The sequence below is a fragment of the Phascolarctos cinereus genome, unplaced genomic scaffold (genome assembly GCF_003287225.1).
Source record: "Phascolarctos cinereus isolate Bilbo 61053 unplaced genomic scaffold, phaCin_HiC Scaffold_9;HRSCAF=440, whole genome shotgun sequence".
Taxonomy (NCBI): Eukaryota; Metazoa; Chordata; class Mammalia; order Diprotodontia; family Phascolarctidae; genus Phascolarctos; species Phascolarctos cinereus.
In genome coordinates, this window is record NW_027556402.1 from 134992 (window position 1) to 205373 (window position 70382).

Genomic DNA, 70382 nt, shown 5'->3' on the forward strand with positions numbered 1-70382 from the left:
GGGTGCAAATCCTGCCCCTCATACTGTCTGTATGACAGCAGGTCAGATTTCTCTGGTCTTTGGTTTCCCTCTCTGCAAAGTGAGGAGGTTGGACTTAGCAGGATCGTACCTCCCAGCTCTAGACCTAGTATCCTGTGTGTGACCTTGGACAAGCCACCTTTGCTTTCTGAGCCTCAGTTGCCCCACCTGTAAAGGGAGGGGCTTAGCCTCCAGGGCCGTCCAGGACCCTCAGGCCCTAGCTCGGTGAGGCTGCGAGCCTAGGCTTGTTTGGGTATCACCTTTGACCCTCCCGCTTTACCTACCATCAGTTTTGTCCTGTGCTTAGAGCATTTACTCCCCACTCCACCCCCCCTTCGGTGAGGGATCCAAGGATCCCAGAACCAGAGATGGATGGGTCCTTCTTGAAGGCCATGGAGCCCCATGCCCTCAGTTTCCAGGAGAGGAAACTGAGGCACAGGGACAGTACGGGGGGGGCGCAGCCTGTTAATCCCGGAGCCCTGCACGGGAGGGGGGAGAGAGAGGGGGTGTCGGGTTGCTGCAGCCTGTGCGTCGTGGGGGGTGCTTCCTTAGGTCTCTGCGGATGCTGCAGCCTGCGGATGAGTGAGGGGTCCCAGCCTTCCAGGACCGTGGAGCGGAGGGAGGCCTCAGACACCCCTGCTCTGCCTCATGGTTCAAGAAGCCGCCCCTTACCCCCCATCTCATCCCCATTGGACCTCCCCAGTGCAACACTGACTTTCTGCGGAGGCCAGAAAGAGGTCTTGTCGGCTCTGGCACAAAGTTACCGGGAATTCAGGGAGCCACGACCTCGGCCCCCGCGGGCTCAGCCTGGACTGAGGCGGGGGGGGGGGGGGGCGGAGGGCGGGAGTCTGCCGTGGGACAGAGTCTGGGCTGCCAGGTGCGGTTCTAGATCCCTGCCCGGCTGCTGGCGCGAAGGAGACTAGGGCGGGAAATAGTCCGAGGGGCTGGGGAGGTCTGGGGAGGGTCCGAGGGGGCGGGGACGATTCGGGGGTGGGAGGGGTGGGGGGGGAGAGTGAGACTCTGTCCGGGGGCTGTCTAGAGGGACTGGGAGGGTCCAAGGGGGAGGGGCGGGGCCGATGGGGGCGGACCGAGGGCGGGGACAGTGGGGGGGTCCGGGGGCGGGGACGGGGAGAGTCCGAGGGGGCGGGGAGGGACGCGGGCTGGCCCAAAAGGCTGCGTCTCCGTCCCGGCGCGAGTGCACGCGGCGCCTGCGGCGGCGGAGGGGCTGCCCCCCACCCCCACCCCCACCCCCATCCCCTGGACGCTCACACTCACACGCGGGCACACACACGCGCTCACACTCACTCGCGCGCACGCGCGCTTGCGCGCCCCGGGAACAATGCCCCCGGTGTCCGGGCCGGGGGCTTCTGCTGGGCGGGGGTCCTGGTTCCGTTCGGCCGTCGCGGGGGTCTGGCGGCGGCGGCAGGTGAGTCTCCGGGCACAGGCGGGGAAACTGAGGCAGCTAGGGAGTGGGAGGGGGCCGTCCCCAGAACCTGGGGGAGGACGCCGGGGTGAGGGGGGCACAGGCGCTGGGGCTGTGGCAACTGCACAGATCGGGACTCTCCTGGCTCCAACACCCGCCCTCCGAGCCCTGGAAGGGGCTGGGACCTCAGAGGACAGCCCCCTTATTTTACAGAGGAGGAAACTGAGGCCCAGGGAGAATGGAAGAGAATTCAGGGGAGGGACCAGGTCGCACAGCTAGGAAATGTCTGCCGTAGGATTTGAACCCGGGGCTCCCTGGATCCAAGCCCAGCACTCTAGCCAGGTCATACTGCTTTTCCACCACGCCCCTCCCTGGGCCTCAGTTTTCCCATCTGAGTCGTGAATCTTGTTTGAGTGCGCTCCCATCTGTTCTGCAAACACTGAGCCCAGGCTGGGGTGGCCAGAGCCCCTCACCCTGGGGAACTGCCAGCTGGCTGAGCTCCGACTCCCAGAGGAACACTCAAGTCCGAGATAATGAAAATAACACAGAAGGGTCACAGCACGGTATGGAGTCAGGAGGGCCAGGCTGGGTTTCAGGGGAATTGGGTAGTCTGACTGGGTAGGAAGGCTTCACTGAAGAAGCAGACACCTCCACTGGAGAAGGGTTTTACTGGAGGGCTGGGGGTCTAGGAGAGCATGGCAGACCATGGGAGCAAAGGGGTGGAGGTGGGAAACTGCCAGTGAGCTCTGGCAACTGCATTTTGGCAGGAGTAGGAGGGAGTGGACCCAGGGGAAGTAGCCTGAGATAAGGTCTTCAGGGAGGGGGAAGCCCACGCCCTGTATGGAACCTTTGGCTCCCTCCAGCTGGGGGGAGGGGCGGCCTCAGCAAGAGTGTCTGGGCCCCCTGGCTTCCTCTGCCTGGTGAGCGGGTCCTGGGAAGGGTGAGGAGGGATGGAGTGTGGGACCTGTCAGTCAGTCAGTAGCTCCTTCCCTCCCATGCCTGAGCTTGCCCTGCTCTGTACTTTGAGTCCACCCCATTGCACAAAAGAGGAAACTGAGGCCCAGAGAGGTTCAGTGACTGTTCCCTGCTCAGGTTGCCAGCACAGTCCCGGGGCTGCTAGAGGCCTTGCCTGCAGGCTTCACTGGCTCATGCCTTTAGCTGCCCATAAACCCTGGGAGGGGAGGGTTCCTGAACCCCAGGGATTTGCCACCAGAGACCTTGAAGACACTTGTTTATTTTTGGTGTGTGAATGGGGGGCGGGGATCCTGCTGGGTGAGATTGCAGGGGGTGTTCCTCAGCATTCCTGCCTGGAGATTAGATTACCCAGGACAGAAAAAAGCCTCTGCAGCCCCATGGGACCATCATGACCTGACTTGTCCCTCCCCCACCCCGGTGGCAGGCTGTCACTTCCTCCATAACTCACCCAGGCCAGCTGGGGGTGTGGAAACCCAGACGCATACACACTTCCCCCAACTGAGAGTCCTTTCCTGGTCAGACATGCCTAGCCTGGGGGTGTGGGCAGTTCACTTTGGGTTGGGTTGGGGGTTTGGGGTGCTACTCCGGAGTAGGGCCTGGGGCACTTGGTTGGGCGCTCCCTGCCCCAGCCCTCTCCTGACAGTACCTGCGTCCCTCTCACACCGGCTGGTCTGAGTGATTCCCACTGACTTCACTAGTGCCAGAAACACCCTTCATCCCAAGATCCCTCTTGCAGAATTTGGCCCAGACCCTGATAACCTCTTGTCAGAGCTGCAGACCTGAAGGGCTGATCTTACTCTGCAGCCTCCCCGCTCCCACTGCCAAGGGGGCCTTGCGTAATCCTGAGGCCTCCTCTCTCCTCAGAGGTATGGAATGTGGGCTGGCAAGGTGCCGGCCTTCACAGGTTAGCTGGAGCAGGGCGAGGGTGAGCCGGTAACCCAGGCTTTCCCAGGGAAGGCCATCAGGACTAGCATCTGAGGAGCGGGATTTCTGAGGCTCCCATTTTACATGTCAGGAAATGAGGCACCCAGCCTTCCAGGGTTGCCCAACTAGCAGATGTCTGAGGTGTGATTGCCCAGAACATCATCACCATCCTAGGACACTGGGTGCCAGGAGAGTCTCAGAAGAAGAGATTCCAGGGACGCAGGCCCCTTCCTCCAGAGGCCCTCCTTGGAGAGGACCCCAGGCTAGGTTAGGAGGGCAGCTTGTTCTGCTGTCTGCTGTGTGTGCCGCCTAGGCTGGGGTGGGGGGGGCAGTATCAGGGCCCTGAGAAAGGCCTCTTTCTCTGCCAAGCCCTGTGCAGCTGTGAAAATCATGATAGCTAACATTTATATGGCGCCTACTGTGTGTCAGGCACTGTGCTAAACACCTTTTGCATAGGATCTCCTTTGATCCATACAGTAACACCAAGAGGAAGGTGCTGTTATTATCCCAGTTTTACAAATGAGGAAACAGGCAAACAGGTTAAGTGACTTGCCCAGGGTCATATAGCTAGTATGGGCAGCATCTGAACTCAGGACTTCCTAACTCCAGATCCAGCACTGTATGAAGTGCCACCTAGCTGTAGCACAGAGGACAGGTGACAAAGGCAATTACGGAAGACTGATCTTGTGACTCCCCCCTACCCTCAGGGGCTCCCTCTCACAACTAGGATCAAGAATGAAATCCTCTGCTCTGCATTCAAAGCCCATTGGGACTTCTCCCCCTTCCCCCCCCCCCCCCCCCCCCGCTTCTTCCCCTCTGATCCTCCCCTGAGCCCTGGAATCCAGTGACACTGCCAGCACACTCCATCTCCTGACCCCACACCTTTACCCTGGCTATGCCTGATGCCAGGAATGCCGCCCTCCTCTCCTTAGAGTCCCTGCCAGAAGCCTTCCCAGTCCACCCTCCCCGTAAGACTGCAGTTCATCCTGTGCCGAGCTCATGGGGACGTGGCTCTTTGCAGCTGTCTCCCACACTGGACTGTGTGTTCCTTCAGGGCAGGGACTGACTCCTGTCTTCCTTTGTAACCTACTCCCTCCCCCCGCACACTTCATGCCCCCTGCCCACAGGCCTACAGTAGACTGACTTTGATCAGCAGTCCCTTAATGCCTCCCACTTCACACTCAGCCTGGCTGCCCAGAGGAGAGGGCTCTGGGCCCCCAGGCCACCCTTGTGTCACAAAGAGTGGGCAGCCCCTGGCAGAGCAGGCAGGGCTGAGAGCTGGCTGGGCCCCTCCTCCCGCCCTGGGGGACCTAGGCTAGCCCCCAGATGACTCCTGGAGGCGGTTTACCCACCTATAAAAGGGGTGTTTTGGCAGCTGCCCTCGGGAGGCACTCTAGACCTTGGGCACCTGGGTGTATTGGGAGCACCAGGCATCTGGCCCAGCTGGGTTCAGTGTCTGCTGTGGGCTGGCAGGGATGGGCTCAGAGCTCAGAGGGCTCTTCTAGGCCATCAGGCCCAACCCTCCCATTCTATAGAGGAGGAGACTGAGGCCTAGAGAAAGGAAGGGAGCTGCCTATGGTCACACCCAGAATCCTAGAGGCCCAGGGAGGGAGCAGAATTTGAACCCCAGCCCTTTGATTAAGGACAGCTGCAGGCTTCCCTTAGCTCTCGGTGAGGCCCGAACCACATCTGTGTTGGGGGGTAAGGGTCACTGACCAGGTCTGTGTTTGGCCTCTCTTTGCAGGGAGTGCGTCAAGGACAGGCCTAGACACCAGTGGGGAGTGCAGCACGGGATGAACCCGGAAGCCTCCTGCCCAAGATGCACCGGGGCGCCCCTCTGACGTCCGGGCTCACGAAGATGTCCGCGTGCAATGAGTTTGTGGAACACATCTGGAAGCCGGGCTCTTGCAAGAATTGCTTCTGCTTGCAGAGTGACCACCGGTTGCAGCGGTCTTCCTCCGTGGTCCAGCCTGGGGCCCCCAGGAGGGGCCCCCCAGAAGAGGAGGGCTGCGGCCCCTCGCCCTGCACCAAGCCCACCATCGCGGTGAAACCCACCATGATGAGCACAGAGAGCGCAGACGTGTGGTCTGGGATGGAGGCGGGCCCTGAGACCCCACAGGTGAGGCCTGGCGTCATGGTGCTGGGGCCTGATGGGCCAAGCCCTGCATCCTACATCCAGGGAAACTGAGACCCAGAGAGGGGGAAGGGCAGATGGCCAGAGTCCCTGAGCATCTCAGAGCTGAGCTCTCCCTCCTCAGGATCAGGGCAAGCTGGGTTGGAATGGTGCTCCAGACTCCATGGCTGTGGCCTTCTCTTCCTTTCCCTCCATGGGCCTTGGTTTCCACATCTGTGAAGTGGGTAGGCTTGGCCTGCCCCACTCCAGAGGTCCCATCCGGCTCTCAGCTCCCCAGATCTCTCCTGAGGAGATCCTGTTTGTCTAGATTATTGACTCTGCAGCCCCCCACCTTGGGCCTGCCCTCTCTGGCCTCTCTACCTCTAAGGAGGTTGTCTGACTCATCCAGAGGTGAGGCTCCACCGGCCTTCACAGGACCAGCTCAAAGTGGGTGGGAATTGTGGAAGGCCCTGCGCACTGTGCCCCCACAACCAGAGATGTGGGTTTTCACAGGGGCTACCCCAACCTGTGTTTCCAGGACACAGGGTTAGAAATGGGCCCCCGTATAGGCCCAGGAAAGCCAAGTCCCTGTGGCCAGCTCAGCGCTAACCCTCCTTGGAAGTGAACGGGGTTTGTCGTGTCCCCTCAGTACCTCAGTAGAGTGAAAGCAGGTCAAAGGGTAAGGTGAGAGGGGCTGCCCAGGCCGTGTTAGGGGCTGCTGGGGGCACCACAGTGCACAGAGCCCTGGACCTGGAGTCAGGAAGACTTGAGTTCAAATCCAGCCCCAGACACTCACCAGCCGTGGGAGCCTGGGCAGGTCATGTCTACCTTGTCTGCCTCAGTTTCCTCATCTGTACAATGAGGATAACGATAACCTTCACTCCCAGGTCGTTGGTGAGGAACAAATGAGATAGTGTTTGTGAAGTGCTTAGCGCAGTGCCTGGCACACAGTAGGTGCCACATAAATGCCTAGTCTCTTCCCTTCTTCCTCCACCCATTCATTTTGCTCTCTGCACTAGAAAGGCAGGAGACAGCGTGGCGGAATGGTCAGAGCACAGCTTCTAGAGTCGCAAGCTCTGGGTTCTAGTCCTGCCTCTGACTGGGCTACCTTGGGTAGGTCACCTCGTCTCAGGCAGCCTCAGTCTCCTCCTCTGTCTAATGACTAGTTTGGCCAGTGAGGTCCCTGCCGGCTCCTGACAGCCAGCCTGGAGTGGAGGCGGGCCCCTGGTTTCTCCCTCATTTGACAGAAGGAAGGCGAGACTTGGGGCCCTGGGGAGACTGCTGCCCACTTCAGGAGGGTGAGAGACAAAGGGTGGGTGGAGGGGGGCCTCCTTCTCTCTCCTTCCTCTCCCATAAACAGTCCCTCCCTCCCTAATGGTATCTCTGACCCTTGGACTTGCCCAGGTGCTCTGGAGGCCCACGCCCAGCAAGCTTCCCTTCCTGGAACCCCAAGACACTGCGAGAACCTTCTCTACCAGCAACCTCAGCCCTCACAGCCTCGCTGCCGGCTCCCGGCTGGGTCTGCCCAGCCTGGCAAGGCCAGGGAGCAAGGATAAGGGAGGCCTCGAGGACGGTGCCGCCCCTCCCTGTCAGGAATCGCCACCTGTGGTCCACCAGAGCTTCCACCAGAAACTGGCCACCTTCTTAGAGAGGGCTGGGGGCAGCAGCACGCCCCACGCCGGAGGCCTGCCTGCTGCCTCCAGGGGCAAGGATCTGCAGCCCTCACCTGGCAGGGACCTCGATGGGGGAGAGTACTGCTCCATCGCTGATTGGTGTCCTGCCAGTGTGCAGGGCCCCCGAGGTGGGCAGAAGAAGGCCAGGCCTGTGCCCCGGGGTGCAGGTGAGACTGCCTTGGCCCATGAGGAGGGCTGGGGCCCCAGTCTAAACGGGGAACGCTGCTGTCAGGACCCTCCAGAGAGCAGCTGCGCCTTCACGTTGGCCCAGAGGAAGCTACCCCAGGCCTTGGAGGCAGCCAGCCTGTCTGATGGCCTGTCCCGCCCTCCTGCTGGGCACCCAGACAGTGACTACTGCTCCCTCTTGAGGCAGCCTGAACTGAGGAGACCACATGCCCTGGGCCTAAATGGGGGGAGCCCCAGCAAATCCCCAGGGTCCCTGAGCCAGCCCTCAGAATGCAGCCCACCAGAGCCCATCTATGCTGAGGTCACCAAGAGGAAGAAGCCATGCCCACCCTCTTCCACTCTGCCAGGCACAAGTGAGCAGGCTGGGCGCAGTCTGGGCCAGGACCCAGCAGGGGCAAGTTGGGGCCGGGGGAGACCCAAACCCGATGTGGCACCCCAGGTGGCGGCCAAGGTGACCATTGTGGCTGCCCACATGGAGGATGACCAGCGCACCATCTACCTCAGTAGTCCTGACTCAGCAGTGGGTGTGCAGTGGCCCTGTGGGCACATTGGGCCAAGCCTGGAGGATACCCCCACACGAACATTAGAGACCAGTCTGCAGGAGCAGCCACTTCACAACCGCCTGCCTGGCCCAAGTGGTGAGGACCTGGGAAGAAGATGCCCGGCCATCCCCCCCAAGGTCTGCAAGGGGAACCCTGGGGGACCTCATAGGTCCCCGGAGTGCTCTCCCCTAGCCCAGCTCAAAGATGGCTACTGGGGCCAGCCAGCTGTCCCAGGTCCCACAGACACCTTGTCCTCTTCCTCCTCCTCCTCCTCCTCTTCCTTCTCCAGTGCCAGGGAGCTCAGCCGGTGTCTGATGCCAGCTCAGTTTTCCTCCTGGGACCAGAGAAGGCCCTGCTTCCAGGTAGGGGCCAGGAGCTACCAGGGTAGGATAGAGGAGGAAGACGGGGACAGGGGGCTGGATCCAGGGCCAGCCAGCCCAGGAATGGCTTGGGAGATGGAGCCAGCCAGCTGCAGCCAGCGCTCCCGGGCAGAGAGCATCTCTGAGCAGCCCAGCTCAGTCGAGGGAGGAGCTGGGCCTGGCATGAGCAAGTCAGCCTCCTTTGCCTTCGAATTCCCCAAGGACAGGAGTGAAGCAGAGGAATTCTCCCCTCCTCCCCCTCCTCCAAAGTCAAGGTAGGTGACTTCATCCCCAGGGGGCACAGAGAGGCTGGGACCTTTGCTCTAGAGCTGGGTGGGACCTCTGAGAGCATCACTGAGGACGAACCTCTCACTTGACAGAGGCCCAGGAGAGAAGGAGTTTGTGCCCACCAAGCGCACAAGTAGAGCTGGTCTTTGAGCTTAGGTCTTCTTCCTTAGGAGCCTGTGCCCTTGCCCCTGGGCCACTTAGCTCTCCTGCTGTCTGGGCATTAGTTGATGGTTTCATGACTTCTTGTGGCCCCATACCTTCCCTGGTGGCTATTCTTGCTACCTGGGCACTCAGCAGACTGTATCCCATCTTGCCTTCCTCAGGTAAGACAGGGAGGAGTGTGTGCATGTGTGTGTGTGCGGGCGCACGCATGTGTGCATGTGCCAGTGGGAATGGGGGGGGGGTGTCTTCCTGCATGCCAAGTCCCTTTGCTTGTGGTCCTTTCTGAACCCTCTACAGGAGGGTCCCACCCCCTGCATGTTCTTAGAGAGGAAAGAGTTCTCTCTGGTAAAGTCCTGGAGCCAGGATACCTCAAGGGAAGGAGTTTTACTCCTGGATTTAGAGGCTCTGTGTCCAAATCCTGCCTCAGACATTTGCTATCAGTGAATATCTGGGCATGGCCCTACTCCTCCCCGGACCTCAGTTTCCTGCTTTGTAAAATGAAGGAGTTGGCTTTGGTGGCTTCTGAGTCCCTGCTCCGGTCGCCCTACTGTGGGCTTCCCATATGTGGTCTCAGGGTGGCATGGGGCTGGGAGATTGCGTCCTCAATCTGCTTCCATGTTCGGTATGCTTGCATGAGTGAGTGGATGAATGAATAAATGAATGAATGAATGAATGAATGAATGAATGAATGAATGAATGAATGAATGAATGAGTGGTGGCTGCTGCCTCCTCCAGCTTGGCTTGCCTGCCGTGTGGGTGCAACGTTTCCTCATAGGCCGAGGCCCCGACTCTTCCCAAGTCACTTAATGTTTTTTGTGCCTTGGAAAGAAAGGCCAAAGGAGGCCCGGGGTGCCAGGGGCCAGGCTGGAGGCCGCGTGGTGTAGACTGCTCAGCAGCAACAGCGTTATCAGCAGGCACCCCAGTGAGAGTCCAGGGATCCTCTTGCTTTTTGGGGGGCATTTACACCAACTGGGGAGGAGCCTGGAAGTAGAGGAGAGAGAGAGCATGGCCCACTGGCTGAGGGCCTGGTGTTAGGGTCAGGAGAGATCTGGATGAGAATCCTGCTCCCAGCACTTAACCACCCTGAGTGACCTTGGGTGAGTCCCCAGCCCTTCCTGGGCCACGGACTCCACGGCCTCTGAGGGCCCTTGCAGCCTGAGATCTCAGCACACACCTCTAGGCCTCATGGGCTGCAGGAGGGTGGGCAGGTCATGTACCCTCTGCCCTGCCCACCTGCCAGGGGATGATGGAGGGCCAGAGCTCTGCTGGCTTGCTCTGTGGCAATGCAGGGCTTCCGAAGTGAAAGAAAAGAAGGACCCTTGTAAGCCCACCCAGGAATTTAAATCCTGGGGAAAGTTTCTCTCCCTCAGATGGTTTAGGGTTTTTCCCAAAAACAAGAAAGCATGCTGTTGCTTGATGGGGTCTTCTGGGAGGCTGAACCGTGGGGCTTTGTCCAAGTGAGAAGAGGTCTGCTGAGGAGCCCGCTGCTCTGCTCAGGCTTGGGAGAGGACTGGGGCTCCTCAGAAGTGAGACATTTCCATAACTCTGTGTGCCACACACTATCCAATCAGATCCTCTTGCCAATAGCTATGTAAGGTAAGGGCTTTTATTCTCCCCATTTTACAGATAGGAAATGGCATATCAGAGAAGCTGTGACTTAGCCCAGGTTCCAAAAGGCAGCATGCATCTGAGAAGGGATTGGAAGCCTGGCCTTGCTAGCTTCAGGCCTCACCACCTTGTTGGTCACTGGATGGAAGTTGGGCAAACCGAACCAGGGCAGGAGGACGGGCATGGAACTTGAGTTTTTCTTCTTCACTTGGGTGAGGCCAGACAGGGGTGGTATTGGACAAATGAGCTCACTCACCCTCCTACCCTCCTCCCTCTGTAGGGTCCAGACTGGTCCAATCCCATGAGAATACTTGAGCCCTGGCAACAGCAACAATTAAAGCTGACCAGTCTGAGAATGCCAGCCTTGGGGACAGAATCCAGGTTGCCACAGAAACCCGACGAGGACAATGCTCAAAACCTGACTCAGAGATCAGGTTTTGTTGGGCTCCAGTGTGTATGACCAGGCTTTCTCACAGGATGCCGAGCCCTCAGACTCTGAGATGCCCCCATGGGATTTTAGGCCTAGTGCTATACAGGCCTGCCCAAAGCCCATCTCTGTCCATGGAGACAAGGCCATCAGGGCACTGCCAGCTTTCTTTGAAGAGTTTCTGACTGAAGTGGCATCGGCTTGAGGCAGGGTAGTACAGTCCATAGAGTACTGGGCTTGGAGTCAGGAAGACCTGTATTCCAATCCTACCTCAGATGCTTGTTAGCTGTGGAACCCTGGCCAGACTCCTTTCCCTCACCTTTGCTGTGAGAGGAGACTGTGGAGTGGCTGCAGGCCCGGGTTCCAGGTCTGATAGCACACTGATTCGGCCTCTTTGGACCTGAATGCCAGCCAGGCCATAGACTTGAGAGCGAATAGGTCGGGGCCCTGAGCACAGCACTCTCCTAGGGCCCAGGACAGCCCTGGGAACCAGTTGTGCAAAGAGCCAGGGACCTCGAGAGGTCCCAGACCCTCTGAGCTGCAGGGCTGACTTTGTCCCTTCCCAAGTCACCTTGTGCCCTCCAGTTTTGCTTGGCACAGTGAAGCCTGTTAACTCTTCAGAAAGGCTTATTGCCCAAGGATGGGGCTATATTCTTTGTACTCTTGTCTCCTCTTTTTTACATACTGTGCAGAAAGACAATCAGTGTTAGATGGGTGCCCTGGAAAGAGGCAGGAGCCCCTGCCGTGTTTGACAGGGCATCCTCTAGGCCTCACCCCAGCTTCCCCCGTTGCCCCCTTGGGATGTCCAGCAATCACTTCTGACTCTCAGTAGTCCTACTGGTGGGCTCCATCTTCCCGGTAATGCCTGGCATCCAAAGATTCTCATGACTTGATGATGCCCCAGAATGTGCCAAAAGAGTCTAGAAGTCTGGAAATGGCTATTTCTAAATGTCTAAATCTAATCTAAATGGTCTTGTTCGTGAGTATTGGATCCACCACTGACTTTCCTTTGTCAGCTTCTCCATGTTTGGAAGGAGGGAATCAGTGCCGGGTATGTAGCAGGCTGTAGACATGTTTCTTGCCTTCCCTTTCCTTATCATGGTGGTGAGCCCCATACACATGAGCTGCTCCGCTTTGCACAAAAAGAGCCCTGCCAGAGTTGTCTGGATAAATGAAGGCTCCCTTGAATACCATGCCATGCCTTCCTGCCAGGCTTCTGATCTGTTCTCTAAACTTCTCATCTATTTCTTCCTTCTGGGTAGGTGGTTTGTAGTCTACTCCAATGGCAATATCGCTTCTATATCTATCTCCGTTAGTGTCTATCTAAATGCTTCCCACAAGGCTTTCCCTCATGCCTTCCTACTCTAGAATTTCAGTCTGTCTTATCCTTTCTCCCAAGCTCTTTGACACATCCTGCATCTCTTTAATAAGGTATGCCCTTTCAGAACTATATTGTGGTCATGGGACTTATCTAACCAACCCTCAGGGAGAGCTGGGAGGGCAAATTTGCCTTCTGACATTCGGATCTCAAGTTCCCATTGCTGACTTCCCATGCTTTGATCCTTTGTTTCCAGATCCATTGGGCTCCTTATCTTTATTATTATTTTTCTGTGTATTTGTGTATTGTCTCCGCCTCCTATGAACTTCTGGGCATTTGTAATGCTATTCATCTTCCCATCTTCAATGGTAGAGGTTCTTAACCTGGAGTCTGTGAACATTTATTTTTCAAATATTTGGAGAACTGTATTTCAAACTAATTGGTTCCTTCATAATTCTGTGTATTTTGTCTTATGCATTACAGACTGACAAAGGGTCTGTGACACACGAGAGGCTAACACCTGTCTCTTTCTTTCTGTGTTATCTGTCTGTCTCTGTTCTCCTCTCACCTTTCTTTTCAATTTAAAGATTTTCAAGAATACAAGGTAGAGTATGCTTCCCAGCCCTTATCAGGCACACCTCCCTGGAAGAGCAGAGAACTCTCTGCCATCATTAATAGGGTGCCTCAGTCACCCTCAAGAAGTCGCCAAGCCCCACCCCGCCCTGGGGATCTTCTGGGACTGGAGCTCTCCCCTGGAGACACTGTCTCGATGTCTCTCTGCATCCTTCTTACCTGGTGCTGCTGCTTTGTGAGGGTAGCCAGCCCCCTCTGCCTTCAGGAAGAGACCTACAGCCTGGGCTTTCTGGTGCCAGCCTGCACCTGAACTCTGGAGCCACCTGGTTCATTTTCAGTGTGAGCATTTACATCTCAGTAATCAGCATACAGTACAAATGAGGGCTTAAGAAAGTGATGTCAGGAATTTTAATAAGGCAGTTTACTCTTTTTTTTTTTTTGCTAGGCAATGAAGTTAAGTGACCTGCCCAGGGTCACACAGCTAGTAAGTGTTATGTGTCTGCAGCCAGATTTGAACTCAGGTCCTCCTGAATCCAGGGCCGGTGCTCTATCTATTACGCCATGTAGCTGCCCCAAGGCAGTTTACTCTTTTTTTATTTTATTTTTTATTTATTCATTGATATCTTCATTTATTTATTCAGTTGTTTATTTGTTTGTTTATTTTTTTTGGTGAGGCAATTAAGGGTAAGTGACTTGCCCAGAGTCACACAACTAATGAGTGTTGTGTCCGAGGCACGATTTGAACTCGGGTCCTCCTGAATCCAGGGCCAGTGTTCTATCCACTGCACCACCTAGCTGCCCCAAGGCAGTTTACTCTTAAAAGCAGGTCATGCACACATTCTTTCCCCCAGAGAGCTAGTTGCTAAATGGTGGCCAGTGTGCCCCTGCCCATACCCGACTGCTCCGAGGCTCAGCTTTCAGTGCGCCTTCCTCCCTTTCTCTCAGCCACCCCCTTTCTCACTCTCTTGGTTCTCTGCGGGTTGGATGAGCTTTTATCTGAACCATCGATAAGAATGCTTAGGCTTGAATGGCAGATGCTCTTCAGTAGGGATGGTAGCTCCCCATGATCCAGCCATTTGGTTTCCCTGCCAGAAAAGAAAACAGTCAGCCTGGCACGAGCTGGTCAGGGTGAAGCCCAGTGGTTCTTGGTTATCACTGCTTCTGTTTCTAGCTGTTCTCTAACCATCCCTTCCCCAATCAGCTCCAGAGTTTTACCAGGAACTGAAGTCAAGCTCACTGGCCTGTCGTTGACACTCTGTTTCTCTTTCTCTTTCGGACAATTCAAGCGCCTCTTCCCCTTCTCCCATCCACGGGCGCTTGTCCCATTCCCTGTAGTGTTCCAAGCATAACGGGCAGTGCCTGGGCGGTTTTGTTGGCCATTTCTTTCAGAGTCCCAGGATGTTCAGCTGGACCAGGTGACTTGAATTCCTTGCACTCGGCCAGGTGTTCTCCTATCTCTGTCCTTCCTTCCCACACAACCTGTTCTTGACCTTTGCTGTTTCTCCTCTTCCAGTTCAAGCATCCCTCTCTTAGCCAAAGAAAACAGTAGCATGATAATAGACTGACTGGTGCATTTAAGCAAGCATCCACACTGCAGTGGTGATGGCTGAGTTGGGATATGGGACGAGAGAGACAGAGGCAGGAGCCACACTAGAAATGGAGCTGTTGGCTGGGAGGCAGGATGGGGGAGTGGGAAATGGGATGGTCACGGACAGAAGTGGGAGTGGGGACACTCAAAGGGTGGTGAGACATACGTTGCTTTCCTGATTTCCCCTTCATGCTCTGAACAACAGATGAGGTCTTTCTCTCTCCTGCCGCCACTGGGATTGGGAGGGTCTGTAACACCCCCTGGTCACTTTTCCAGATGGACAGAGACCATGTAGCCTGACTGGTGCCAGAGCAGGGATCCCCTCTGGGACATTCTTGACAAGGGACTATACGGCCCCAGCTTGGAGACCTCCAGGGATGGAGAGCCCCATCCTGGAGAGCAGGGGTGATGGCTGCCTTCTGGGTAGGCAGTTCCCCAGGGCCAGAAACACCCCTCAGCCCGCTTGGCTTGGGCCTGATCTGCTGTGGCTGGGGAACCCGGCCAGCCTCTTGGTTGGCTTTCCTGGTTTGGAGCTGAGCACTCAGTCTGTTTCTCCAGCTCATCGCAGTTCTACCCTCTGTGGTCAAACAAACAAAGTCTAGGCCTCCTTTGCTGCACTTTGCAAGGTGCCTGGCACCTGGTTAGGCCCTTAGTAAATGTTTGCTGCTTCCAGATGACTTTGCCAGCCTCAGTTTGGGCTCCTCCGGCTGGCCTTCATGCCTCAGCTGATGGGATCCTCGGAGGCTCCCCCAAGTGCTCCTGTATGTGCTGTCCCCAGCTCTGGGGCTCTCCTAGCACAGACAGACACAGCAGGCGTCACCTCCAGGGCAGCCACAGCAGAGAAGGGGGTTGTTTGTCTGAGCAGCCTTTGGAAGACGTCACTGTGAGAAAGAAAGCCCTCTGTGTCCAGTGTCCGGCTGAAGTCAGGGCGGTATGCCAGTTGGAAAGGAAGTCTGGAGCCAGGTTAAGAGGGACTTCAGCGTCAAGCTGGAAGGTTGGACTTGATCCCTGAGGCAATAGAGAGGCCGTGGAGCAGAGGCATGAGGTGCTCAGGCCTGTGAGCTAGGGAAGGTTGTCTTGGCAGCCATATGGAGGATGGCTTGGAGTGCTCAGGAACTAGAAGCAGACAGGCCTGTTGAGGGAGGTTACTGCAGTCCTCTGGACAAGAGGGGGTGACCTGTGGACCTGCAGGGAATAGAGGTAAAAAAAGAGTGTAGGAAAGCTACCATCAACAAAGTCTAGCAACTGATCGGCTGTGGGGGTGTGGTGCAGTGTGAAAGGGGGTGTGCAAGGAGGACCCAGGCTATGGAGAAACCTCACTGGTGAAGAAGAAAGTGTCAGGTTGGAAGGAAGGGGTGAACTGAGCATGAGAAGAGCATGAGGGTGAGGGAGGTGGCAGCTGGAGCTGGAGGGAAGGCAGAAGTGGACGTCGGGCTCCTGGTGGCTTTACACTGCTCAGTCATCATTCATGGTGTCAGCTTTGACTGAAAAAAACAATGGTAAGGAAATTGTCCAATCCACTTCCTTGGTACCCTACCTCCCTGTCTGCCACGTGAGTGTGGCCAGTACGCTTTAACATCCCTGCACTGGACAGATCCTGGGTTCATTGACTGTCAGAGCTGAAAGGGTCCTCAGGAGCCGCTGAGGTCAATCCCCTCATTTTACAGAAGGGAAACTGAGGCCTAGAGAAGTGAGGTGACTTTCCCTAGGTCACACAGGTAGTGAGGAGCATTTCTGTAGTACCTACTATGTGTCAGGCACTGTGCTAAGTACTTTGCAAAAAATTACCTCGTGATCATCGTAGCAAGGAATCTGATAATTTCTGAATTTTCTCTCTAAGTGCCTTCTTAAGGGCTGCCAGAGGACCTTGAGTCCCACCTGCTCATTTATAGTGGACACTGACTTAGAAAGGGAGGGGAGATTGCTCAAGTCCACCCAGCTATCTTGAGGCAGAGTTGGATCCAGGCTTGGAAAGGGGCCTCGGGTCATGTCTCTGCCTTGTCTTCTGTCCCCCGTAAGTGAAAGTATAAAGCATGACTCCGTGCAAGGTAAAACACTGCTAGCTTCACCAGAGCTCTAAGCTGGTTCAGGGACTCTGTGAGGAGTTAGTCTGTGGCCCCTACAGGTGCTGAGACTGGGGCAGGACCACTCGGACATGTCACCCCAACCAACAAGTGCCCGTGATGGATGGACTCCCACAAGCCTCTGTGTCACCACACAGCCATTGTGTCTTTGGGCATGGGGAGGCTGGAGGCTGGCTTCCACGTGGGAAGTTGGAAGATGGTGGTGGGCAGATGTAGGAGAGACTATTTGTAAACTAAGTGCTGCATAAATCCTTACTCCCTCCCCTTCATGCTGCCCCACCTCCCCTAGTGTGTCCTCTTGTCTCATCGCCATTTGGGCTCTCCTTATCTTAGGCTTCTCCATTATGAGTGTCAGCTGCTCAGAAGCACAGCTGGGTTCTGATCCACTTATCTCCCCCTTTCCTCCAGGTAACCCTGGGTTGCCTGTGGTGTTTTCATGAGGTCATTGATTTTAGAGTGGGGGAGGGCGTCTCTGCAACATCGGCTGGCAAGGGTCTGGCCAGTTTGTGTTTTCATGTAGGCAGCCCGGGGAACTCACCCTCGGGGAGGGCAGGCAGGCTGCTGCCCTGGCTGGGCAGACCACAGGATGGGGCAAAGGACCCAGTCAATAAGCAGTGAAGCTTGACACCGACTTCTGAGTAATTCGGGTGGAGGTTGGCAGAGTTTCTATTTGGGCAATTCATCACATAGTAAGCATTAATAAATGCTCATTGATTGATTAATGTTCAACAGGCAGCTGGTGATATTGGGCCAGAGGGTACAAGAGAGGTTAGGACACAGGGCTGGATGTAGAGATCTGGGCATCATTTACCTGGAGGTTATCATTGGACTCACGGACCTGGTAAGGTCAGACAGACAGAGGGAGAGAGACAGAGAGGGAGGGGGAGGTGATAGTATTATCCTCATTTTAAAGTTGAGGAAACTGAGACTAACAGATGTTAAGTGACTTCCCCAGGGTCACACCATGTGATAAAACATTTATTAGGCACCTACTATGTGCCAGGCATTGTGCTAAGTACTGGGAATATAAATTTAAAAAAAGGAAGACAGCCACTGCCCTCAAGGAGTTTTATAGTCTACTGGGGGAAGCCCACCAACTAGAAGAAGTTGGGAGGGGGGAGGAGGGCCTCCTGCCAAGGACACTGGCCCAGGGCCATGAGGACAAAGGCAGAGCAAACCAAACAGAGTAGCTGGTGGCCAGGGATAAGATGGCTAGGATTTTAAGCCCTCTGTGAAGGAAGGCTATGGGTTTTGCTCCACCTTTCAGGCAGAGGTGTGAGCAACAGAATGGAAGCAGTCTCCATGGTGATGAGTGTATCCAGTGGAAGGAGTGTGGTCAGTAAGCATCTAAGGCTAGATTTGAACGCAGGACTCCCTGACTCCATGCCCAGTCCACTGTGTCACCTAGCTGCCAAGAAGGCCAAGAAAGATAAGGATTGAGAGGAGGCCATTTGATTTGGTGAGTGAGAGATCCTTGGTGACTTTGGAGAAGGCAGCTTCAGTGGAGTGATGAGGTCAGAAGTCACATTGCAGAGGATCGAGCCATGAGGGTTAACAGGAGTGTAGACATGCATCAAGTGTAGATGGCCTTTTGTATGAGTTTGGCTATGAAGAAAAGAGCTCATCTTTTGTAAGAAGACCATCTTGGAGCCCGGGAAAATTAAGTGCCTTAGCCAGAATTCCAACCCAGGCCCTCTGATTCCAAATTCAGCCCTGTTTCTGGCTCTGCCAAGTGCCAGTGGCTTTCCTTGATTTAACAAACGTGTTTTAGGTGCTGGCATTAGGAATACAAAGACAGAAATAAAACACGAAGGGTTCCTAGAGAGGGGAGGAGAGACTGCCTGCTTGGTGTGGCTCCCCAGCACTTGGCACGAGAAAAGCTAGATTCATTCATTCCCTCCCTGGGGGCCCCATGCATGTACCAATAAATGAGTACAAAATACACACCAAGTTATTACAGAGGAGGTTCATGGGCAAGGTGGGGGTGGCCGGGAGGGAATCAGGGTGGGAGGCGGCCACCTGCGTGCTGTCTTGAGGGAAGGAAACTGGGAATTCTGAGGGGAGGTAGGGGCGTATCCTAGGCTAGGGCAGAGAGAGGAGATGGAATGCTGTGGGGGGGGGGGGGCCCAGTCAGCCCCTTCTTGCCCACTCCCTCAAGGAAGAGATGGGCAGAGACCTGTGCCCACCACCACTGCCACACAGACCGTTGGTGGAGCCCCTTGCTCTCAGTTTCCATTTTCCAGTCATCCGCCACCTGCTAACCACTGTGACCCAGAAATCTCCCACCACTTGCTACTCTTCCAATCCTTCTGATACCTAATTACTGGCTCCCTAGCAGTAAATACCACCCCTAACCCCAGCCTTCCATTCTTCCTCCCCTATCCCTCCCATGTCACACTACAACTCTGCACAGCCGGGACATTGTGCCCTCTGGAATTCCATAGCTAATATACTTCTCTTCATTTTATTTATTTTTTAAATGTAGTTCTGTCTTGTTTTTCATCATCAAGCATTTATTTTCCCCTTGGGAGGAAAAAAGAACAAAGAATGGAAGAAGCACAGGACCCATTTTGTGATATCAGCATAGACAAGCCAAACAAATAGCCAAGTTCAAAAATGCCTTTCTCCTCCTGCGTAGAACCTCCCTGTGGACAGTGGTGGACAGTGCTCTTTGTCAGTCCTCTCTAATCATGGTTGGTCATTGTGTTGATCAGAGTTCATACGGATGTAATGGTTCTCCTGGTTCTGCTCACTTCCCTCTGCATCAGTTCATACAGGTCTTCCCAGGTTGCTCTGAAACCTTCCCCTCAGCATTTCTTACAGCACAAGAGTATTCAGTTATATTTATACACCCAGTTTGTTCAGCCATTCTTCAAGTGATACGTGCCCCTTAGTTTCCAGTTTTTTTGCCACCACAAGATGAGCTTCTGTAAATAGTTCTGTACAGACAGGACCTCTTCTTCTTTTTTTGATCTCTTTGCAGCGTAAACCTTGTAGTGGCCTCCCTGCATCTAGAGGCTTGCACAATGTAGTAGCTTTGGGATTCTCAATTGCTTTCCAAAATAACTGGCCCTGTTCTCGGCTCCTCCAACACTGCATTCATGTTCTTGTTTTCCCACAGCCCATCTGACATTTCCCATTTTCCTTTTTGTCATCTTTACCAAACTGAAGAGTAAGAGGTAGAATCTGAGAGTTGCTTCATTTTCATCTCTGTGATTATTAGTGATTCCGAGCATTCTTTTTAAGCTTTAGATAGCCCCAGTTACATCCCTTGAGGACTGCCTGTTTATATCCTTAGACCATTTATCAACTGGGGAAAAGCTCTTATTCTTATACATTTGAGTCAGCTCTTTATATTGCTTGATAATGAGACATTGATTAGAAACTTGCTGCAAAGATTGTCCTTCCCCGCCCCCCCACCCCCATTAACTGTTTCCCTTCTAACCTTTGGAGTGGATTTCTTTTTATATCTAAGTCGTGTGTCAGTTTGGAGTTTATCTGGTCTGTGATGGGAGGGGCCGGTCTGAATGTCCTTTCTACCAGACTACTGCCCAGTTCTCCCCACAAGTTCTATCAAGTGCTGAGTCTTGACCTTGGGATCCAAGTCCTTCCAGTTTATCAAACATTGGGCGACTGGGTTGGTTTGTTTGTGTTGTGTGGTCAGTCTGCTCTGCTGAGCCATCTCTCTGCCTCTTGACTAGGACCACATCGTTTTGATGATGATTGCTTTGTGTTATCATTGGAGAGCTGGGACTGCCCACTCTTTTTCCATTATTTCCCTAGAGATTCCTGACCTTTGATTCCTACAGATGAATTTTGTAATTAACTTTTCTAGCCCTGTCTTTGGCAGTCTGATTACTGTGGCACTCTAAGTAAATTAATTTTGATAATGTAATTTTTATCATATTGACTTAACCCACCCATAAGCAATTAATATTTCTCCAATAATTTAGTTCTGACTTTGTGTACAGAGTGTTTCGTAATTGTGTTCATATAGTTTCTGTGTGTGTCTCTTCAGTGTTTTATCCTGCCTGTAGTTATTTTAAATGGAATTGCCTTTTCTATCTCCTGCTGCTGGGTTTTACTGGTAAGATGTGGAAATGCTGATGATTTCTGGGGTTCTTATTGAGTGCGTTAGTTATTCATCCGTCCATTCATTTCTTGACTCTTTTTTCAGACTTTCCCTTCATGTTCCTTGGATTTCTGGCCTGCGAAGAGCCTCCTAGCTTCCCCCACATGACGCTTTACCCCTGACGTGGATGCTGCCTGAAACCCCTGACCCCCCTTTTCACCCCACCCAGGGGTTGTAACCCCCTTGCCCCACCCTGGGTCTCGCTGTCATCCACAGAGTCTCCAAGTCCTTGGACAGATCTCTGACGTTCCTGCTCCTCATCCATCTCTGCCTAGGTCTCCACTCTTAACCCAGCTCTTTGCCCTCACTGTGACCTCCAGTTCTTCACCCCTCATTATTTCCTCAGGTTTTCTCCTCACTCTGGCTCTCACTCATCCCCTCTGGCCTGAAATCTTGCAGAGGCAAAGAGCCTCTGATGAGTGAGAGCCAGAGTGAGGAGAAAGGCAGTTTTCAACATTCACTTCCATGAGATTTTGAGTTTTAAATTTTCTTCCCTTCTTTCCCTACCCCATGCCCCAAGATGGCATCCAATGGGCTATACGCGTATAACCATATTAAATATATTTTGGCATTAGTCATGTTGTGAAAGATGAATCAGAACAAAAGGGAAAAACCATGAGAAAGAAAAAAACAAAAACAAAAAAAAAGAGCAAATCATATGCTTCGATCTGCATTCAGACTCCATAGTTCTTTCTCTGGATGTGGATAGCATTTTCCATTGCATTGCTGAGAAGAGCCAAGTCTGTCAAAGTTAGTCATCACACAATGTAGCTGTTACTGTGTACATCGTTCTCCTGGTTCTGCTCACTTCACTCAGCATCAGTCCATACGAGTCTTCCCAGGTTTTTCTGAAGTCTGCCTGCTCATTATTTCTTATAGCACAATAGTATTCCATTACATTCATATGCCACAACTTGTTCAGCCATACCGCAATTGGTGGGCACCCTCTCAATTTCCAATTCTTTGCCGCCACAAAAAAGCTGCTGTCAATATTTTTTGTTCATGTGAGTCCTTTTCCCATTTTTATGATCTCTTTGGGATACAGACCTAGAAGTGGTATTGCTGGGACAAAGGGTATGCACAGTTTTATAGCCCTTTGGTCATAGTTCCGAATTGCTCTCCAGAATGGTTGGATCCGTCCACAACTCCACCAACAATGTATTAGTGTTCCAATTTTCCCACATCTTCTCCAACATTTATCATTTTCCTGTTTTGTCATGTTGGCCAATCTGATAGGTGGGATGTGGTATCTCAGAGTTGCTTTGATTTGCATTTCTCCAATCCGTAGTGATTTAGAGCATCTTTTTCATATGACTATAGATGGCTTTAATTTCTTCATCTGAGAACTGCCTGTTCATGTCCTTTGACCATTTATCAATTGGGGAATGGCTTGTGTTCTTATACATGTGACTCAGTTCTCTATCTATTTTAGAAAAGAGGCCTTTATCAGAGACAGTGGTTGTAAACATTCTTTCCCAGTTTTCTGCTGCTCTCCTAATTTTGGATGCATTGGCTCCTTTTGTGCAAAAACGTTTCCATTTAATGGAATCAAAATGGTCCATTTTGTATTTTATAATGTTCTCTATCTCTTGTTTGGTCATACATTCTTCCCTTCTCTATAAATCTGAAAGGTAAACTATTCCTGGCTCTTCTAGTTTGCTTATAGTATCAGTCTTTATATCTAAATCCTGTATGTATTTTGGCTTTCTCTTGGTATAGAGTGTAAGATGTTGGTCTGTGCCCGGTTTCTGCCATACATTGTTCTGGTTAAGAAAAAAAAAAGTTTGGTGAACTTTTGTACCTCTTTTTCCATTTGGCCTATTCTGCTTTTTAAGGAATTTTTTTCTTCAGTATTTTTTGTGCTTTTTTTTTAAACTAAGCTATTGGTTCTTTTTTCATAATTTTCTAGCATCACTGTTGTATCTTTTTCCAGTTTTTCCTCCACCACTCTTGTTTCTTTCTTTAACTCTTCCAGGAATTCTTACTGAGTTTGGTCCAATTAGCATTTTTCTTTGTGGCATTAATTGTAAAAGTTTTCACATTGTCTTCTGAGTTTGTGTCTTCATCCTACCTACCACCTTAGTAGCTTTTTATCATCAAGTTCTCTGTTGTTGTTTGCTCATTTTCAGTCTATTTTTTACTTTAACTTTATGTTCTATTTGGACTCTGCTCACCTGGGGGTGGGGAGGCACTGCCCCAAGCTTCAGGCTTTATTATGCTGCCATTTTCAGGGCTGGTTCTGGGAATCTGCAGGTTTTTGGTGCTTCCAGGGTGATGTGGTCACTACTCTCTTGGTCTGTGCTCTGGTCTTTACCCAGGAAGGTCCTCTGCTCCCCTGTAGCCACATTCCTCTAGGCCCTGAAACTGTGACCAAGGCCCCCGCTCCCTTATAACTAACCTCAGGGCCTCTCTCCACTCTGGAACTGTGACCTGAAATCACTTGTGGACTGCAGAGCTGCCAATCAGTGCCCACTGTACCCAATGCCAGCAAAGGGTCCCTTATCTCTTTCTGACCAGTTATCCAGCCCCCTCACCATCTTTCGGCCGAGAGTTCCCAAAGCTGCCACCGTGGGTGCTTACAAGGGTGCAGTGGCGCTGCATGGCTGGGCAGCCCCATCCTCAGTATCACAGATCTCCTGTTGACTCCCTACACTGTCTTGGGCTGGGAAAATGTCTCACTCAGACCTTTTGTTGACTCTGCAGCTCCAGTATTTGATTTGAGGCATTGACGTTGTTTGGAGAGAAGTGATGGGTTCTGGGTTGCTGCCTGTCATTAGCCATCTTGAAACTTCTTGAAGGTTGACTCAGTCTAGAATGTGTTTTAAGAACAACAGTTTGGCAGTGCCAGGTTGTATCACTCACAGTAAATACAAAGTGGCTGAGGAGGAGATCACATGGATGGCAGCAATGACCCTGCAAAGTCGAGCACCCATGCATGTGCTGGGATGTCTCAGGGTGGTCACGCTGCCTGCCTGTGAGGCTTGGCTCATTTGTGATTTAAGGCACCGGCCTGCCAGTCAGTAGATAAGCATTGACTAAGCACCTGCTGTGTGCCAGGCATCGTGCCAGGTCCCGGACAAAGCCCCAGATGTGGGGCAGGCAGCACTCCATGATGAGAACGGTAGCTGCCCAAGGGGGAAGGCCAGCCAGATTTCCCCCTGAGGATGGGTGGGAATTGGGGCATCAGAGTGGGGAAAGAAAGGCATTCTCAGAAAGTGTGAACAGGCATGCACAAGACTGGGCAAACAAGCACTTTGGGGAAAGATTTCTGTAGTCTGTGTTAGGGAGAAAGCCAAAGTAAGAGCAGAGAGGTGGAGGGCGCCCATTGGTAGAGGCCCTCTCTCCTCCATAAGTCTTTGGGAGCCCCTGAAGGTTTGCAGAGGTCTGACAGGACCAGACCAAGGCATAAGAAAAATGAGGGGAGGAGGAGATGTTTGAGCTGGGCCTGAAAGGATGGTTGTGGCCCAAGGAGGGAAAGGAGCATGGACATTCCCAGGGGGTGAAACCAAGACCCCCTACCCCCAGGTATTCTCAGGCCTCAGAATCAGCACATTGCTTCCAATAGCCCCTGCAGCTTACAGGGGCCAAACCAGGAATCATTTGGGAAAGAATGCTGTCTCCATTTTATCCTAATCTGTCCTGGATGTGACTATAGTTAGATTAGGAAGGCCCCACTAAGAAGCTGCTAAAAGAAGCAGAAGACTGAGCCGAGTGCTCCACCGGGGCGAGGGGAGTGAGCATTTAAAGCAAAGGGAACTGAAGAGCTCTTGTAGGTTGGTAGGGCTGCATATTTGAATAAAAAGGTGGAACAAAATGATGGGGATGGAAGAGATTTTATGCAGCCTCCCAGAGTGCTCTCACAGGGAGCTATTGCAGATTCTAGAGCAAGGCAGGGACTTCAGGTTGTGGCATTTTATTGAACAGAGCCTGGTTTTTGCCTTTCCTTGTTTCCTTTATCCGCAGTGCCTGGCACAGGGCAGGCACTCAGTACGCTTCCTATTTGCCCTAGGCTAGAATTATGCTGGAGGCAGCCCCTCTAAACCGCGTGGAAGATCAGCTGGATAAATGAATTAAAGCCTTGGGAAGCGCTCCTTCCCTGTCAGATGGGGTGGCCTTTCTTGTTAACTGACTGAGGAGTGAGGATGTCTGGGGGAGTGTCAGGCGGGCTTAGCTGAGCACACCAGCCCCATAGGGAGCTGCGTGGGTCACTCAGGCAGAGGAAGTGCATTCTATAGAAAGAGCCGGGAGAGGAATTGCTTGTCACCTTCCATCCGCCGCAGAGAAGGGACCCACGCAGCAGGGCTGGCCGGCTGGACAGCTCCGTGCTCCCCGCTGCCCTGAGCCCAGCTGGTCTAGGATGGTAAGGGGGCTGCAGCTTCTGGGGCAGGGTGGGGGTGGGGGCGGGGGCTGGGCACAGGTCTGGAAGGTTCCTCTTTCACAAATACAAAGGAAAAAAGACTTCGTGTTGGGCACCAGACTTTCTTTGGCCTGTGCGTTCACGCGCACGCACCCTCGCCGAACTGGGGCTGTGCCCCTTAGGCATGGATGTGGTGTGAGTCTGTGTCATGTGTGAGCCTGATTTGGGGATCTTGGCTCTGCCCCCAGAGGCAGGAAGCATCAGTCCAACAGGCCGGAGAGGAGCAGGAGGTGGGCAGTGAGGGGATGAGTGTGCCCTGAGCCGCGCCCCAGCCCTGCTTTGGGGTGCATGCCCAGCAGTCTCAGATGGGGCTGGGGAGCCCCGCACACTGGAGCCTGGGTCCCTCCCCAGGCTCAGCAGTATTTTTAGCTGTGGTTTGCTCCTGAGAATGAATGAGGAAGTGGAGCAGATGGCCCTTCCTGCCAGCCTCGGCTTTTTCTGGCTTTCTCAGTCTGGGGGCAGGCAGCTCAGAGCCATCCCTCCCAAGCACAATGGGGGGAAAACCCCATTCAAGGCATCCATATAGCAGCTGCAGCAAGCAGACTAGAGGAGGAGGATGCCGGCTGCCTGGGCCAGGGGATTTCTGCCCCCTCACTTCTTCCAAGGTCTGTCCAGACGACTGAGAAGCAGGGAAGGAAGTGTGGGAGAGAGCCAGGGAGGGACAGGAGGAGGGGGAGAGGGTAGGAGGCTAGGGGAGGCCCCTTCCTCTGTTGTCAGAGCCCATCCCAAGAGGGGTAGCGTAACTGGCCAGAGACTGCTATTGGAACGACTCCTTCTGAGAGACACCGGCCGGCTTCCTGCCGCAAGCTTCCTGCTGCGTGCGCTGCTCGTTCCATGTTGAGTCAGTCACTTGGTTTGAGTTGAGTTGGGTTCAGTTGGGTTCATTTGCTTTTTGTTCTGGCCAATTTAAAGATAGACAAATGTGATCCATGATCAGCAAAATGGCAGCTCGGATTTCCTTATTGGTGGTAAGGTATAGAGGGGACATCCCTCCAAGTGACCTGATAAGTAAGTTTGAATAGTGTCCCCATTTTACAGATGAAGAAATTGAGGGTCAGAGATCACAGTTCTGCAGCTGGAACAGGTTACTTTGTCCAGTCCCTTCACTGTAAACATGAGTAAACTGACCATTATAAAGATGAGTAGACTGAGGCCATGGGAGATGTGACTCATCCAAGGCCATATTGCTAGTATGTGTCACAGGCAGGGATTGGACCCAGGTCCTTTAAAGCCAGAGCTAGTGTTCTTTCTACCTGATATGCCTAACGTCACAAAGCTAGTTAAGTCTGAGCCTGGAAGTAAGGAAGGAAGAATGAATGAATGAATGAATGAATGAATGAATGAATGAATGAACATTTCTTAAGTGTTTACTTCAGGCTAAGCACTAGAAGGAAGGGAAGCTTTCCTGACACAATGGCCTTTCCTTAATCGGGCCCCAATCCTACATTCTTTCCTGTTCGACATTCTGGCTCTACTATCCACCAATTCCTCCTTAAATAGTAGAATGTAAGCTCCATGGGGACAGGCATGCCTTGTTTTTGTCTTGGTGTGCTTGTCAGCACTTAACAAATGCTCATCAAGTTGGGTTGATCTGGCACTGCCTTCCTTGGGGGGCAGGTGTGAGTAATGGCTCCCCCTCCGGGGGCTTCATGCAAAGAACATGTGATTGTTCATTAGGCACTGGTTGGACCCCGAGTCCCCATTAGATAGGAAGTTTGGTGTTTCTGTGAGCATTTGTTTCCCCTTCCAATAGACAGACTCAAATGTCCCACCCTTTCACCCTCCTACCGCCCACCCCTGTGCCCAGACTCAGTCTGGGCCTGGAGGAGAGGCAGGTCCCCTCCACGCCTCCTCCCCCATTCCAGGTTGCAGAGCGAAGACAGTGAGGTCAGGGGAGGAGGGACACATGACCAGAGATGAGGTCTCTATCGGGACGGAGACAGTCTAGCACAGTGGGCAAGCAGGAATGCCTAGAGGACCTCTGCACCCACAGGCACTCCGCCATCCCGGTGGCTTCTTCACTGAAACCCCGCCCCAGGAGAGGGGGCTACACTGGAGGAGAAGGAGGTGCCTGGGAGGTCTCCAGATACAGGCCGGATGACGGTGCACTTGTTGGGGACAATGTGTGAATGGAGATGAGTCCCTTCTACCACTCTGATTCCATGGCTCCATCCCAGGCTCCTTCTTACTAAAGGCCTCATTCCGTTGACTTCTCCTTTCCAGGCATCTAAGAATGAACAAGAGCAGCTCTGATCTGGAACAGGCCAGCCTCGGCTTGCCAGAAAGCCTCAGCGCCCCCGGGTTCAATGGCACCCGTGTCCACTTCACTGCTGGCTCCACAGACAGCCTGACCTCTGACTCCCAGACCTGCAGCGATGGAGGTGAGCTTCCCATGTGCGCGTCCATACAGGAGGCCTGGTTCTCCCCTCCACAGAGGGCAGGGCTGCGTCTGACCGCACCATGACTTACAGAGGGAGGAAGGATGCTAGGAAAGCTGGCCTTTGCATGCTTCCAGAGGACAGGAAGCCCACAGGAGAGGCAGGAGCTGGGGCTCCACATCCCAGCCCTGCGGCATGATGGCTAGCCAGGCTTGCTTAACTCCCTTTCCCTCTCTGAGAGTCAGGATCTGTGGGGTAGGACTCAAGGGCCTCTGAGGACAAAGGAAAGCAGCATGGTCTGTCCAAGGACTCCAATTCTTATCCTCCCTCGATATTTACAACCTGGGCGACCCTGGGTAAGTCACTCCCCTTCTCTGGGCCTCAGTTTCCTTCTCTATAAAACGTATGCAATATTGCTTATCTCCTAGACAGGTTGTGGGGAAGGGGCTCAGAGAATGGTCAGGCTTAAAGAAAACAGGCCAATGGGCCAGGCTGGCCCTGAGGAGAGCAAAGCTATTCTACCAGTCCAGCCCAAACACCAATAAGGTTTTGGCGATCACTCATGAAGAGGCCACTTGAGTGGATCCTGACCAACTCCTCACTGCCTCCTAGGACAGGCAGCCCTCCAGAGTGTACAGACTGGCTGCTCCCAGAATAAGCCTTAACCCTCAGCAGCTTGTGAAGTGCAGAATGGAGGAGGGAAGGTGGTCTAACCTCACCGGCCCATCTTGTCACAGGTTCCAGGGAAGAAGGAAGAAAAGGGCTCCCCCTGACAGCAACCAGCTCTGTCTGGGAAAGGAACTCCCTTATAATGTCCAACTAGCAATGTGGGGATGGAGGAGGGGAGGATAGTGATGGACAGCGTCCAAGGCTCCAGGAGGTCAGAGGCCGCCGGCCCTGCTCCAGTGCATGCTGCCATGCCACAGCTGGAGGGCTGCCCTCGTTTTAGGAAAGGCCAAAGAGATACTGGAGAGTCCCAGAGGAGGGCAGCCAGGCTGGTCAGGTCCCTGGCCTAGGAGGATTGGTGGAAAGAGCTGGGCCCATTGGCCAGGAGAAGACAAGGCAAAGGGGGTTGTGGGAGCTGTCTCCAATGTTTGATGGGTAGTCGCTTGGAGGGACTGGCCCAGTCTTGCTTAGTACCAGAGGGCAGACCCAGCACCATTTACTGCAAACAGTCAGAGACTGGCTGAGTCATCCCCAAGAGGAATGCATGGCCTTGAGGGGCTGCAGCTTCCGCCTCAGGTAAACTGAAGAGGAATGTATTACTCACCCCCATGTGCCTGGCACTGTGCTCAGGATGGGGGTCCAGAGCCTCAGACAGAACAATGCCTGCCGTCCCCCGCTGGCTGTGGAGGCGGCCCAGCCGCTTACCAATGAAACCGGAAAGGGTTTGGTGCTGAGGGTGGAGCTTTCATGGGGCTCTTCCAGAGGAACAAGGCCCTCTCCCTCCCATCTCCCCCAGCAGATTGCCCTCTCAGTGATTAGATGGTGTTGGACATGGAGTCAGGAAGAGCTGAGTTCCAGCCTTGTCCCGAGACACTTACTGCATGATCCCAGACAAGTCATGTCCCCTGGGGTCAGACTTAGTTTCCTCGTCTACAGAATGGGGATAGAATAGCTGTCATGTCAAGGGTTGTTGTGTGGCTAAGATGAGATACTCAGTGTAAGGGGCTTTGCCAGTGTGAACGTGCTCTAGAGGTGGCAGAAGTGGCAGCACACCTAGCATTTCACTGATGGGATTCTTGTGCCAGCGCAGGACGGTGCTGCCAAGAGCACTAGGCGATTGGTAACTTGCTCAGGGCCACTGGGCCCTGGCATGTCAGCCAGGCTGGCACATTTCTCATCACTGGGCTCCTTCCTGCCTCTGCCCCCCAGTGCGCTTCGGGCTTGCTCATCCCCGAAATCCTCCTGCCGTCCCCTCACCGTGTCACCCCGTGGCTCTCCTTCCTTTCACAAGCAATGCCCCCTCTCCTCTCCTCTCCTCTCCTCTCCTCTCCTCTCCTCTCCTCTCCTCTCCTTCCTCTCCTCTCCTCTCCTCTCCTCTCCTCTCCTCTCCTCTCCTCTTCTCTCCTCTCCTCTCCTTCTCTTCTTCGCCCTTATACTCTGGCTTCCATCCTTGTCCTTGTGCAAATGTGCTCTCTCCAAAGTTAGCAGTGGGCTCTGAAGGGCCGGGTCGAAGACCTTGGGCCCCCTCCGCCTCCTCTCTGACCTCTCTGCAGCCGTCGCAGGTTCAGGGCCCTCTCGTCCCTCCAGGCCCTCAGGACCTGGCCTCTCCTGGTTCTCCTCCTCCCTCTCTGATCACTCCTTCTTCCTGTCCTTGGTTGGTTCATTATCTTTGTCCTTCTTGCATCCTGGGCACATGCTCCCACCCTCAGGGCCCTCTTCTCTGATCCCTCCCTGCCTCACAGACTCACAAAATCTCACTGGGAGATGGGACCTCAGTGGCCAGATAGTCCAAATGAGGCCCTAACAAGGACCCCCCCCCCCGTGAGAACATACCTGACTTGGCTGCCTACCCTCTGCTTAAAATTCCCCAAGGAAGGGGATCCTTCCTCCCCATCCTGGCAGCCCCCTCCACACTGGGCCAGCTCCAAGTTACAAAGGTTTTCCTGACATCCGGCCTATACCGGCTTCTCTGCCACCTGTCCCCGCTGCTCCTGGCTCTGTTCTCTGTGGCCAAGCAAACCAGGCTGATCCTTCCTGCCCATGACGTCTACCCCTCCGTCGTCTCGTCTCCAGCCTCATGTGCTCAGTTATTCACGTGAGGTGGACTCAACCCGCCTGGCTGCCTTGCCTGACAGGTGGCGCAGAGAACTGAGCCGCTCCTCAGTAAGATCTGAGGAGGGTGAAGGACAGTACCATGGTCGTGTCCGCAGTCCTGGGAGCTGTCCCTTAGCACAGTTATTTTGGGGTGCCAAACCACACGCACACAGCTGATTCACGCTGAGCTTGCAGTCCACTAAAAACTCCGATTTAAAAAAAAGGTCTCATTTACTATTTATTTTTAGCATTCATTTTTAAAAAATTTTGAGCTCCCCTCTTGCCCCTCCCCAGACTATTGAGAAGGCAAGGGATGTGACCTCAGTTGTGTATGTGAAGTCATATGAAGCGTATTTCCAGATTAGCCATGTTGTAAAAAAAAAAGGCAAGAAAAAGAAAGTGAAAAAATTGTGTTTCCGTCTGTACTCAGAGTTCATCAGGCCTCTCTCTGGAGGAGGATGATAGCCAAGTCATTCACAGCTGGGCATTGTGCATTATTGCTGTTGCTGCATACAGCAGCAGTGTTTTCCTGTTTCTGCTCACTTTGCATCAGTTCGTGTAAGTCTTTCCAGATTTCATTTCTTACAGTACCATAGTATTCCATCACAATCATGTGCCACATCTTGCTCAGCCACTCCCCAATGGATGGGTACCCTCTCAGTTTCCAGTTCTTTGCCACCACACAAAGAGCTGCTGTGAATATTTTTGCACATGTGGGTCCTTTTCCCATTTGTAGGATCTCTCTGGGATATAGCCCTAGAGGTGCTATTGCTGGGTCAAAGGGTATGCACATTTTTATAGCCCTTTGGGCATAGTTCCAAATTGCTCTCCAAAATGGTCCCACATCTTTTTCAAAACAGTGCTGTCCATCCATACCACCCCCATCTTATATTTTGTTATTGAATTTTTGAATCCAAGTGGGAAACTTTACATTTGTCCCAATTTAATTTCATCTTCTTAGATTCAGCCCAGTGTGTTTGCCTATCAAGCAAGATCCTTTTCTCTCCTGGTTCTGCCATCTACTTTATTAGCTCACCTTACAACTTTGTGCCATCTGCATATTCCACAGGCATGCCATCTGTCCCTTTAGCCAAAGAGCCTTGGACTAGAAAGAAGCAAGCGCAGATCCCTGGGGCACTCTGCTGGAGACTTCCTGCCTCGCTGACATGGAAGCCCTAACACAGACCTCTGGGCCCTTCTGATTGTACTATCTTCTAGCCCCCTCCTCTGTAAGAGTAATGGAAGGTTCTTATTAAAAGCTTTGCTAAATTCTAGGTCAGCTATCCACAGCATTCCCCTCATCACTAATTTAGTAATCCGGAATTAATAAATTTAGCAGCTAAGTGGCACACTGGGTAGAGTATCACTCTTGGAGTCAGGAAAACCTAAGTTGAAATCCTGCCTCAGATATTTTACAAGCTGTGTGACCCTGGGTAGATCATTTCACTGTTGTCTACCTCAGTTTCCTTTTCTGTAAAATGGAGATAATAATATCACCTCCTTCCCAGGGTGATTGTGAGGACCAAATGAGAACACACACACACACATACACACACACACATATTGTAAACCTTCTAGGTACTGTATCAATGCTAGCTGTTATCATTAGCTGTTTTAAATCCTGGCCCTGAAAGGAAAGGCGGTCCAGGTGGCATGCCATGTGCTTGATGAAGGCAGGCTGGCTCGAGGTCATCACCACTTTCCTTCATGTTCTGCAGCAGTTTCTTTGATCTGATCTAAAATGTTGCCTCTAATCCCAGTCAAGCTCACTTGCCTGTCCTTTGTGGACACCACTCATTAATATTAGTAGCTAGCACTGCTACTGCACCTCCTGTCTATGGGGCAATGGATTGAGTGCTTTTCAAATGCCATCTCATGCTCTTCTTTTTCTGCAAAGGGCCACGTTTGCCCCTTTTTGCCTTGACCTTTCACAGGTCCCTGACAGTGAATCAGCCACTCCAGTTCTTTCAGAGCCTGAGGATGTGGGTTACTGCAGCCAAAAAGAACGGGCAGCTCAGAGGGCTCCCTGATGGGCATCAGCTCCCATCAAGGCTGCTCCAGGAGCCATGTTTACATTGAGTCACCCAGCCTTCTCCCTTTGGCCAGCTAGTAAATCAAGACCCATCGCAGCTTCCCGAAGTCCAGCTCCTGGCCCTTCTTTGTACCTCCTCTAGCCCTGGTGTACCTGGGAAATACCATTTCCTGCTATTGACTTCCATCCACAGCAGGATCACGCTCACCCATTCAGTCTGTCCTACCTGGCTCTGCTTCTGTCTCCTTTTGTAGCAGCTTTGCCAGTTGGTTAATTAGCCAATTAAACATTTTCCCCTCCGGCTCATTATTGCCAGTCATTTTGTTCACTCATTCATTCATTCATTCCCTTAAAGTATTTATTTAGGTAAGGATGTAATCACAAATGCCTATACGCCTGGCCCATAGGACTGTGCAAATCACTGAGTGAAACAGGATTGTTTCCCCTTCATCCCCTCTACCGGCAGAGGGACGACCTATACACAGGAAATAGCTGAGTAACAATGCAGGACATTGTGTGGCTTCCAGCTAAAGGGGGAAGCGGGGGGAGCCAGGCATGCGGGCTCTTTGGCGGTTCCCTATGGGCTGGGGGGCATGGAGCTGGCATGTATGTGGTTCTCCTGAATAAGCAAGGTTCAGGCTCCTGTGCAAGGCCTTGAGGCTCCCCTCAATTTAACAACTCCGACCTTTTGGTTTAATATCCTTTTTTAAAAATTCCAAATATCCAGTGCCAAATGAGATAAGTGTCTCCGCACAGAAAGCATAGTGAGAGCAGAGAACTGGTGGTCGGTCTCTCTTCCGCACCCTCCGGGCAGATAACAAAATCACAACTGCCTGCCTTGGCTGGTTTTTATTTAACTTTCCTTCTGTTCTTGTGAGCGCAATTGTAAAAGTGTTTCCATAACCCTCTTACCTTTTTTTTTTTTTGAAATGTATTTTGGTGACCCTATCCATAGTCCCTCCTCTGCCCTTGTTTTTAAAAAAAGCTTGTTTTTCTTATGCTTGTTCAGAGCTTGGATTTCTTCCTTTGGGAACTGTCTTTTCATATCCTTATGACCATTATTTAGCAATTGGAACACGGCTCACAGGCTTATGTATTGGAACCAGTGCCTTAGATATCCTGGAAATGAGACCTTTATCACAGAAACATGCTGCAAAGATTTTTCCCGCAGTTCACTTTCCCCTATAATTTTAACTGCATTATTTTCATTTGTGCAAAAACTTTCAAATTTTCTGTAAGTAAAGCAGTCAGTTTCATCTCTGATCCTCTGTGTCTGCTCTTGGACTCTCCCCCAGCCACAGATCTGATGGGTAATCTCTCTCCTGCTCCTCTGTTTTGCTTCTGTCTTCCCCCTGTTTCTTTTTTCAGTCTGAGATAGCACAGCCATGTTGATCTCCTCAAACAGATGCCACAATGTTCCTCCTCATTGTAACTGCTGTTTTGTGCTCAGAACTTCATTCCTGGGCACCCCATCCCTCCCGGGCTGACACCCCTTCTAGCCTGGGCATCTTCCGTAACCTTTCTCTAAACCCTTTGGATTGAATCTCCTTTCCACAATCTAAGCTGTCAGACCATGCCCAGATTTCCTTTCTGTTGCATATTCCCTCCACCCCCAGGTCCCCATCACTTCTGTCCACTCAGTTTTACTTTGTACGTGTCTTTGTTTTTTAAATGTGTTCCTTTAAGGGTTGTAGGGTTTTTGTAGGTTTTGTTTTTGTATCCAATCTGTTCTTTCTTCTTGGATTGTTTAATCCATTCACGTTGAAAGTTATGAGTTAGGTTTATACTTTCCTCCAAATGTCTCTAATATTGAGGTTTTTTGTCAAGTGTTTATCTCCCCCCCCAACCCTTGTACTGTAAATGTAGTACTATGTTCCTTCAGTTACTTTCTTTTTTTTTTTTTTGCAGGTGGCCCCAATCTCTGGCACTCTTCCCCTTCCCATGATGCTTGTTTTTCACTTGTTGCTCCTTTACCTTTGGGATTTTGTTTATTAGATTCTTTATCTCTCCTGCTTTTATCTGGTCACCTTGGGTACATCTGGAGCTTCATTCCTCTTCTAAACACATTCCTCCATTCCCTCCTACATTTTCTGGTGGGTTCAGAATAATGTGTCATTCAAATTTCCTTTCCTTTATATTTGAAGATCTTTCTCTTGGTGGCCTATGGACCTTCTTTCGGAATTAATTGTTAAATCTAACCACTTTGTGCCTTGGGGTTTTGTTTTATTTTGTTTGTTTGTTGTGGGGGGGGGGATCTGCAACTTCTTTCAATTGGAATTTCGTTTCTATGTTCAGAAGTTCTGGGCAGTTCTCTTGTATTTTTTCCTGCTCTGTGGCATTAAGGTTTTCTATCTTGTCCTGTTCTCCTGGGAGACCTATGAGCCTTAGCTGTCTCTGCCCGTCTTATCTTAGGTCAGAATGTTTTGCTTGCATAGGGAACAGATTTCTTTTTAATGTTGTTTTTTGCTTCACTTCTTATATTTACATTCCCAATCTGTTGTTCTCTCTTTTCTTTCTTTGGTGAGGCTTACCCTTAAAGATTGAAGTTTTTATATTCTGCCCATTATTTTTGCTGTGCAAGATGAATTCTGCTTTCATAATTCTCATTTTTCTTTTAAACTAATTAAGCAGTGTGTGTTCCATGTCCTTCCCAAATCACTTAGGTCCTCTGTCTCATTAAGGATTGGATCACTTTTCCTTTATTTCACAGTATGTATGTATAGATGCCTGGACTTGTTGTGACTTGTTGATTATCTGTTTATGTTCAAGGTCTTTGAGATTTCTTCTTCCTGGAATTTGTGGTGCTTTCCATCTCTCCCCACCCCCCTGCTTATTTTCCCTATCACTCACTTCTTAACTCCCTCCCCTCTGATTATAGTTTCTTTGGGGGATAGATCTCAATGCATCTGAGCCTCCTCTCCCAACACTGGTGATTCATGGTTCACCATCCTAAGTCGTCGCCCCAATTGACTTTTTAGTGGTCAGAACTGGCCCTAGCTGTGTGTGCTCTTCCTCAAGCTTGGTAGAATGCTGAACACACACACACACCATGTACCTGGTATCTGGCCCTGGTAGCTTTGCAGCACTGGTACCACAGGGTTGTCCGTCCCAGTACTGACAGTTCAGAGAGCTGCCTGCCTTCTGCTGGCTGTCTGCCACAGCCCAGGCAGACTGATTCAGCTTGGAGCTGGGTTCTCCGTGGCACTGGAAGGAGGGGGGTGACCAGGGTGCGGGAGTAGGTTTGTTGCAAGCTCTTCCCATCATTTGGGTCTTGAGTCTGCCAGTACAGCCTTGCTGCCCACAAGCTCGGGTCAGTATCAGCTCACAGGTTTGGGGTTTGTCTTTTTTAAAACCTTCTTTTGGATTCTGGGTGTCCTAGACCCTAAAGACAACTGGAGTTGCTTTATCTTTGGCTCATAATTTCAGTTTTGGAGAGGTCGGAGAGCTTGTAGTGATCAGAGAAGATGTCTAGTCCTCCATCTCATTGCTCATGTGACCTAAAGTTCGTTCCCTTCCTGTTAATGAGAATCAGATCCAGAAGGGAATCTCTCATTGTTGGGTCCTCCACCCTTTGAGGCTGAAGTTATCCTTAAGACAAGTCAAAACTATTAGTTATCCAACAAACATTTATTAAGCACCTACTATTTGCCAGGCTCTGTGTTAAGTGCTGGGGATACATAATGGCTGCTTCATTTTTGGTAAAGAGCAATGTCCAGCAGATGTCTGGCTAATTGAGGCCCCTCCCCATCTCTACTGCTTCACTCTTTGTGCCAGGCTTATAATCTTTTTACCCAAATATCTCGTCTCATTCTTATTTTTGCCTGGGGGATCTGTGGTGCCCTCCACTGACCGAGTCACTTGGTTCGGTGCTCTCCTGCCTGCTTCCCTCTTCAGGGTCCTAGGTCTCCTCTCATGAGCTCCTCTTCATACACAGCACTGTCCAGCTCCCACCTCTTTGTAGCCATTTTGTTTATTTTGAAGAGCACATACCTGTCCAATGGGCCGTGTTCCAATCATGGCTCTCATCCTGCCAGTTCTCACGGAGACCTCAAGGGCCAAACGTTCCTCCATGCATTAGGATTAGGATATCTAGTTCTTGATTATGCCAGAACTTCAGGCATTTGTGTACAAACCTGTAGGGCTCTTTCCTCTGGTGGTGTTAGCAGGTCACTAGGAGTTGCCTCCAGGACAAGAACCAGACTACCTAGCAAGGCTCTCCTCTTCCTCCTCTGCCCTTTAGGGGGAGGTCCCTTCCAGCTGCTTCCCCCTCCTCAGCGAATCCTGCTCTCCCCTCTTCAGAATGGGCTTTAGAGCTCTCTGTCAGCTCCAAGTGTCCAACTGACCCCTCCTTCCATTTCTCCTATGAACAGCAAAGGCCAAGTCTCCCTTCCTTCACTTCCTGCCCCTTCTTTTCCCACCTCAGTCCCGCTTCTGCTTGCTTCAGGGATCCTACATTTCCACTAACAACGTGGAGACTTGTCTTCAGAGTCTCTTCACCTTCCTTGTCATTTTGCCTGGATGCTTTCATATCCTGCCCCCCAAGGAAACCACAATCAGAGGGGAAGGAGTTAAGAAGTGAGCAATAAGGAAAATAAGCAGGGGGGTGGGGAGAGACTGAAAGCACCACAAATTCCAGGAAGAAGAAATCTCAAAAGCCTTGAACAGAAACAGATAAATTCTCAGGCTTGTGGCTTCTTTGTGACCCTAGCCCCCTCGTTCAGTCCTTTGGAGCCAATTATTACCTCCTAAGAGTTTTTGTCAGCTCTCCTTCTCCGCTGCTTCACAGCCCTCGAGCACTGCCCATCCATCAACTCTCCACTGGCTCTACCCTCCAGCAGCATCACATCTCTTTTTTTACTCACTTTGCCTCTTCTTGCTAACTGTTTTTCTCCTTTTTCCTTCTTGACTCTTCCTCTGAAAGGCCTGATCCCCTCCCTAACCTTCCTTGATATTGTTGTTCTTGAGAACAGACTCCAAAATCTGAGTTTTATTTTCGTTATTATTATTTTTTTTGGGGGGGGGTGAGGCAGTTGGGGTTAAGTGACTTGCCCAGGGTCACACAGCTAGTGTGAAGTGTCTGAGGTGTCATTTGAATTCAGGTCCTCCTGACTCTGGGGCTGGTGCTTTATCTGCCGCGCCACCTAGCTTCCCCTTTTAAAAATTTTTTTTTGAAATAGTTTTAGAAAGAAAAGTCATTAGCGAATGCACCAGAAAGGAAAGGAAAGGGGTTGTGGCTCTGGAAGGTTTACATCGCATAGGATTTACCAAAGTAAGCAAAGTCACCAAGAGGGCAACTTGACCAAAGCCCAAGCATGGGCAGACCATCAGAAATCCTGGGTGTGGTGACCCCAAAGCAGAATGATCTGGTGCATCCAGGACCCAGGGGAACCCAAAATACCAGCCTTCCCCAGCATCCCTAGGGAGTTACTGGGATCAGCGACATTCTGGGGTGTGGACAACCTCTAATCACACAGGGCTGGATTGAAACAGTGTGATCATTTTCCTGAACAGTGACTAACCAGTTTTCCAACCATATCCTTCGTCATCCCCCCCACCCCCCCCCTTTGCTTTGCTCTCCTCTCAGGCAAGCTGACTCCCAGCTCCTTCCTTCCTCTCTCCGGGCCTGCAGCGTCACCTGCCTCTTCCAGATTTCAGGGGATGTCCCCCAAACATCTCCAACTCACCCTGTCCCCAAAAGAGTTGATTGTTTAAAACACCCAAATCTTCTTCCTCACTTTCCTAGTTCTTTCACCCTCCTTTGCAGCCAACCAAGGGGTCGTCAAGCCTTGGGCTTCTATTTTCCCAACATTTCCCACCTGTTCCTGGGGCCTCACTCCACGCCCACAGCCACCGCCTTCCCCTGGCATGGGAACGCTCACAGTTGCCTCCATGCATCTCGCCCTTTCTAATCCATTCTCCCCCAGAGGTATGATCAGGTCACCTCCGCCCAAGGAAATTCAGTGGTTCCCTCTCTGGAATCTGACCCAAACCCCTCCCTGTCTGCGTGCCACTCAGCCAGACCACAAACGTTTAGTAGGCAACTCATCTGTGCCAGGTTCTGTGCCAAGGGAGGGCATCCAAATCCAAATGCCAAGAAGAGAGACATGCGCTGCCTTCAGGGAGCTTACAGAAGCTGGCGGGTGGTGAGGGGAGGAAGGTTTTCTGAACCTCAGCTCAGCAGGAAGGTTCTTACAGCCAGGAAGTTAGCAGTCCAGGATCTCTGTTCTGTCCCTGGAGCATCCTCTCCTCTAGCCCCCTAGTTGGGTCACCTCCCTAGGCAGGATCTTGAGGGGCACCTCCCCCCCCCGGGCTCTGACATCCAAAGGACCTGGGTTCAAATCCTGCCTCCCATTGCTACTAGCTGTTTGACCTTAGGCAAGTCACATACTTCTTGTGTTCTCATCAATGAAGAAGGGGTTGGACTAGCTGGTGCCTGAGATCCCTTTCTGCCTTAGATCTGAGATCCTGTTTGTAACCTTGTTTAAGTCGCTTCCCTTCCCTAGGCCTTAGTCCCCTGTGGAAAATGAGACAGTTAGCCCATGTGACCTCTGTGGTCCCTCCCTGCCCCCCTCCTTTGTTAGGGAGGTGGAAAGGCAGGCAGGGTCCTCCTCCCACTCCTGGAGCCCATGGAACCCATGACTGGTTGATTCTAGCTCTGTTTGAACCCTGCCACCCTCTCCCCCCGGCTGCCTGGTGTGCTGGGACTCAGTGGGGTCAGCCCTAGAAAGCCAGCCAGGAGTCAGGGAGACTATGCTTTGCTCCTCTCTTTCAGGGCTTTCCTGTGAGCCGGCCCCCTGCCCATCCCCCGGGTGTCCTTCAGAGGATGGCTCTCTGTGTGGGCCCCTGGAGCCCCTGCAACCTCCTCCGCTGCCACAGAAGAAGACGGTCAGCCGAGCCGCGTCCTCTCCCGATGGTCTCTTTCTGGCCCATAGCTCCCCTGGCTGCCGGACCTCAAGCCCTAGGCTGAATCCCAGCCACTCTGAAACAAGCATCTGCCACCCTGAAGACTCTCGCTTCCCTGGGCCTGGGCTGGCGGGCCAACCGAGGAGCCCCGAGGTCCAGCTGCAAGGGTCCCAGGGCTTCTACCCCTCCTCCTCTCAGCTGAGTGTGTCCAGCCAGACCTCTGCCTCCAGCAGCCAGCAGCAGCTCCCCAGCCTCCTCACCAGCATCACCAGCAAGGAGGCCACGTACGCCAAGCTCAGCGGCCTCTATGCCCAGTCCCTGGTGCGCCTGGCTGCCAGGTGCGAGCGCCACTTCATGGGCAGCCAGGGGTCAGAGCCACACTTCAGTGAGAACAGTTGGTCTCTCTTCAAGCTGACGTGCAACAAACCTTGCTGCGATGCCGGAGATGCTGTCTACTACTGCGCCACCTGCTCAGAGGACCCCTCCTGGCCATATGCAGTGAAGGTACCTTCTCCCATGGCTCCCTGGTGTCCATGAGAAGGTTCTAACGGAGCTCCAGAGTTAGAGTCCTCTGGTCCAGGAAGGCTGGAGGTGGTTCTGGTGGGAGGTACAGAGAGGGTGGGGCACAGGGACTGAGGAATAAGGAGCCAATGAAAAGGTGTGAAAGGAAGCTCTTGGGCAGGGGCATGAAGGACCATGTGGAGGGAGGAGAGGCCATGACAGGGCACGAGAGACTGGGGCCTGACCCTGAGAGGAGCTGTGGAGGTACCATTGCCAGGAGCTGGTCCCTGCTAGCCTAGGAGGGAGGAAGGGGTGGGGGGGCGCACGCAAGTCTAGGCTCCTCCTGGAGCAGATGGGGGAGGCCCGGGGGGAAGTGGGGAAGAGGAAGAAAGCTACACTAAGCATGTTCCTGCCCACCAGAAGCTTATGCTGTAGCTGAGGTTGAGAAAGGCAAAAGGAATATCCTTGCCATGAATTAAGGGAGTGTGTTAGAGCTGAAGGGGCCTCTGAGATCATCTGCTTCCCTTCTTTCAGAGAACCTGACAGCTCAGGGTTCCCCAGCTCAGGGTCTCAGAGCCAACATATATGTAGCCTGGGTAGTTTGTCTCAGTTTCCCCTGCTGTTAAATGAAGGGATTAGAATCGATGGCTTTGGAAGTCCCTTTCAGCTCTAATCTGTGGGCCCAGGACCCATTTCAAGCACGGTCAGCCCCATTTTTGAGATAGGGAAACTAAGTCTAGGAGAGGTACAGGGATTTCCCAAGGGCCTCTCAGGCAGGTGTTGAAACTGCTATTAGAATCCAGGCTTTCGGCTTCCCTAACATCCCCCACTCCACCAAGATGACTCTGGAAGGGGGTGGCAGGTGCTTTGCCCAGAGTCACAGAATCTGGCCAGGATGGAGCTGGCAGGAGAAAGAGCCTTCGTCTGGAGAGTGAGAACCAGGTTCTCCCTGAATGCCATAGCTGGGAATGGCCTTGTTCAGAAGACATCCCAATATCCTCCAGATATCCCCTCCCTGCCCCTGCCCAAGGCACACGCCCCTACTCTGGGAGCAGGTGTGGGATCTCTGGGGAGGTTCTGTGACACTGAGCTGCTGTGATTGATTTGAGTTTTTGACGTTCCCAGAACTCCAGAATGTCACAGCAGGACTGGACCTCAGGGAATATCCCATCTAAACTCCTGATTTTACAGATAGAGAAACTGAGTCAGGGGCTTACACAATGAGTAAGCAGGAGAAGGGAGAACTGGAACCCACGCATGCTGCCTCTTCACCCCAGCCTGACATACATTCTGCCTTTTCACCTAGAGACGCAAAATGACATGTCCTTGTTCAGGATTTGTGCTAGAGTAGCCAACAGGCACACGTTCTGAAATGAACAAATCCTTACCAGAAGCCCTCTCTTTTTTTAGGTTGGTTGGTTGGTTGGTTTTAGCAATTGGTTACCTTTGAGGTAGCCAGACATAGTGAGTAGAAAGGCAGCTTGACACCCCGGGAGTCCTGCCTCTGTCCTCGGCACCCCAAGGTGATCTTGAGCCCAGTCCCTCATCTCAGGGCCCAGGCCACTTTCTAGGACTCTAAAGTCACAGCAGAGCAGTGGCCCACCCGTACCTGCTGACGGTGCCTACATTGTAGATGAAATCACCAGCCAGAAGCAAGGCCTTACCTTGCCGTCTCTGCTCTCAGCTCTGGCTTCCCGGTCGTTTACATCTGTGTGGTTTGGCCAGCATTGATTCTCTCTCCCTGCTACTGTCTACCTCTATTGAGCAAAAAAAGAGAAGGGAGGGAGGGCGGCCTCCCAGCAGACATGCATGTTATCCCCTCAGTGGCCGTGTCCAGAGATATGTGTCTCTTTCTGCATTTCTCACCAATCAAGAAGCACTTATTAAGTGCCTGCTGTATGCTAAGCCTTGTGCTCAGGCACTCACAGCATCTCTCCCTTTTTTTTTTAAATGGATGATTTTGTATTGTTTATCTTGATGTGTTCTTTGGCTCACTACCCATCCATTAGGCACCATTGCAGTCCGAGGCTTTGGTCCCTCTACGTGGGTAAGTTTTTACTGCCATATGATTTCTAAGGAAGGTATGTGTTTGTCAACAAGAATGAGGGAGGGAGGTAAGCATTGTGAGGAGGCCTTGACCACTCTGTTTAAAAACCCACTGTATTCTGAGCCTGACAGACACCCAGTACAAATGGGTTTTCCATAACTAAAGTAGAACAGAAAGAGGATTTTCAGGAAATGAGCAGAGAGACCTTGGTGCCGTTTCCCCTTCAATGGTGTTGCAGTTTCAGCCTGCTTCCACCTGCCTGCTTCCTTCCTGGATTCCCTGCATTCTCTTTTGTGCCTTTCCCCTTTAAATGCCTTGATTTGGTTTTTCTTCTTTCTGGGGGAGGGAGGGTCAGTTCCCTCTCTAGCCCCCTCATCCCACTTCTCTGACTTCAGAACTTTCTCACTTTCTCTGGGAATGTTTCTTATGCGATTTCCTGAACTAGAATCATGACCCACTTGTGCATAGTTTGGGGAAAGGCCTCAAATTCGTCCATTGCCCTTGCTGGCTCTCCCTTCTGGATGGGTCATTTTTTTGTCTGCTTCCATGCCAAGTGCTTTCCCTCCTGGGGCATCCGTCTTCCAGCTCTTGTTTCAGCCATTCCGTCTTCTAGGAAGGAGTCCTGGTCGCCATTGACTCCATCCTTCTCTTTTCCATCACTCTTTGTCACTGGCATTTGACTCTTCATTGCACTCCATTCCTCCTTTGGGCTTGGGACATTCGGGCAGATTCCATTTCTTCCTTTCATTCCTTCCGTGGGTTGGCTCCCTATTCTTGCCCAAGGTCACATGGACTCCCTGTTTTTTTGTCGGCAGAAAATCCTGGTCTCAGTTCTGGTGTTTCTATTGATTTCATTTGGTTTTCTTCTGCTATTTTCTCCTCAGCTCCTTCACAGCCATATTTTTCCATTGGGTCAGAACTCTTGCCCATTTCTTAAAAAGCATTTTTAAAAGAACGTCTTGTAATAGAAAGAATGCAGACTTTTGCTTCCAAGGGGCTATCTGTGTGACTGGGCAGACAGCTGTTAGCCGTTCTGGGCCTTGGATTCCCCATCTTTAAAATGAGAGGGTGAGAGGAGGGAAATTTTAGAATCCAGAAAGTTCCAATCTCCGGTCCTCCAGCTCCATCCTTTCTAGTAGTTTGGCTTCTCTTGGATGTCTCTGTTGCATTTTTGAGGGGGTTGCTGAGAAGTGAGGCTTTTCTGACTCTTTAGTCTCCCCAGAAGTTTCTCTCTATTTAGTCCCCTGTTTTGTTTTTTTTTTGAGACACTCATCATTAGCTTTGGAGAAATGAGAGACAGCCTGGTTAGTGTGTCAGAAAACCTGAATTGGGAGTCACTGATGTACTTATTGTTGGGCTAGGTGACAGAAAACCTAGGCATCCTGCTCTGGGAACAGAGCAGCCCCTCAAGGCCAGCTTCTCTCCAAGAGACAGTGCCAGCCTCCAAACAGAGAAGAGCCTTAGCCTCTATCATCAGCCCGTCAGTCCCCAAGAGAGAGAAAAGGCCAACCCCTGCCTGGGAGCTGGCAGGGAATAGCCCAGGGTGGCCGTTGCTGGCCCATTTCCAGGGTTCTGTTCGGGGTGAGTTAAGGAGGTGTAAACATGAGCACAGCTAAAACCCTGGGTGCTTCCCAAGGGGACCCAAACACATTTAGGGAAATCTTGGCTCGGGCCAGGACCAGTAAACTTGAGAAGACAATCTCTGTATTAACATTTGCATAATGCTTGAATGTTTGGAAAGCCCTTAACATTCATGATCTCATTTAAGCCTGGTAGCAAGCAACCCTCTGGGGAGGTTTTAACCAAGGTCCCTAATACTCCATAAAGCTGTGTAATACAGCTATTATTACTATTATTATTCACATTTTACAGAAGAACTTGGGCTCAGAGAGCTGGTGCAGCTTGACCAGGGTCACACAGTGAGTGGCAAGGCTAGAATTTCTCCGACTCCCACAGCCTCCGTGACAGGCCTTGCTCTCTTCCAGAAGCCTCCCTTCTCTCCTCATTCTCAATCTAGGCTTCATGGGAGAAGGCCTCCGGCTACAGCTTCCTATGTAGAAGGAGGAAACGTACTGTGCATTAGTGGCAGGGCCTACAAGTCTGAGAGAGAGAACCAAGTAGAAAGGGGGTCTTTGGTCCATGGGGTCACAGGGAGACAGACACAGCTGAACAACCACAAAGCAAATGACACAGCCGATCTGCTTGTGAATCGACAAGATAAGCTTGTGGGAAAAGAGGTCTCTCCACATTCTCCAGTTCTCCGATTGATTAATTTTGAGAGCTGTGTATTTCTATGGACATGTGAGGAACTATTAGGCTATACTTCCTGGTAGCCTGGGAACACCGGATGGGAGCCAATAAAGAAGTGAGCTGGCAGCCGATCCGTGGGGGGGGGGGGTGTCAGTGAGTGCACACGCAGGACCAGCCCCATCTCGTACCCTGCTCCGACGGGGGGCCCGCCACCCCCTGGCCTGTTACACATGGTGGCTTTTGCCTTCTTAGAGAAGGATTTTAACAGATGCTATGCAAATGAACAGAGGCAGGAAAGATCAGGAAAAGTCTAGCACATCCAGCTCCCAACAAGTATGACTCTTCCACCCCCACCCCAAATAATAGGGAATTGAATACATGTAACCATGGAAGACTTCCGTCATTTTCACTCATTGAGGCCTAGCTGGAGTGGACCCCAGAGTACAAGAAGTAGCATGAAATCAGTCTGGAAAAGTAAGCATGAGCCGGATTGTAGTCAGGGGCCTTGAATGCCAGAACAAGAAGTCTGTACTTCACCCTAGAGGAGATCAGGGGCCACCCAGCGGGTCTGGTTTTTTCCCTAATGGCCCAGAAAGTCTCACAGGGTGCAGAGAGCTTTATAGGAGTAACCTGAGACTCTCCTTGGGAAAGTGTGGCCCTGCTGCTGTCTGCTCTGAGGCTGCGGGGACCACAGGGTCTCCAAATGGGCAGCAAGTGCTTGACCCCAGTTGGTCCCTAGGGGCACCAGACCCCTTGCCCCAGGTGCTCAGGCGTTCACTGTGGGGGCAGGCTCCTGTCCAGCCTCTGGGCCCTACTGTCCAGAGCGAGGATGGGGGATGGCTGGAGGTGAGCCAAGGCAGTGGCCAGAGGTCCACTTGACCAGCAATCTCAGTCATTTTGACCCCAGGACCTCTGCACAACCTGCTTTGTGGAGGGAGGATCTTAGGACCCCAAGAGTTAGAGTTTAGAGACCATCAGACCAGCCACCTCCTTTACAGATGGGCAAACCGAGGCTGATGGAGGAAGACTTTTGTCCTGGGAGAAGGCCTGGCTGAGGCCCTTGGAGCTTGGCCAGGCCAACCCTGTGATCTTTCAGAGGAGGAATCTGGGTGCCAGAGAGTTACAGCAGCTTGCCCTAGGTGATGTGAGCAGTCAGTGGCAGAGCCAGGACCTGGCGGCTTTCTGCTATAACCCACTGCCCTGACTCCTCTCTCTTCTTCCTGTAGATCTGTAAAATGCCTGTGTCCAAGGGGACATCTTACTGCGACCTGTCGGTGCCCGTTCACTTCAACCTTCAGCGGGACTGCGGCCACTTCATCGCCTCGGTGCCCTCCAGCATGCTGATGTCTCCCGAGGAGCCCCAGGATCAGGACTGTGTGGTGGTGATCACGCGGGAGGTGCCCCACCAGACGGCCGCGGACTTTGTGCGGGACTCAGCCTCCCGCCACTGGGCCGAGCCCGAGGCCTATGAGCGGCGGGTCTGCCTGCTGCTGCTGCAACTGTGCCAAGGCCTGGAGAGCCTCAAGGAGCATGGCATCACGCACCGGGCTCTGTGCCTGGAGAACCTGCTGCTGGCGCCCTGCCCAGGCGCCTCCCCGGGGGACCAGCCCCTGCCCCGCCTCATCATCAGCAACTTCCTGCAGGCCAAGCGGCAGGCGCAGGTCGGTGGGGGCAGTGGGGCCGACGAGCAGCAGAGGAGGACCCAGGCGCGCCTGGCGCCTGAGATCCTGGTGGCTGCCCAGTACAAGAAGGTTGATGAGTTCCAGACAGGTATCCTCATCTATGAGCTGCTGCACCGGCCCAATCCTTTCGAGGAGCAGGCGCAGCTGCAGCAGCAGGACTATCGGGCCGATGACCTGCCCCCCATGCCCGCCCTGTCCCTCTACTCTGCCGGCCTGCAGCGGCTGGCCCACCGGCTGCTGGAGGCCGACCCCATGAAGAGGCTGCACATCACGGAGGCCAAGCGGGCCCTGCAGTGCCTGCTGTGGGGACCGCGGCACGAGCTGCTGCAGGGCCCGCTGCAGAACTGGCTGCACATGAAGCGTGCCCTGCTCATGATGAAGCTGGCTGAGAAGGCGCTGGACAACCGGGCCACCGTGGAGCTGGAGGACTGGCTGTGCTGCCAGTACCTGGCCTCTGCGGAGCCCACGGCCCTGCTGCAGACCCTGAGGCTGCTGCAGCCGCTGTGAGCGCCCTGGCCAGGCAGGCTCCTGGAGCTGGGGACACCCAGACAGACAAAGCGAGAGACGTGCATGCCCGTAACATGCATGGAGCCAGAAGGGTGCCACGAGTGGGGACACGCACACACAGACACACACACACACACACGGATGCCTAGGCACATACACACACACTCACTCACAGACACATGCACACACAGATGCCCATGCACACACAGACACATGCACAGGGCTGAAGGGCCCCCAGAGTGGTCCCCTCCCTCCTCTTCACACACACACAGGGTCAGGAGGTGGGGGCACCATGGTCCGCTCTGGAGGCTGCGGACCCCATCTCGCCATGAAGCAACAAACCTAGCCAGTGGTCGATTTGGGAATGGCTGCACACCATCCTTCTGTCTGTCATGGGTATCACAAAGCTGTGGCCCCCAACCTGGGCTCCTCCCAGACCTCCAGAGCAGAAGGGACCTCTGTGTGACCTAGCCCAGCTCCTAATTTTGAGTGTTTGTTTGGTTTTTTAAATGGAACTTTGATTTCATTCTACCTTTTTAAAATTAATGAGCCTTTATTTTCCCCACTGCCCCTCCCCCATTGGAAAAAAAAAAGAGAGAGAAAAAGAAACGAGGAAAGAAGCCAAATGGTAGGGACGACTGCACCGTCAGGCTGAGCCAGGCACAGGATTGGCTGGCTCCAGAACGTGGGGCTGCTTCTGCATCCTTAGCCCATCACCCATAGTCCTCTGCCAGGGTGAGGGTGGGGGGCATTGACTTTGGGCTTTTTTGTGGAACCTCTGGAGTCATCAAAACCCTCATTGTACGGATGAGGAAACTGAGGCCCACGGAGCTTCCAGGACTTATGCAGGTCACTCAGGTGATTAGGGGCAAAGCTGGGATTCAAACCCAAATCCTTCCATTCGAATACACTTCACCACCCTGGGTGTCAGGCAGGGGGAGATGGTGGGGTGCCAGCAAGCTCTGTTCCAAGGAGCACCTGGGCTCCTTCCAGGAGCTCCAGGTCTGTCCACTTCTGTTCCACCTAAGGGGCAGCTGTGGGACAGAAGATGTCAGACGTGCTTTAAGAAACTGTGGGTCTGAATCCTGACTCAGCAGCCTCTGTGTGTGTGCGTGACCTCTTGTGCCTCAGTTTCCTCATCTTAAAAGTAGATACAGGCTTGGATGAGGTGGTCTTCCCAGCTCTGACTCTCTCAGCCTGTGCTCATGGGTGGGTCACCTGTGTTTCCTCATTTCCACAGTGAAAGGATTGGACCACATAACCTTGGACTGGATGGTCACCTTCTTCCCCACCCTGCCATCCTGCAGTGCCAAGTCCTCCCTCTCTGGACCTATGTCCTGGTCTGAGAAATGGGCAGGCAGACTCAGGAAGGGCCCAAGGCATGAGACAGGACCTTCCTTATCCCTCTAGCTCCAGACTCAGCGGAGTGGTTGGTGACAGCCTCAGCCACCTGTTTCTGAGCGTTCTGACTTGCCAAATTTTATTTACAGTCCAGTTCTGAAGGAGCAGACAGAAGGTCAGAGTGAGTCTTCATAGGATCCTGAGCTTCTACTTGAATACCCCCAAGTCTGGGAAGCTTGCTACCTCCAGAAGCAGCCCAGTGCTCTGGGGTGAGTGGAGCCACTCCCGGTTTGGGCTGGGCCTTACCTGTGCCAAGAGCTGTGGAAGTCACTGATTAACTCCCTACCACAGCAGCTTCTCTAACCCTAGCTTTTTGTCAGGTCCCCATTCTATGCCCCACCTGCAATGTACGGCTGCTGCCTCCCAGAGAAGCTGAGAGTCTCCATTCCCAGGCATTAAACCCTCTGAGACCTTCCCCACCAGCAGAGGGGGAAATGCCCCTCTCCCTGGCTCTTCATTCAGCCTCCCACATCATCATCCGGCTACGTCAGCTATTGACTCAGCTAATACCCATGCATTAAGCACCTACTGTGTGCCAGATGCTAGGGCTACAAAGAAAAATCTGTGCCCTCAAGGTGCTTGCCTTCTACTGGAGAATGAAAATGTTCACAAATCAGTAAGCATGGACCACAATGTGGGCAAATTAGAGACTTGGGGGCAGGGTGAGGGTGGGGAGAACACTTCTTCCCTCTGAAATCCTTCCTCGCTGCGTACACATGTCATGTGCTCTCTAAAACTCCAATCCACCCAAGTCTTGACCAGGACACAGCTGCTTCCTTGAAGTCATCTCTTTTCTTCTCTCTCTCTCTCTCTCTCTCTCTCTCTCTCTCTCTCTCTCTCTCTCTCTGTCTTGGTATGTCTCTGGCTCTGTCTCCCCTTCTCTGTCTCTCTCCCTCCCTCCCCCCAGCCCATGCATTTACACTTAGGCATAAAGACCTGCATTCAGTTCCTGCCTCTAACACAAACTCACCAGGGCCCTGGGCATGTCATTTACTCTCTGTGCTCTAGGCATCTCTGGAAGCCATAGATTATCCTCATTTGGGCCCCTTGGAGATTCCAGGGCACGTTTCAGCTGGGTCGGAAACACTTGGTAATAATCAGAGCAAAAGAGGGCTGGCCTCTACCCCCTCTATCCCCCACTCCCCAGGAAGTCAGTGCTTGTGGGGCCCACTCCAGGGGCTTCCTGCCCTAGTTTGGGCCTGCCTTAATGGCGACTGAGGTTAGCTGCCAGTGCTGAGTCTCATTCTCTGCCTCTACAGAGAACACAGAGGCTTGTGAGCAGGGCTGTCCAGGCAGCCCAGCAGTGCCAGGCTTGGGCGGGCACCCCTTGCCAGGTGCCATTGTCTCTAGGAGACATGCCAGCCCATCCCAACATCTGCTCTCCGTGTCTGCCTGGCAGTCCTTGGGACGGGATGTTTAATATTCCTGAGCCAGGGCTGTGGAGGATGTCAGCACCATGGCAACCAAGTGCCCAAAGAAGGGAGCCAGGCCGCTCCTTGACCTGGTATCCAGGAGCTAGGCTGCTCCTGTGACTCCAGGGTGGTTTGGGTCAGGAAAAGTTAGTTGGAATTTTTTAGAATGCTGTTTTTACTTCATTTGATTCTACTTGTGAGGCAGAGTGGTTTAGTGAGTGGAGATCTTGCCTCAGAACCAGAAGACCTGCATTGAAGTCTGGCCTCAGACATTTGGGAGCTGAGCGACCTTGAGAGGGTCACCTGACCACTAACTTCCTCCACACAGTGAGGAGGTGGGTGCGCTCATGAACCACTGAAATCATCTGCCCCAGCCCTAAGCCCGAGCACGTGGGATCATGGGGCATCTGTTTCCTTGAGCAGTTCCCAGAAGCCTCTGGGAGCCTGCCCCACTTGCCCCAGCCTGGATAAGAAGGCTTCATTCCTCCCTCCCTGGAGTGGCTCATCTGAGCCTGGGGTCCTCACTCTAATCAGACTTAGACCCCTTGGGCTCTGAGCCTGGGCGGCCACTCCGAGGCCCAATGGGCCCCTTTGCCACTCAGCCCAGCAGAGTCAGAGACTCACAAGGACTTTAGAGATACATGTCAAGCCTCATGGCCTGACCCAGGGGGGTAGGATCAGCCACTGGGGACAGAAGGCTGTCAGACATCTCCCCCTCCCCACTAGAGCCAGTTGCAGGCTTGTTTCCAGCACAGCCACAAGCACTTTTGTCCTACAATACTGGCCTGCTGCCCTCCTCTCTGCCCCTGCCCCCGTCCCACCCCATCCTTTTCCTCCACAGTGTACACACAGACCATCCAGCATGCTCCCAAGCAGGGTCCCTTTTGCAGGCACCTCAGGGCTCAGGCTCCCAGAACCAAATCAAGAACAAAGAAAGTGTTGTCTACTAGGTCCCTTTCCCTAGAGCTTATGTGCTAGGGCATGGGGCAAGAGGTCAGAAAGGACCCTAAGAGCCGCTCAAAGGCCCAGGCTTATCAGACAAGTCCACATCGTCAGAGGCAGGTCGGCTGACTCAGGCTGTGGTCCCTAATGACTCATATAAGCTACAGACAAACTCCAGAGAACTTTACTGCCCCAGGATCTGCCAAAATGCCCCTCCACATCCCCAAGGATAGAAGCCACGTGGAGCCGCCATCCAAGTAGTCACAGGTAACCAGAACTGTGGAGGGCCCGTGTGTCATGGTTTGTGCCCCTGTTGTCTTGGGAAGTATCCAACTCATCTCAAAGCAGCTCTGCTGGCCCCATCTCTGGGGGGCAGGGCAGCGCTACCAATGAGGTGCCATAAGGTCAGTGGAGACACATGCTGGGCACAAGCATATTAACCATAGAAAATTACACAGCCTCAAAGCTTTAGAAGATGCAGCATCAGAAGGAAGCATGACTAGCAGAGAAAAGACTCATTGAATCCCTGAGTCTGATGGGGAAGTCCCCTGGGAAGGCCTCAGCCACGGGATGCCTCTGGGGAGGGAGGGTCCACATCAGGAGGACCCAGCTCACAGAGGGGGGAAGGGAAAGAGACAAACAGGACTGGAGCCTTCCAGCTCCGTAACTCAAGAATTAAAAAGTCCAGGGTCAACACTAATGCCAAAGTACAGGAGTAGACCCGAGAGCAGAAGCTCAGCTGGCAGGCTGCTGCCTCCCTTGGGGGCTAAGGCAGGAGGGCAGCTGAGGCACAAGGCTCCTGGGAGCCCGGCTGGACCTCTCAGAGAGAAGGCGTCCCAGCACTTGTGCTTCCGACCAGAGACCTTCCATAGCAGCAGGGGGGTGATGGGTCTGTGTATGAAAGGCCCCATTGGTGGCTGGCAGCCCTGGGGCTTTACCCAGCTGTGAGAGGAAAGACAGAAATCCCATTGTCCTGGGCCGGGCAAGAAACCTCCTTGGTTCTTGGGTAAGGAGAAGCAAAGAAGTCCTAAGGGGCCCTCCACTGGGCATTTCATGGTGCCAGTTCCCCATACATCCCAATCCATCTCTGACAGCTAAATCGTAAGACATGTACTGGTTATTTTGGTAACCGGCAAATAGCTCTGAGAGTGGGCGTTCCTCCAATCATTGAATCCTAAGGTTCTTCCGTTCCCCTAGGTAGATGATTAGAGGGTGAGGAAAAGTCAGAGCAGGAGATCTGGGCATTGTTCCTCCACCTGCTCAGCCCAGTTCCTGACCCCTTCCTAGGGCTATGTGGTTGGGCAAAGGTTAATTGAGTTCAGCAGCAATCCTGCAGACCCCCGACTGGATTCCACACCTCGAATCACCCAAAGGAACAAAGAAACATCAGCGTCACAGGTACTAGCTTCCTCAGCCACACTTTTTCCCTCCATGGGCTTAAAAGGTTTGTCTGGATTGACAGACTGGTTGAGTGGTACTGGCCCAAAGACTCATGCTACTTTAGACCCTCAGTAAAAGCCAAGATTGATCGTGTCACTCCCCCACTCAAGAAGACCGTGTCTCCCTCTTAAATACAAATTTGAACGTGTCTGTTTGGTATTTAAAACCCTGTCCCATCTGGTATTCCAGTCCATCTTTCCAAACCTGCCTCCCAATCACACCTTCCACACTCTCACCATTCTGGCCCGACTTGTTCCAGATACATGATGTTCTATATCCTGCCTCCATACCAAGTGTGCTCTCTCTCCTCACATCTGCCTCTTGGAGCCTCTACCTCTTTTACTTTTTAAAAAAATTTTGTTTTCAGTTCCACATTCTCTCCCTCTATCCCCTCCCCTCCCCACTGAGAAAGCAAGAAATGATACCTATTATACATATAGAGTCATCCAAAACACTTTCACATTAGTCATGGGGGGTGGGGCGGAGAAGCAAGAAAAATGAAATGAAAAAATTGCTTCAATCTGCACTCAGAATCCATCAGTTCTCTCTGGAGGATGAGAGTATTTTTCATAATGAGTCCTATGGAATTGTGATGGATCACTGGGTTGGTTGGAGTTACCAAGTCTTTCGAAGTTGATTATCATTACAATAACACCATTACTATGTGGATTGGTCTCATTCTGCTCACCTCACTTTGCATTAGTTCATACAAGTCTTCCCAGTTTCTCTGAAACCATTCCCCCCTTGTCATTTTTTACAGCATAATTGTATCCCATCACAATCATACACCAGAACCCTCTACCTCTTTTCAAGGCTCAATTCAAGCACTGTCTCTTTCAAGAGGTATTTTCACGCCTGCCCCCCCACCCAGCTCTTGGGAAGTCACATTGTATCTATCCTGCCAGTATCTTCTTGTGGCTGATGTGTCTACCACATTGTAACCATTCCCAAGGGTCTAGGCCGGCCTCTCTGGGCTGGCTCCCTCTGCTATCTGCCCTCCCCAGAGAAGGACTCTAGCATTCTTTCCATTATACACAATCAGTCAACCACAATAATATACCATTCACCTTTTGAAAGAGTTTTTAATCAAGTCAATAAACATTTATTGAGGGTCTATTGTGTGCCAGGGACTGTCCTATGACCTGCGACCCTGCCCTCACAGAGCTTACAATCTGACAAATAACATTTTGTAAATTATTGATATCTCTAGTTTCTACATTACCAGTTTTCCCCCCTATGTTCCTCTACTCTTCTTCACAGAAAGCCTCTCTTGGAACAATGATTGTTTTTCGAAGAAGAGGTTTAACTTCTCAAGCTCTAAAAAGTTACATGCAAATGAGCTATGGTTCCATAGCTTTCAGCCTTCATGTACTTCTCTGTACTCTGTTCTCTGCACAGTTCTCCTACTAGCCTGGGTCTCACATTTAACACAAAACTTCTTTACACATGAATTCTAACGCTTTTTCGCACACAAAAGTTTTTTTTTTCTTTTTACTGGAAAACTTGTAGGTGGAGTGGGATAGCTGCACACAGGTTAGATGAATCCAATTTTGTTGGCAACATCTAAAGCATCATAGTCTTGAGCAAGTCAGACACGGGCCTTCTTCTCTCCATCAGGCCAGATCTGTGTATTGGCCCTGGTCACCTCTATGTCATACAGCTTCTTCACCACCTGCTGGATCTGAGACTTGTTGGCCTTGATGTCTACAATGAAGACGAGCATGTTGTTGTCCTCAATCTTCTTCATAGCAGACTCAGTGGTCAATGGAAACTGACTCCCAGGGGCACTTTTTCAAGGGATTTGGGCTGCCATCGAAGTCTTGGTGTCTTGGAAGGTGGGGGATGTTCCAATCTTCTTTTTGTGGCTACAGACACCCTTCAGTGTCTTGGACTTGGCTTCTGTCTTGGGGGGGTGGTTAACCACTTCCTTCTTCACTTTTGGTGCCATTTAGGGGGAAAGGCAAAAGTTTCTTTTCATAATCAAACCATTTACATAAATAGGGGCAGTACTTTATATCCTTCACAGGTTCATATAATCCTTTCCCTTCACTGAAAAGTTCATTTTCTTCCTCTTTCTTTTTAAAATTATTTATTTTAACTAAATTCTCTCCCTCCCTCCCACAACTCCCCCCTCCCGCCACAGAGAAAGCAAGTCGAATGATACCCATTGTACATGTGAAATCATGCAAAACAGATTTCCATATTCGCATATTGTCTAAAAAAGCAAGAAAGTGACACTTCAATTTGCACACAGAGTTCATCAGTTCTCTCTCTGCAGGTAGATAGTATTTTTTTTTTATCATGAGTCCTTTGGAATTGTCTTGTGCTGATCAGAGTAGACAAACCTTTCACTGTTGATCATTGAACAATATTGCTGTTACTGTGCACAATGATGTCCTAGTTCTCACTTCACTTTGCATCAGTTCATGTAGAACTTGCCATGTTTTTTTTTCTGAAACCATCCCCCTCATCATTTCTTATAGCACAGTAGTATTTCATCACAATCATATGCCACAACTTGTTCAGCCATTCCCCAGTCAATAAGCATCCCCTCAATTTCTAATTCTTTGCCACCACAGAAAAAAAAAGTTGCTAAGAATATTTCTTCTGTGTATAGCTCCTTTTCCTTTTCCTTTGATCTCTTTGGGGTACAGATCTAGTAGTGGTATTGCTGAGTCAAAAGGTACACATAGTTTTATAGCCCTTTGGGCATAGTTCCAAATTGTTCTACGGAATGATTGGACTAGTTCATAACTCCATCAACAGTTTATTAATGTATCTATTTTCCCTCAACCCTTCTAGCATTTGTCATTTGTCTAGCAATTGTGATTTGGTACCTCAGAGTTGTTTTAATTTTCATTTTCTTTGAGTAATTATTGAGAGCATTTTTTCACATGACTATAGATAATTTTGATTTCTTCTTCTGAAAGCTGCATGTTAATATCCCTTGATCATTTATCAATGGGGGAATGGCTATTATTTTTATAAATCTAACTCAGTTCTCTCTATATTTGAGAAGTGAAGACTTTATCAGAGAAACTGGCTATAAACATTTTTTTCTTATATTACTTCACTGTCTATGGTACCTTTTAGCATAATGCTGTTTCCCTGATTATCCCTTTTAATTAGGTCTATATATTTTTTTGTTTTTGCTTTATCTGATACCACTATTGCTACCCCTTTCTTTTTTATTTTAGCTGAAACATATCAGATTCTGCTCCAGCCCTTTATTTTAATTCTGTATGTGTCTTCTTTCTGTTCATTTGTGGCTCTTACAAAGAATATATTGTTGGATTCTAGTTTCTAATCCATTCTACTATCTGCTTCTATTTTATGGCTGAGCTCATCCTATTTATATTCAGTTATGATTTCTAATTGTGTATTTCCCTCCACCCTATTTTCTCATGTTTATCCTTCTCTCTCTTTCTATCCTGTCCCTCCTCACAAGTCTGTGTTGCTTCTAACCACCAACTCCCTTAATCTATCCTCCCTTTTATCATCCCCCTCCCCAGTCTCTTATCCCCTTCTCTTCCTATTTCCCTATTGAGTCAAATAGATTTCTATACCCAATTGAAATTGTAAATATATATTCTTCCCTCTTTGAACCAATTCTGATGAGAGTGAGGTTCAAGCATTGTTCCACTCCCTGCACCAATTTTATCCTCTGCTGTAACCAAGCTCTTCCTTGAATGTCTCTTTTTTTGTGAGAAAATTTTTTCTACCTCTCCCTTCCCCCTTTTCCCCAGTGCATTACTCTTTCTCACCCCTTAATGTTTTGGGGGAGGGAGATAATTCCAACATAATTGACTCACTCATGCCTATGTTGTCTCTTGTTGACTATATCTATGTTAACTCCTACTAACTGTGTTAAAAATAATAAAGTTCTTGGGAATTACACTTGTCATTTTCTCATATAGGAATGCAAATAGTTTAACTTTATCAAATCCTTTATGATTGCTCTTTCACAGTTACCTTTTTATGCTTCTCTCTAGTGTTGTGTTTGAATGTCATATTTTACATTCAGCTCTGGTCTTTTCATTAAGGATGTAATCCTCACTGCCTTGTCTTCCAGAATGTCACCTTCCAAGCCCTCCACGCCTTTCACATGTGCACTGTTAAATCATGTGTGATCCTGACTGTGGCTACATGATGTTTGAATTGTTCCTTTTTGGTTACTTGCAATATATTCTCCCTGACCTCAGAGCTCTGGAATTTGGCTATAGTATTCTTGGGAGTTTCCATTTTGGGATCTCTTTCAGGAAGTTAATGATGGATTCTTTCAACTTCTATTTTACCCTCTGGATCTAAGATATTGAGGCAGCTTTCCTTTGTAATTTCTTGAAATATGATATCTAGGCTCTTCTTTTATCACGGCTTTTAGGTAAGCCTTTCAGATAGTTTGATGATTCTTAAGTTGTCTCCCCTTGAAATATTTTACAGGTCAATTGTTTTTCTGATGAGATATTTCACATTTTCTTCTATTTTTTCATTCTTTGGATTTTGTTTTATTGTTTCTTGTTATCTCATAAAGTAATTAGCTTCCACCTGCCTAATTTTAATTTTTAAGGATTGATTTTCCTCAGTGAGCTTTTGTATCTCTTTTTCCATTTGGCCTAATCTGCTTTATTATTATTATTATTAATTATTATTATTATTATTACTTTATTTTATCAACAATCACTTCCATAAACTTTTGAGTTTTATATTTTTCTCCCCCTCCCTCCCAAAGATGGTGCACAATCTAATATAGGCTATACATATACATTCCTATTAAACATATTTTCAACAGTAGTCATGTTGTAAGGAAGAATTAGAATCAATAGGAGGAACCACCAGAAAGAGGAAACAAAACAAAACAGAATAAAAAAATAGCAAATAGTATGCTTCAATATGCATTCAAACTCCATAGCTCTTTCTTTGAATGTGGATAGCATTTTCCATCATGAGACCTTTGGAGATATCTTAGATCCTTGCATTACTGAGAAGGGTTAAGTCTATCAACATTAGTCATCACACAATGTGGCTGTTACTGTGTACAATGTTCTCCTGGTTCTGCCCACTTCACTCAGCATCAGTCCACACAAGTCTTTCCAGGTTTTTCTGAAGTCTGTCTGCTCATCATTTCTTATAGCACAATAATATTCCATTACATTCATATACCACAGCTTGTTCAGCCCATTCCCCAATTGAGAGGCTTCCCCTCAATTTCCAATTCTTTGCCACCACAAAAAGAGTTGCTATAAATATTTTTATACATGTCAGTCCTTTTCCTATTTTTATGATCTCTTTGGGATAAAGTCCTAGAAGAACTATTGCTAGGTCAAAGGGTATGCACATTTTTATAGCCCTTTGGGCATAGTTCCAAATTGCTCTCCAAAATGGTTGGATCATTTCATAACTCCACCAACAATGCATTAGTGTTCCAATTTTCCCTACTCTGCTTTTTAAGGAGTTCTTTTCTTCAGTGAATTTTGTTTTACCCGTAGCCAGTTCTACTTTGTAAAGTGTTATTTCCTTCAGTATTTTTGTGCTTTTCAAATTTTTGCCAAGCTGTAATTTTCTTTTCACATTTTTCTTACATCACTCTCACCCCCCCCAATTTTTCCTTTAGCACTCTCATCTTTTCTTTAAATCTTCCAGGAATTCTTGTTGGACTTGGGCCCAATTTGCACTTTTCTTTGAGGCTTTGCTTATAGCTGTTTTCACATTGTTGTCTTCTGAGTTTATGTCTTCGTCTTCCTTGTCACCTTAGTAGCTTTTTATAGCCAAGTTTTTTTTTTCCCTTTGGTCATTTTCCAGTCTATTTCTTGATTTTGACCTTTATGTTAAAGTTGGGTTCTGTTCACCTGGGGGGTGGGGAGGCACTGTCCCAAGCTTCAACCTTTTTCATGCTGGAAGTCTTCAAGTTTTAGGAACTTCCTAGGTGGTAGGATCCCTGGAGAGGTGTGATCATTGCTCTCTGGGTCTGTACTCTGGGATTTGCCCAAGAAGGCCCCTGCTCCCTTGCTGCCACAAGCGCTACCATTCCTTTTGCCCTTGGACCTGTGATCTGGGGCTCTGCTCCCTTGTGACTGACCACAAATGCCCCCTCCACTGTGGAACTGTGACCCAGATCTACATATGGTCAATAGTTGCCAATCAGTACGAGCTGCACCTAGTGCCAATGAAGGGTTCCCTGTAATCTCTTTCTGACCAGCTGTCTGACACCACCCCTTATTGCCTCTGGGCTGAGAGCTGCCAAAGCTGTTGCTGTGGTGGCTGCTGCAGCCATCGGATATGTACCTGGACAGACCTCTGGCCCAGTGCCACAGACCTCTCCTCTGGACGTCCTAAGTTGTCTCAGGCTGGAAAATTTCTCATCCTGACCTTTAGTTGGTTCTGCCACTCCAAAACTTGATTTGAGGTGTTATTTATTTTTTTTAAATTTCTTTTCTTTCTTTCTTTCTTTCTTTCTTTCTTTCTTTCTTTCTTTCTTTCTTTCTTTCTTTCTTTCTTTCTTTCTTTCTTTCTTTCTTTCTTTCTTTCTTGGCTAGGCAGTGGGGTTAAGTGACTTGCCCAGGGTCACACAGCTAGTAAGTGTTATGTATCTGAGGCCAGATTTGAACTCAGGTCCTCCTGAATCCAGGGCCGGTGCTCTATCCACTGCACCACCTAGCTCCCCTTGAGATGTTATTTCAAAGTCGTTTGGAAGGGAATGTTTAGAAAGTTCAGCTGGCATGCTCCCTTTAATCCACCATCCCCAACCCTTTTCAACAACCAAACCAGAAAGGGTCAGAAGCTTGTATTATCTTTACGTTTCTGTCAATATGGAAAAGTAAGGCCCAGAGAGATTGAAGTGACTTGTCCAAGATCACAAAGTGGGATTTGAACTCAGGTCCTCAGACTCACCTTCAGCACCTTTAACACTAACATAAAGGACAATGGATGGCAGCCCCTATTTTGACCCTCCCTGCAACATTTCCTCTGTTTCCCTGGCAAGGAAAAAACAGCCTTAAAATCACAAGCAGGTCACCCCCTTGCCCCTCTTAAAATTGATTCTACCACTAATTAGGATGGTCCCCAAGGTCATGAGCTAGCTAACCCAGGAATTGCCCTTGTCTCACCCACAACACTCAGCAACTAGGATTTTACCTTTCCTCTGCAGGAGCACCACCTGGTGGCAAGAAGAGATAACTCCACACCTCCCAAATGGTACTAGGGTAGTGTGTCATGGTCAACAGGAAGCTGAACTCAGTCACAGTCAAGATGTGGGTTCAAATGTGTCTCTGACACGTTCTGGCTTTGGGACCTGGGGAGAGTCACTTACCAGGTAGTCAAGTCAAACCACCAAGCATTTGTTAAGCACTTTCCACATGCTGGCTGCTGTCCTAGGTGCTGGGTGTAGCCAAAGGAAAAACCATCCCTGCCAACAAGGAGCTTTCACTTATATGGGGGTGGGGTTGCACTGGGAAAGGCCAAAAAGTCAGAATCCAAGCCAGGAGTAGAAGTGAAAGATGGCTAACCTGATACCTTCCTCAGAAATATGGGCTCCAGAAATTGGAATGCTAATGCATTGTTGGTAGAGTTGTGAACTGATCTAACCATTCTGGAGAGCAGTTTGGAGCTATGCCTATAAAACTGTGCATGCCCTTTGACCCAGCAATACCACTTCTAGGGTTATATCTCAAAGAGATCATAAAAATGGGAAAAGTGACCCAAATATACAAAAATATTTATAGCAGCAATTTGTGTGGTGGCAAAGAATTGGAAATTTTGGGGATGCCCATCAACTGGGGAATGTGGTATATGAATGTGATGGAATACTATTGTTCCACAAGAAATGATGAGCAGAGGGCAGCTAGGTGGTGCACTGGATAGAGCTCTGGCCTTGGAGTCAGGAGGACCCGATTTCAAATCTGGCCTCAGATACTTGACACTTACTAGCCGTGTAACCCTAGGCAAGCCATTTAACTCTATTGCCTAGTCAAAAAGAAAAGAAATTATGACGAGCAGAATTCAGAAAAACCCGGAAAGACTTGCATGAACTGATGCTGAGTGAAGCGAGCAGAACCAGCAGAACATTGTAAACAGTAACAGCAACATTGTGTGATAACTGATTTTGATAGACTTAGCCCTTCTCAGCAATGCAAGGATCTAAGACAACTTCAAAGGCCTCATGCTGGAAAATGCTGTTCATATCCAGAGAAAGAACTATGGAGTTTGAATGTAGATGGAAGCATATTGTCTCTTTCTTTTGCTGTTGTTTCTTCTTTCTTCGTGGTTTCTCCCATTGGTTCTAATTCTTCTTTACAGTAGGACTGATGTGAAAATGTTTAATATGACTATATATGTATAGTTTACATCGAATTGCACGCCATCTCGGGGAGGGGGGAAGGGAGGGAGAAGAGAAAATTTGGAACTCAAAAATCTTATGGAAATAAATGTTAAAATCTCTTCCCGATTCCTGCAGAGGGCGCTACTGACCCAGAGAGGCAGCCAGCTGGGTCAGACTTAGGGAAGATTCTTTCCCTCAAAAGCATCTTGGGAACATGAACTTGTCTATAGAGGGCTCCTGGTCAGCTGGGGTCCTTTCAGACCCGGAGTCACAACCTTGTCGGCCTCTTGAACCCTCCCGCCATATTCCATCCATTGCCAGCCCTGCCCATTCTACCATCAGAACATCACCGGCACCCCCTCCTCTCCACTCACACAACTGGAGCCTCACCTTCTGGCTGGGACTATTACAAATCTCCCTGCTTCTGGTTTACTCCACCTCCAACCCAACCTTCACACAGTTGTCTAATTAATATTTCTAAGACACAGGTATGAGTACGTCACTGACCTAAAAAAACCTTCAATAGCTGCAAACTGCCTCTTGGGTAAAGTATACACTCTTCAGCCTTACATTTACAGCCCTTCACAATGTAGCTCCAAATTTTCAAAGTATTCCCCTGGGGTTAACTGCTTTCCACTCAAACTGACCTGCTAGTCCTTCCCCAAGTCTGACATTCCAGCCAGGCCCCCCCCCATATCCTGCCACAACCTATACCCCAAGACAGAGATGAACATCAATCATCTCCTTGAGTGTCCTGTAAGGCTGCGTCAAGTGCTCCCAGCTACGGGAAGCTCGACCTTCTCATCCTCGGGGGCTCCTGTTCCTTCCCTCCTCATACTATCTTACAGGTGCATCCCCAACCAAAAGTCGGCTCTGTGAGGCCATCCACTCTTCCATCTCCATATCTGTGCCCAAGGAGGCCAGGAATCCACATTTACTGATCTGGTCTGAACTACAAAGCCTTCACAACTCTTCGCTGCTCCCAGCTGACCCCACCGAGTCCTTCAGCTAGCCCTCTCCAGCCGGCCCTCCACCGTTCTGTCAGCCCTCCTGCTGACATGATTAGCAGCCCAGGGAATGATGAGAAGTCTGTCTGTTCTTGAGATCACTACGCTGGCTCTCAGGGGGCCTTCCTCTTTCAGGCACCTCTATAAGCCAGGCTGGCTGTCCTAGGCTGCTCGGGCCCTCTTTTCTGCAGTGAGGCCTGGACCAAGTCTGCCATGGTCATTCAGATTGCGGACAGAGGGCCCAGGACGCCAATATGCAGGTCCCTGGGGCCTGACCGCAGACTTGGCCGGACACAAGTGGTGAACCAGGCCAGTCCAGCGGCTGCCCTTTGGGATACTTCTCCCAAGGGGGGGATGCTTCACCTAATTAAGCCAATTCACTAATTACTTTGATTTCCCCCAGTCACAAGTGCAGACCACTTTAACATTCGTTTTAAAAAGCATTTGGGTCCCCATTCGCTGCCAGCCTCCCTCCAGGGAGCGATGTGATGTGGGTTAGACGCGTGCAATGAGCAGACCAGGTTCCCATAGTCAGGTGTGAAAGACACAGACTCGAAGGGGAAAAAAACATTAAAAAAACAAAGTGAGAAACAGCGAGTTTCCATTCAGACTCCATCAGTTCTTTCTCTGGAAGCAGATAACATTTTCACCAGGGGTTCTTAATGTTGTTTATATTTTTATCATTATATTTCAACTATCTTCATCATCACTGGCCCCATTCCAACCATCAGGAAGCCCTGGGTTCGAATCCTCCAGTCCTCAGCCACAGGAGCCTGAGCTGCCTCAGTTTGCTCCTCTATGAAACGTGGAGGCGCAGGCGCCGCGGGACGCTCGATTCCGCCGCACCCACGGGGCACGCAAATTCACAAAGGCGGTGACCTAACCCCAACTGAGGGGAAAGAGTAGGAGGGTAACTGCGCCTGCGTGACATCGGCCGTTTCTCCCGCACCGTCCCTTGATGCGCGCGCAGCCCCCCTCTACCACGGGCGGGGCCGGAACAGAGCGCGTCTTCCGGGGGGGGCGGGAAGGAGAAGGGAACCGGAGTCCCCTCTAGCGCTCGTGCCCGTACCTGAGCCCGTGCCCATGCGCTGAGCCCGTTCCGCTCCATACCTCCCCTTAAGCGAATTTTGATTCATGGTCTATCTCCTCTCGTCCCGCCCTCCGCCTGTCCCTGCCCCGGATTGGGCGTTTGAGAGACCACGTGAGGATATACAACTGCTCATTGGCTCAACGTCCTTCTCTATGATAAGTGAGAGCGCATGATCCGGAACCGGACCTCTGATTGGCTGGCCGCCGCTTCCCATAACAAAAGAGAAGCTAGACGAACGCAGGAGGATATGCGTTGTTGCCACCCCTTTTTTCCTGACCAAGCTCTGATTGGCTGCTACTCTTGTCAGTCACACCATCCTCCCACCTATTGTCATGAATAAGGAGGGAATCACGTGTCCCAAAGCGAGTCTTCCGGGCCCTTGGCCTAGAAGCCACGTGATCTTGCTCAGGTACGCCGCTCCGCACCTTGGGAGTCAGTCCGTCTAGATGTCCGCTGCCTCTTAGCTCCGCCCTCAATGTTCTAAGCCCTGGGGGTGCAAAGAAAAGCAAAAAAAAAAAAAGGGGTCTGTGCTTCAAGGAGCCCCCAGGCCAACAAGGGACCCACCGGGAGGCGGGGGAGGCACAGCCTGGGCAAAGGCGAGGAGGCGGGACTCGGGTCCTAGGGAAGGGCAGGCCCTCCAGAAAGGAGCCAAGAACCCCAGCCCTCCCAGGGTGCTGCAGTGAATGCAGCCCCAGCTCTGGAGTCCAGGTCCTTGCTCTGCTGCTCACCACCAGGATGACCTTGGGCCTCAGTTTACTCTGTTGTAACAAGGGGAAGGGAAGGAAACAAGCATGTATTGAGCACCAACCACATGCCTGGCTCTTTACAAACATTATCTTCTTTGATCTTCACACCTCTCCCAAGAGGGAGATGTCATTATCTCCGATTTATGATTGGGGAAACTGAGGTAAAGTGACTTGCCCAGGGTCACACAGCTGGAAGTGTCAGAGGCAGGGTTTGAATCTGGCTCGGTGCTGCCTCAAGCAGGAAAATGGCTTCAGACCAGCACCTCTTAAAGTGTGGGTTGTGAAAAATACACAGCAGTAAAAGGTTTCTGAAGGTCAACGTCAAAAATTAACTCAAAATCAAGCACCTAACGAATCTGAGGTGCTTCTGGCTATGCTTGCCCCTGGTCCCTTGCTCAATTTCACTGCCACCTTGGTTCTGAACCCAAACAATGCCACTTTGCACTTCCAACGCCATTATGCCATGCAACACAGCTCAGATTCGAGACTATTGTATGTTGTGAATTGCAGTGTTTTTACTGTACACACAAAATCATTCAATGAATTTTGGCTTGCAATTTGGACAGATTTTCCAACAATTTCTAAAATGGCCCTAAACATATTTTTGCCGTTTTGTGCTACATATTTATGCGGAGTGGCGTTCTCATCGTTGACAATTACGAAATCAAACTATCGGTCAACTCTGAAAAAACCGGTGAAGATGCTCTATGTCCCGAAGTATCAAATATTCTGCCAAGATTTAATTCTTTATGTAGGAGCAAACAGGCACATCCATCTCATTAGTATGCACATTTGCTTTCATCCTTAATAAATGGTAAAATTATATGTACACCAAAGAATTGTTTTAAAATAAATTTCTTGATGCTTTATTATAAGTAAATGTTTGATTTCTATACCTATTTTATATAGCTATAAATCCCAGGGTCATGTAAAATTTCTCAGCAGGAAAAAGGGTCTTGAGTGGAAAAAGTTTAAGAAGCCCTGCTCTGGACTGAGGATCCCATGACATCTCTTGGAGCTCTCTGTTTGCCCTAGAGATGTCAGGTAATAATCCCTTAATGATAAGTTCAGCCTTTGAAAGGCAGATCTGACTGTGCCAGGGGTGCCCACTCTTACCTCGCTCCAATGCCCTTCAAAGCAGAGATGGCTCCAAGGCCGGGGAGTCACCAGCTCCCACATTGTCCCTAAACTGGCTGACCGCCATGGAGCCCCTGTTTGGGAGCTCCCTGAGAGCAGGGACTGGCACATAGGAAGGAGAGGCAGGGGCAGCCCTGCCCAGGGCCATGCAGCCAAAGGCAGATGTGCCAAGGATGTGCCATTCATTCACCAGCAGGGACTGAATGAAAGCACTACTTAGCCCATGCTGACCTGGGGATGCAAGCCTAAAAGTCAGATGGTCTGGTCTCCCCAGAAGTCCCCATTCGAAGCCAGGGGACAATGGGTGGGAAGGTTTCAGCTGCACGTCAGGAAGGTCCCCCTGGTCTTTGGGGGGCAGCGGCAAAACAGATGGTGAGACTTCTTTCATCACATTTCCACGGATAAAAAAGGAGAGAGGATCTGGTTGCTGGGGTGGAAATGATGAGAAGCATCAAAGAAAACAGCCTTTCCATCTTAGTCTGTGACAGAGAAAGAGAAAACCTGAGAAGTGCCCACATGTGCACTCCCTAAATCATGACAGAGCACATTGCCGAGGCTCCAGAGGGAGGAGAGGGATGGTGCTATGAGCTGGAGCTGCAAAGAGAAGAGAGGAGGGAGCCGTGGCCGTTCTGGGAGGTCACCCCCCCCTCACCCCAGCCCATCCAGTGTAACAGGGGCTGTCCCTCACTCCAAAGGAAGCAGATCTCTGTCCTCTCCCCTGGCCTCCTCCTCTAAGAGAGGCTGGATTTCTTGCCAGGACAGGAAGCAGGAGGTTGGGTGCACTCTCCTCAGAGAGAGGGAGGGCCAGGCTGGAATGATATCTGTCTGCTTCCTTAGAAATCCAGTCTAAGGGACAGGAGTTTCAGGTTCAAGATAAACTTTTAATCACTTTTTCATTCACTGGGGAAACAGGACCCCCAAAGTTTACAGGGAAGGCTTGACCCCTTCACCTCCAAATATCAGTTCCACAATGAGCACGAAACGTGAATAACAAAGGAATCCATTTGTCCAAGTTGATGGCAAAACAGAAAACAGAGAAGGCAGATGCGGGACAGTGTAGATGCGACAACACAGCGTGGGGGGTAGGGGCAAGAACGTGATGGAGGTGGCCAGCTTCTCTCCTGTTGGCTTTTTCCTAGTCCTTTCCTTCATCATCCAGAAGTGGGGCTGCCTTGACTCATCCTCCCTCTCAAAGCTGGGAACCAGACGGACCCCAAGAGGCTGACGTTCCTCTCCCTCCCCTCACCCGGGCGCCCCTCACCCAGGCGCAGCGCATGGGTCTCGTCAGTCAGGAAAGAGTTCCACATCCATGGGTGTACTGGAGGTCAGAAGAGATGGCCAGTGGGGGTCTCCCAAGTGTCTTTGCCCATGCACAGGTGTGCCCCCCAAGAACTCAGGGGCTGTTGGGCCAGAACGGAGCTAGAATACAAAGGAACACCCCACAGCTCCCTCAGTCTTGCTCCTGCCTAGTGATCCTGGTGTTCTCTTCTTGTGTGTGTGCCTCATGGCCACGTCCTTAAGACTGAACCCCCTCTTCCCAGGCAGTGTGTGTGCGTGTGTGTGCCTGCATGCGCCCATGCCCACCTGGGGCCAAAGGCAAGAGCGTGCTCCCCGGCGTAGGGAGAAACACTTCCTAACTGCTGGTCTTGTTACACCTTCTCAGTAAATTCTCTTTTATAAGAAGCTAACTAATGTCTGCTGGTCGATAGGTAAGAGAGAGCACGCTTCGGGGACTCAGGAGCCACAGGGTTAGGCAGTCCTCCCACCCCCCAGACCGAGGATAGGCTGCAGACGATGACCACGAGTGGAGCCAGAATGTTTTGGGGAGAGCTGGCTGATCCTCCAAAGGAGCCGAGGCTGGAGAGTGAAGGATGCTCCAAAGAGCTGTCGCACTAGGATGGGGTGAGAAGGAGGCTCCAGAAGGATGGGGGCTGTGGCCTAAAAGACAGAGCCAGGCCAGAGGCCCGTGTGCCCACCCAAAGGGGTCTTGCCAGACCAGAGCCCAGGGCCATGTCTAAGAAGTGTCATTGATGGGGCAGAAGTGACACCCAGATTCAACACTCCCCTCGGTGAGCACGGTGCAGGGGAGTAGGTGTGGGTTACCAAAGTCCATCTGAAAAAGCTCTGGGTGACTTTAGAGTTCTGAGGGTTCAGCAGGAGTCCCCTCAAAAAGCAGCTCCTTTGAGAGGCATGATGTCCGGGGTGGCCCAGTCCACTCTCCTCTCCTCTGGTTAGATCACATCAGGAGGAGGGCTGCAAAAAGGGATTCTTGATCTGACATTTCACAAAATACCTTGGTAAATGAGAGGCCATCCAGAGAGGGGTGATGAGGATGCTGGAGGCCCTCTGGAGGTCCGCGAAAGGAATGCCCTGGTCGGGGCTGGGCAGGGGACAGAGTTCTTTAAAACTGGGATGGGGGCCAGTGGTCAAGAGATTGGTGAAGAGGATTATCCTTCAGATGCGGATGGGACTGGACCATGATTTGATGACATGGGCCCTGTGTGCAGCTGCTGAAAGCCAATGGCTGTGTAAGTGAGGGGCAGAGCCAGCTCAGGAAGGTGTGGTGGTTACGCAGTAAAGGTAGATTGTTGCCATTAATACAAGGGAAGACTTTCCGGCCATGAGAGTGTCCAAAAGAGGGATTCATTGCCTCAAGAAGGAATGAGCTCCCCATCACTGAAGTCTTTCAAATGGAGGTCGAATAGCCTCCAGCTGTTGAATGGTGCTGAGGTGAATCTGGGTGGCTGGGGAGAGAAGGTGGCTGGTCCCTTTCAGGCCTAAGCCACTGGGAGTGTTCAGGCATCATTGGGACCATCTGGATGTCGATTTCGTTCTGGCTTTCTCTATCTTCTTAGTCTACACTGTACTTCTCTTTACTCCTCCAAGATCATGATTGTTGGCACACTAGGTTTGTTTTTGGTTTTTAATAAGTATCTCACACACATGCTGGGAATGAGGCTGAAGGACTTGTTTCTTGCTTCTCACCTTGAGTCAAGTTTCTTTTTTTTTTTTATCATTTTAAAAAAATTTTCCCATTAGTCATGTTGTAAAGAAGAATTACAACCAACAGGAGGAACCACAAGAAAGAAGAAACAAAACAGAAGAGAAGAGGTAAAAAAAAATAGCAAACAGGCTGCTTCGATCTGCATTCAGACTCCATGGTTCTTTCTCTGGATAGCATTTTCCATCACGAGGCCTCTGGAGATGTCTTAGATCCTTGCATTGCTGGGAAGGGTGAAGTTTATCAATATTAGTCATCACCCAATGTGGCTGTTACTGTGCACGACGTTCAGGTTCTGCTCACTTCACTCAGCATCAGACCAGACAAGTCTTTCCAGGTTTTTCTGAAGTCAGCCTCTTCATCATTTCTTATAGCACAATAGTATTCCATTTCATTCATATACCACAACTTATTCAGCCATTTCCCTTGAGTCAAGTTTCTAAGAGATTTAGTGTTTCAGAGCAGGAGTTACTGCCCTGTAAGTGGAGGCAGCGAGGTGGTCCAGTGGATAGAGCTCTGAGCCTGAAATCAGGAAGACCTGAGTTCAAATCTGGCCTCAGGAACTTACTAGCTGTGTGACTCTGGGCAAGTCACTTTAACCTCTGTTTGCCTCAGTTTCCCCAGCTATAAAATGGGGAGGATCAAATGAGATCTTATTAGTAAAGTGCTTAGCATAGTGTGTGGCACATTGTAGGGGTCATATAAATGTTGACCATTACTATTACCTGCATCCTTCAAGGGCTGTTTGGTTTTCAGGAGCAGCCCAATAAAACTGTGGTTCCTGTGACCAGGCAGAAGGCCTGGCATGGACCCCAGAGGCACTCTAAAAAGAAGGGGTCAGTAACAGCAAGTGGTAGCATGAGGGCCATCCTCCCCTGCCAGGCACCAACTCATTCCTGCCTCCCCCATCCCTGCAGTGTTTCTGCACTAACCCACATTTTAATGAGGAGAGACAAAAATCAGGACAGACAAGAGGGCAGCCGGCAGAGTCTTAGGCAAGCAGGCCACCAGCTCTGAGAACTACCCCAGGTCTCTTCATCAGTCATGGTACTAGTGGTGCAATACAGAGAGCCCTGGGCCTGGAGAGAGGAAGACCTGAGTTCAAATCTAGCCTCAGACACTTACTAGCTGGGTGACCCTGGGCAAGTCACTTTCCCTCACTGGGTCTCAGTTTCCTCATCTGTAAAATGAGGGGATAGAACTAGCTGGCCTCTAAACTCCCTTCTGGGACAAGCTCCTGTGATTTTCCCCACCTTTCCCTTCTCTTCTTCCTCCTTCCCTTTCTTTCTCTCTCTCTCTTTTCTCTCCCTCATTTCAATAAGGTCTTGGTCTTCTACACTGGTTTCCCTGAAATGTCTGGGTCTTCTGTTTCAATTGTAAACACCGTGCTTTTGCTCAGTGAGTTCTGCTTATTACTCAAATCACTCCTCTCTGGGCCCCCAAGGGCCAAATGTCCCAATCTCAAACTTCTGGAAGAGAAGGGGAATGAGTCAGGCACTCGGTACAGCCATTTTTCTTCCTAATTAGATTTAGAAATGAATGATTGGGTCACATATTCAAATCATTTCAATTGTCTTAATTTAATCATTTTATTAACTTAATAGAAACCTTGGTCAGAGGAACCAAGCATGAATATTATATGAGGTTCTAATCACACACACACACACACACACACACACATTCACCTTGGTATTTTCCACAAAAATGCCTCCTCCCCACATGGCAGTGACTCTGGTTTGTCCAAGGCTAGGCCAGCAGGGTCAGGAGGCAGCAGGCATGGCTAGAGAGTTGCAAGGGACATTGCGGGCCATCTAGACCAGCCCCTTGGTTTTAAAGATGGAGAAGCTGAGGCACAGAATGGTTAAAGAGGCACACCACTGTTGAGTATTGGAAGTGGGGTTTGAACCCAGGCTGTCTTGATGCCAAGTGCAGTCCCTTCTCCTCTGCACTCCTGCCTCTCTGAGGAGGCACCATCCATCCCAGCAGGAGTACACAGTGTGACAGCAGCCAAGACAAGAATCAGTTTTTGCCTACATTAAAGTCCTCACTCTGGAGCCAGGAGATGGTGGAGGGCCTTCCAATCCGGACATCACTTTAAGGATGGGCAGACTTGAGGCAGCATGGCAGGGTTGGGAGACTGGCTGGTGGACTCCCAGCAGACGAAGGTTCTGGGGCTGCAGATTCCTTCCTGTGTCTCCTGAGTTGCCCTCTGCCCCACAGGAGGGACAGGATGCTTCCTCTGCACTCTGTCCTGCTTAGACCTGCTGGGCACCACATTTTAGAGAGGATGTGGCCCTACTGGATTGTGTCCCAAGGAGACTGTCAGGACAGGGAAGGAGCGAGATCAAAGGATGATGGGGTGGGAGGCTCGTCCAGGAGAAGAGAAGTGTTAGGAGGGACACAAGAGCTGTCTACACATGCCAGAAGGTGGATATAGCGGTTGCAAAGTGGTGGTTTGAGACCTGACGTAAAGGTAAGTTCCCCAACAAAGAGAGCAGCCCACAAGAAGGAAGGTCTGGAGTCCTCAATGCCGATCTCCAAAGAGAGGCTCCCTGATCTTCAGGGAGAGGCTGGAGGACCACTGGCTGGGAATGATGTGGTGGCGATGCAGGTCTTCATGCAGAGGAAATGTTGGTCGAGGACTGTACTAGTGACAGCATAGTTAACATCACCAGATAGTGAGAATATAGATTCCTCATTTTTATAGCACTGCTGTCTCTGGGCTGGAGGCTCCAGAGTGGGGGTAGGGAGGTCTGCTCCGAGACCAGAGAATGGCTCTTTCCTTTCATCCTCTGCTGAGGCTGTTGGCATATTTATATGGTAGCGTTGGCTTCTTAGTGCTCTTCTTTGCTTAGGTTCATCAAGAGCATTGAATGGCAATTCAATTAATTAATACAATTAATTTAAGAACTAGTTCTCAAAAAAAAAGTACCCACAAACTAAGTTCAATTTACATTATTGACATTTTCTCTGTCATTTGCTTAAGCCTAGATAATCCAGAAAACGATAAATCCAGCCCTGAGTTGTGGTTTGCCCACTTCTGAGATGTAAATGCTGGCCCTGAAAATTTAACAATTGGCTCTCCCCAGCACCTTGGAGTGCCTTTGAGCCCGTGTGAGCAGGCTCCAGCCCAACACTCATTTGTACACTTGTGGCTAGGCAAACAGACACCTTTGGCTTGATTATTCAGAGAGCAGTGACCCAAAGTTGCTTACGTGCACAACATCAGTTGGGTGCCTTTGGTGCCAGGCACAGGGCTGGACTCTGGACGAAAAGACAAAACTGCCCTCAGCAGCTTCGCCTCTACAGTGAGGTGACAACCATTACCGAGAAGGACATGCCAAGTACAGGAGGCAGGGGAAGGGGGAAGCAAATTAATTGGGGGGGGCCTCCTGAGCTGTACCTCGAAGGGCCTTGGGGTGTCCATTCTGGATGTGGGGGACAGCCTGGGTCGTCACTGAGGTAGGCTATGGGAGGTCCCCTCCCATGAGCTGTAGGCCCCTCAGTCTCTTTGTTTGTTTTTTAATATGAGGCAATTGGGGTTAAGTGACTTGCCCAGAGTCACACAGCTAGTGAGTGTTATGTGTCTGAGGCCAGATTTGAACTCAGGTCTTCCTGACTCCAGGGCCAGCACTCTATCCACTTCAACACCTAGCTGCCCCAACAAGACATAATTTTCTTTCTTTCTTTCTTTCTTTCTTTCTTTCTTTCTTTCTTTCTTTCTTTCTTTCTTTCTTTCTTTGGCAATTGGAGTTAAGTGACTTGCCCAAGGTCACACAGCTAGTAAGTGTCAAGTGTTTGGTCTGAGGCCTGATTTGAACTTGAGTCCTCCAGATTTCAGGGCCAGTGCTTTATCCACTGCACCACGTAGCAGCCCCTGGCCCCTCAGTTTGGCTGGAGCCATGATGCACAATCAGCCTGGTAAGAGGGCGAGCTTCAAGTGGAGGGCTCTGAAAGCCAGAGGGGAGGTGTTCACGCTTTATCCTCAAGGACACATGATGTAGCTGAAGCTTCTTGAGCAA

The 70382-nt window shown here is 50.8% G+C and overlaps 1 protein-coding gene across 1 annotated transcript; it reads left to right on the top strand.

The window, feature by feature from the left end:
- The first annotated feature begins 1237 nt into the window (after positions 1-1237).
- Positions 1238-46401, top strand: PRAG1 (PEAK1 related, kinase-activating pseudokinase 1). The gene is made up of 6 exons (XM_020979613.2): positions 1238-1444; positions 5085-5459; positions 6858-8488; positions 27034-27191; positions 38753-39387; positions 44908-46401. The coding sequence occupies exons 2-6, from the start codon at positions 5160-5162 to the stop codon at positions 45868-45870; spliced, it is 3687 nt and encodes a 1228-aa protein (XP_020835272.1). The 5' UTR covers positions 1238-1444; positions 5085-5159; the 3' UTR covers positions 45871-46401.
- Positions 46402-70382: the final 23981 nt, after the last annotated feature.

Bases quoted from the DNA above. Each gene is read 5' to 3' on its own strand.
- PRAG1 (XM_020979613.2), top strand. From the start codon at position 5,160: ATGCACCGGGGCGCCCCTCTGACGTCCGGGCTCACGAAGATGTCCGCG. The intron at 5,460-6,857 runs GTGAGGCCTGGC...GGACTTGCCCAG, and splicing joins CGGGCCCTGAGACCCCACAG to GTGCTCTGGAGGCCCACGCC. The intron at 39,388-44,907 runs GTACCTTCTCCC...TTCTTCCTGTAG, and splicing joins CCTGGCCATATGCAGTGAAG to ATCTGTAAAATGCCTGTGTC.